The sequence below is a fragment of the Cajanus cajan genome, chromosome 11 (genome assembly GCF_000230855.2).
Source record: "Cajanus cajan strain Asha chromosome 11, NIPB_CcT2T_4, whole genome shotgun sequence".
Lineage (NCBI taxonomy): Eukaryota > Viridiplantae > Streptophyta > Magnoliopsida > Fabales > Fabaceae > Cajanus > Cajanus cajan.
The window spans coordinates 7858568-7912013 of record NC_138527.1 but is presented as its reverse complement, the minus strand read 5'-3'; the positions used below and the strand labels follow the sequence as shown (position 1 = coordinate 7912013).

The 53446-nt window shown below is 38.4% G+C and overlaps 2 protein-coding genes across 2 annotated transcripts; both read right to left on the bottom strand.

Annotated features, from left to right (window-relative positions):
* Nucleotides 1-19005: 19005 nt before the first annotated feature.
* LOC114916973 (uncharacterized) lies at nt 19006-29159 on the bottom strand. Its single transcript, XM_083067125.1, has 5 exons — nt 28633-29159; nt 28396-28561; nt 26331-26384; nt 25672-25754; nt 19006-25586 (listed from the first exon to the last, which is right to left on the bottom strand). Exons 1-5 carry the CDS (start codon nt 28777-28779, stop codon nt 25515-25517), a joined length of 522 nt encoding a protein of 173 aa, XP_082923251.1. The 5' UTR covers nt 28780-29159; the 3' UTR covers nt 19006-25514.
* Nucleotides 29160-41277: 12118 nt separating this feature from the next.
* LOC145953327 (uncharacterized) lies at nt 41278-41637 on the bottom strand. The gene has a single exon (XM_083067267.1). It carries the CDS (start codon nt 41635-41637, stop codon nt 41278-41280), a length of 360 nt encoding a protein of 119 aa, XP_082923393.1.
* Between the last annotated feature and the right edge of the window lie 11809 nt (nt 41638-53446).

The window sequence follows — 53446 nt, the reverse complement described above, 5'->3', positions numbered from 1 at the left end:
ATCAAATCCCTTAATAGGTGAGCTTTTGTGCACTACAGGAAGATTCTTGTCTTCTCAAACCCATGAAGAGAAGCATTGGGCTATGCCCAGATTCCAATAATAATTATTTAAAAGTAGTTGAGCTTTAATCTCAAATTCCTAACTACAAATGCATATTCCTAAGGTAAACAGATAAATATTTTTTAGCATATAATTATAAGAATGAATATATACCTATACTTTAATATTAAACAATATAACACTTTAATTCACCAAAGGTAGCAGTAGTTTTATATAAGGTAGTCTAATAATTAATTATGTAATGGTCAAATTAGTTGAATAGTTTTAAGATTGTCTGAAGTCTGAACACAAAAGAGCTTTCATAACACGCGTTTACCTTTGTATCACCTTTATTTTTCTTTTTTATATTTGGTTTGAAATTAATATTATAAACGACTTCACATATATTTTATTTTAGTAATAAATATGTTTTAGTTTCTGAAAATAAAGTAATCTTCATTTTTCAGTCTTTCAAAAACAAATTGTCTCATTTTAGAACCTAATTTATGAAAATGTTATGTGATCCCTTTCCATAAGCAAGATACTAAAGGAGATGATTTTTTATTATTAAAATGAGAATTTTTTTTAGACACTAAACGAATATTTCTATATTTATATGAACTAAAATCAAATTCATTCATTTATTTTAATTACTAGCAGTTTTTAGTTGAATATGCTTGCAAGTAAATTCATTAATTGCCATTTTCCTTTCTCATATTAACTTCTTAATTTAAATCCTTACATGGTTAATTTCTCTACAGTCTTTATATTAAGGGGTGATAAGCAAAAACCTTTTTCAAATTTGGGAACCGTGGCATGAATCTTGCAACCATTAAAATATGTTTAATTAGTTATAAATATTCTTAGAATTATAATGAATTATCAAATATTTTTGACATTTAATGTTAATTTGTAGATTAAGAAGATGTATTGGATTAGAATTTTAAAAGATTTTTAAAAAAGTTATTATTAAAAAGTTTTATGATATTTAATTAAGAATTTTTTAATATAAAAAAGTCATATGACATTTAATTAAGGCAATTAGGATTTTTTAAGAGTACATCAAAATTTAGTAGTATTTAATTAAGACAATTAAAATTCCTTTAAGACTATGTTAAAATCCGATGGTATTTAATTAAGACTTTTTTCACTTAAAAAAAGTTTGTTAGTATTTAAAAATGATGAATTCTAGGGTGGTCAACTTTAATAGGTGGTCCACCATACTCAACAATTAGCATTTGTTAAATGGAAATCAGATTTATATTAATAGTATACTATTTGTACCAAATTACTACTTCCTATTTACTTCATTTGTAACTTTACTCTTGTGCCTTTCCCACAATCTGCAATTGCATGCTTCGTTCCCATGGTGTTTAGAAAGCTTGGTGTTTTAGTACTCCCTCACCTCCATTGCAAGTGACTTTGCATGAATTTTTTTTTTCTCATTTTTTTTTTTGCTTCCTCCACCCTTTTTCTTCTCTCTTCCCCCCCACCCCCACTCCCCCTGCCCCTCTCTCTTTCTTCCCTATCTCATACTCTTCTCTCTCTCTCCCTCTCTCTGTCTCTCTTTTCTTTTTCTCATATCTTCTTTATCTCATATTCTCTTTCTCTTTTTTATTCATCTCTTTCGTTTATTTCTTCTTCTCATTCTCTCTATTTTTCTCTCCTATTTATTGTTATGGTTAAAATATTTTTTGTCCTATAGTTTCACTTTATTTTTTAGTTCCTATAGTTTAAAATAAATATTTTCAGTCTTTATTAGTGTATAAAATCAAAACAAGAAGGGAATATCTGTTTGTTAGCCTATTTACTTTTTGCATTCTGTTACAACTTTAGAATATTCCTAGGTGTAGAAGGACACTTGTCCTTTATTTTCTCTCTCTGCTATTGCTTTTACAGCTACCACATTTACAACTATATTACTCTTTTATTTTCTCTCTTTGTTGTTACTTTTACAGTTGTATTTCTGAAGAAGGGTTTCCTATATATATTGGAACACGTGTATTCATTGTGGGTGTAATGAAATGAAGTTTCTTTTTACATCTTTATCTTTTTCTACTTTTATCTAATATGGTATCAAGAGCCTTTGATCCTCCAGAACCCTAATTTTCTTCTTCATCTCCTCTACGACATCAAATAATCCTTCTTCTTTTTCACAATTTTTCTCTAACTCCATAGCAGAAAAACTTGATGATTCAAACTATCTTCACTGGAGGCAGCAGATTGAACCGGTCCTCAAGTCCCACAAACTTCAACGATTTGTGGTAAATCCTCAAATTCCACCTAGGTATTTGACAGATGCTGATCGTGATTCATATATAGTTAATCCAGCATATGAAACATGGGAAGTCCAGGACCAAATGCTTCTCACATGGCTACAATCGACGCTCTCAAAGACCATCCTTTCACGTGTCATTGGCTCAGCTCATTTTTATTAGGTGTGGGACAAAGTTCATGAGTATTTTAACACTCAAACTAAAGCACGAGCACGTCAGCTCTGCACTGATTTGCGTTCTACCACTCTTGATGGTAAATCCATGCATGAATTTTTGACTCAAATCAAAAACATTACTGATGAACTTGCTGGAGTTGGAAGTCCTATGTCACTTGAAGAATATGTTGATGTTGTTCTTGAAGGTTTGCCACAAGAGTATGCACCTGTGGTTTCTATTATTGAAAGTAAGTTCATCACCCCTCCTATTGCTGAAATGGAACCTCTTCTCCTTGCCCATGAGTCAAAAGCTAATAGGTTCCGTAAGCAATCTTTCTCTCCTTCCATTAATTACACTCAAGGTTATTCTCGAGGGGGTGTTAGTAGTGGATCTTTTAGAGATCAAGGTGGTGGTAACAATAGGCATCGCGATGGTAAATGTTTTGGAAGAGGCTGTGGTAGTCGATTTGCAAATTTTTAGTGTCAGATTTACTTCAAGTTTGGACACATTGCCAATATTTGCTTCTATAGAGATGATGTCAATTATCAACCTGCAGACTCCCTTGTCTTGTATGATCCCACCACATTGAAACCTGTGCAGGTCACCCCTTCATCAAACATTAAGGCCTCCAATACTTAGGTGAATTCTAATCAGAAATAGCTCAGCCAAGATGCTCATGCTAAGGCCACACCAAGTGTTATGATTGCTAATACCTCTTCTCAAGGAGTTGCTAATTCTACATGGATCCCTGATTCTGGTGCTTCGTTCCATGTTACTAGTGAGCCTCAGAACATCCATCAGTTAAAGCATTTTGATGTTCCAGACCAAATCTTCATAGGAAATGGTCAAGGTTTGCAAATCAATGGTTCTGGTTCTTCCTCCTTTTTATCTCCTATTAACTCCCAATTTAGTTTTCAGTTGAATAATCTTCTTCATATTCCCTTTATCACCAAAAACCTATTGAGCATAAGTAAATTTGCTATAGACAATTGTGTCTTCTTTGAGTTTCATGTTGATCATTATTTTGTCAAATCTCAGGAAACCAATGAGGTTCTTCTTCAAGGTATTGTTGGTGTTGATAAGCTTTATTCTTTTCCAAATTTAAAGCTCCAAAGTCCCTCAGTGTTGGTCACTTCTTCAACTAAAATGTCCTCCCAGTCTGCTGTCTCCCCTACTATTACTACAATTTTAGATAATACCAATGTAAATAAAAATTCTAATGTATCTAGCTCTTCCACTATATGGCATACTAGGCTAGGTCATCCTAATTCTCATGTTCTTAAGCTTGTTATTACTCAATGTAACCTTCTTCCATCAAATACATATGTTACTGAATTTTTCTCATCTTGTTGTGTAGGAAAGTCTCATACTTCCTTCTTCTGCCTCTAAAACTGTATATTCTTCCCCGTTGGGTTTAATTTTCACTTATTTGTGGGGACCATCATGAAGTTAGACATGAAACACATAGAAGGGGGGGTTGAATATGTGTGTGTGTGTAAGAAGGAATTTTAAACCATTTTTGCAAGAATAATTTCTTCGTCCAATGCACTTTTAGATACCAGACAATTATGCAGAATTTTCTTAACATAAGGTCATTGCGTCTGAAAGATTTATCGACTGCTAAAGGAAAATGTTTCATGTAACAATAATGATTAAAGTTCTTGCATTTTCCTTTTCAAGATAGTTTCATTTAAAGATAACTAGTAGATAAAACTTTTCAGTGTATTAAATATATATTAAACAAAGTTTGCGTCTGCGTCTAAAAAATAATTTCACTAAGAGATTCTGGGTGGACGAAGGTTTTCACAAAGATTTAACCAATAATGAAGATATTCGTTTGAAAGATATGTATGAGTAGTGCAAGTTATTTTATACTGGTTCACTCAGACCGAGCTACGTCCAATCTCCTTCAACTGAAGGGTTCCACTAAATATGAAATGAAGTACAATGAGTATTATAGACCACCCAGGTCATGACCACTCCTGGTCATGAGTATTCTAGACCATCCAAGTCACGGTCACTCCTAGTCACAAGTATTCTCAACCACTCCTAGTTGGCTAGCTTCACTCACCAGCTCTAGTATTCTTAAACCACTTATGGTTCCCTAAGTATTCCCGACCACTCCTGGCCCGCCAGCTTCACTCACCAATGCTAGTATTTTCTTATCAACCACTTTTGACTAGCAGTGAGTATTCTCGACCACCTCCTAGCCCGTCGGCTTCACTCGTCGATGCTAGTATATTCTTATTAGCCACTTCTGACTAGTAGTGAGTATTCTTTGACTAGCCTTTCCAGGCTTTACAAGTATTCTTTCCCTAGCCTCTTCAGGCTTTACAGATAATAGACGTATAATCAGGTTTGAGTATTTGGGTTACTCTCACAGAAAGGATACATATGTGATTTACACTCTCTAAGGTGTCACTACCTTAGTCCTACAGAGATTTTGAGTGTGTGGGTTACTCTTTACAAAGAGGATACATAAGATTGCAACACTCACTAAGGTCTCTTTCCTAAGATACACTAGGAACACCTTGGACTACAAAGACAAATACAATGATACATTGTAGATTTGACTATGAAGAATCGATCTCTGATTTCTATGTTTTTCTTTTTGGGCTTGATATTACTTTTTGTGCTTAATGCTCAAAGCCCAGGGCAATGCCTATAGTCATTCTTTTGTTGCTTCTTGCCAACCTTTTTCGATTTGAGGTTATTGCATACTTATAGGCCTGTAAAATTTTCCTGTTGAATATATCTATTGAAGCTGATATAGTCGTTTATGACTAGTTTGATCCTTTCATTTAATACATTTGATCTTGTATTAAATGTTGCTTCCTGTTTTTAGAAATTGTGTGTATTCTTCTCTGTCCTGTTGGCAGTAGTGTTTGACTTTATCTGAGACCTAGGAATTATTTGTCTTTTTCTGGTCATGCAGCAATATAATAACTGTTGTCCTTATCTGAAAAAGTAAAGCACTTTTTCTAACACATGCATGCTTTTGCTTTTGTGTGCTTCTCTTATTCTTTGTTTCTTCATTTAGATCACGCGTTTTACGTTGAGAGCTTTTGTGTGGTCATAGACGATGTCTTGGTTTATTTCTTGAGACTTGATTCTTTAATTGCTTGCGTGGTAGTCTTCGTCTTCGTCTGTTGGTCCTATGCATCTCAATCTTGACCTTCGTCTCAGCGTCTGAGTTTAATGCTTTGATTTTTCTTTGATTTGGTCAACAATGTGAATAGACAGACATTATTTCTGTTTGGAGTGTCTTTCAGTCTATGTTGTCCTTCATCTGATGCATAGTTGACTTTCTTCTTATCTTTGTCTCATGCTTGGTCCATTTCTTCATGTTGCACTGGAGGTTGTTCTTGATACACATCCATCTGATATTGGACTCATAGTCGTCTGGTGCACATATTGTACTTTGTCTATTCAATTAGCTTGAATTGTCTAGTTCTCATGATGTGCCTTGCCTTAACTGTTCTTTCAATAGAGTTGACCATCTAGCTTCATCTGATGTTCTTGTTTAGTTTGCACAGGCTTCGTGGATTCTTACATTTAATGTTTGTTTGCTGAATCTACGTTTCACGAAGTCTTTTGTACTATTTGTTTGCTTCTATGTCTGACATTAATCATGACCTAGATATCTCTGTACTTTCCTGGTATTGTAGCTTCAGAGGCGTTGTCCTTTGCTGACTGGTAGGTGTACTTGCTCTAACACATGCAGCTTTGTTTTATGGATAAGCGCTAGTCCATTTTTCTCTTCTCTCTTATTCTATTTTGATGACTTCATTTGTTCTTCTGAGAGTGTGGATGCTAGGTAGTTCTTCTCGTTGTGACTTCAGACGCAATCCAGCCTTCTTGGTTTTCGTCTATGTATTTGAGTCTCCGTTTGGTCAGCTGTGCAAGCTATTGACTCCATCTAGGATGCTTTTGCCCTTCATCTTGGTTGCTCGTGTTCTGTTCTTTATTTCCTTTGTCTATGTGTTTGTGGGTGTCTTCGTCTGATGTATTTCCTTCTTTTGATCAACCTTTATCCGGTGCTTAGCTCATATCTCTTGGTTTTGGTGTAGACGGTAATACATGTATATTTTTTATTCTTCAGTTTACCTGTACTTATGTCTTTATCTAAAACACTAACACACATATTAGAAATAACAATATGTATTATATTTGTCTCATTTAAAACCTTACTAGGAGTTTCTTCGTCTGACTTAACACATCACATATTAAATCCTTTTCTAGATATATTGACTATGTTTCCTTCGTTGATGCTTTCTCTAAATACACCTGGATATATCCCTTAAAGTCAAAATGTGAAACTCTCTCTATTTTTTAACAATTTAAGAATCTAATTGGGGAGGGGAATACAGAGTTTTTACTACATTTCTTGCCACTAATGGAATCGAACATAGATTGATTTGTCCCCACACACATCATCAAAATGGTGTGGTTGAAAGGAAACATAGGCACATTCTTGAAATTGGCCTTACTCTTCTTCATCATGCCTCCTTACCTCTACAATTTTGGGATTTTGCTTTTACCACTACAGTTTATCTTATCGATAGATTACCAACTGCATCATTAAATTCTAATGTTCCTTTCACTGTTTTATTCAATAAATCACCTTATTACAATTTCTTAAGACCATATACTAGTCATAAACTTCATTTCAGATCCCAAGAGTGTGTTTTTTTTTTATACTCTAACTCTCACAAAGGTTATAAATACCTATCCTCTTCTAGTAGAATTTACTTTTCAAAAGATGTTATTTTTAATGAACACATGTTTCCTTATTTAAATCTATTTTAACCAAGTCCTACTAAAAATGTCTCTCAATACTTCACTCTCAATCTAGATTTGTCTCCTCCCTGCACTAATCCTCCCATTTTCTCACAGCAGCCCCCTCTGTCTTCTCAAAATAGTGATCCAGATGTCTCAAACAATCCCACAGTGTCCTCTTCACATAATGTGTGTCCTTCATCTAATGAGTCTTCCTCACATAATGTATGTTCTCCTGCCTTTTCCACTGACACAGATAACGTTCCTAGAACCATTAATAATCATCCCATGCAAACTCGTTCTAAATCTAGATTTCATAATCCTCAGTTATATCCATCCTTGTTATTGGCTCAAAGTGAACCTAAAAATGATAAGCAAGCTCTAGCTGATCCTAATTGGTTTTCTGCTATGTAGCAAGAATATACTGCCTGAATACACAATCATACTTGGGATTTAGTTCCCCTACCATCTGACAGAAAAGCAATGGGATGTAAATGGGTTTTCAGAGTCAAGGAAAATGTTGATGGCTCTATAGATAAGCTTAAAGCTTGACTAGTTGCAAAAGGTTTTCATCAAGCCTGTGGCTTTAATTTTCATGAGACATTTTCTCCTATTATTAAACCCATAACTATTATAATCATTATCACTCTTGCTCTTACCTATAACTGGGAATTATTTTAGCTGGATGTGAATAATGCATTTCTTAATGGCACTTTAGAAGAAACTATTTACATGGTTCAGCTCCCTGGTTTTGAAGTTGAAAATAAAAATTTGGTCTACAAGATCAACAAGGCACTATATGGTTTGAAACAAGCCCCTAAACTGTGGTTTAACAAACTGAAATTCACTCTTACTCAATTTGGTTTTCAAGCTAGTAAATGTGATCCATCTTTGTTTTGGTACCAACATCAAGCTCATACCATCTTTATTTTGGTTTATATGGATGACATCATTATTACTGGCAACTCTTCTTCTCTTATTTCAATAGATTACTAATCAACTTGACTCTATATTTTCTTTAAAGCAATTAGGAAGCCTAGATTACTTTCTAGGTATTGCGGTTAAATACTTGCCTAAAAAATCTTTGGTTTTGACTTAGAGCAAGTATATTTGGGACCTTCTATTTAAAACCAATATGGCTGAAGCTCATTCTATTCCTTCTCCTATATTCTCTACCTGCAAATTGTCTAAGTCTGGGAATGACTTATTTCATGATCCAACTCTTTTTAGATCTGTTGTTGGTGCCTTACAGTATGCTACAGTCACAAGACCTTAAATAAATTTTGTTGTTAACAAAGTTTTTCAATTCGTGACTAATCCTCTTGACTCTCACTAGGTGGCTGTCAAAAGAATCCTAAAGTATCTAAAGGGCACACTCTCTTATGGTCTTCATATGCAGCCTGATGTAGTTGGCAGTCCCATCTCTCTTACTTCTTTATGTGATGTTGATTGGGCCTTTGATATTGATGACAGAAGGTCCACCTTTGGATCTGCTATCTTTTTTGGACCCAATTTGATATCTTGGTGGTCTAGAAAATAATGAGTTATTGCTCGGTCCAACACAGAAGCTGAATATCACAGTATAGCTCAAGCTTCTGTTGAGTTAACCTAGATTCAAGCTCTTTTAGAGGAATTTAAGGTTTCCTTATCCACACCTACTTTACTTTGTGACAATCAAAGTGCAGTGGCTATTGCTCACAATCTTGTTTTTCACAACAAAACAAAGCACATGGAGATTGATGTGTTCTTTGTTTATGACAAAGTTCTATCCAAGAAACTTTTAGTTTATCACATACTAGCTTTGGATCAATGGGCTGATTTACTTACTATAAAGGATACTTGATGTTTTCTGTTATAACAACTTTTATTATTAGTTTTATTATTTGCTTTATAAACTTGTATATATCATGTATCTGATACATAACAAATTAATAATATTTTCTCTGCTTCACTTTCTCTGGACCCGCAACACTTGTTCAACTTCACTCACTCAATCTTTTTTTTTTTTCAACATAGTATCAGTATAGCCTCTCGAACCCTAGGGCTATGGCAGAAACTTCCGCATCGCAACCATTTCTTCCCCACATGTTTTCGTCTTCCATCTCCACCAAATTGAGCAACGATAACTTTCTTATTTAGTTTGAACATACTGAATCAACGATTAAAGGCCACAAATTGAAGCAACACATCATCGGTGTAGATGCAATCCCTCAAGAATCCCTATCGAAGGAAGATGAAACCAAAAATAGGGTTAATCCTCTCTTTGAGAACTTCGAACAGCAAGATTCTCTCCTCAAATCATGGATGTTAGAATCCATGGAGTCCTCATTCAAGATTCAAGTAGCAGGATGCACCTGGTTCTACCAGATTTGGAGCATACTGAAAATGTATTTTGCTCCCCAAACGATGGCAAGGTTCAAACAGATCAAGATTCAACTTCGCAATGTTTGTAGAACGAGATCGATGAATTAGTACTTGTTGCAAATAAAGAAATTGACAGAAACATTGGCAGTGATTGGCTCTCTGGGGTCTGTCGCCACCCGCCGAAACGGACATTGGCATTCGCGACGATGGTCGGACTCTTTTTAAGTTTTGAAAAAATGATGGATTGTTAGAACGACTTATTCTCAAACTGAGACCTCATCGAACTAACAATTTTATTAAATGATTCACCAATCCATGTTAATCCCAAGCGGGACCCTCCATGGATTAGTGGTTTTCGCAAAAAGAAGGGTTCTTGGAGTCGCCACCAATGTTTTACTCAAAACATTGAAAAAAGGGATAAGGCAATTGATTTTCGCAAATCAACCTTGGCCATTACAACCAGAGTTGGGTAAGGGAGTCGGTTACGTGCGGGGAAGGTGTTAGCACCCCACAACGCCCCTTTCGGGTTCCCTATGACGGATTATTTCATAAATAACAGTGTAAAATTACTAAATTATCCCTATTTATTAGAAACGACTATAAGCGGAATATTTACATGATGAAAATTCTAAATATGCAATGCAACAATCAGATAGCGGTAAAAGAAGGGATTTGGAAAAGAAACCTTTGAAGTGTGCTTTTATATATTTAAACAGACGTTAGGAGGCTTTTTGGCGCTCCTTCCCACTACACGCTCGCTCGTTCCTTCCCTAAAGATTAATTTTTACTATGGAAATCAAAAAGATTTCCCTTCGACTAGTTCAAATCCTCAAGCTAAATGCTCAGAACTCAAGAACTTTGTCGGATCGGCTCTCGGAGAGACTTCTAGGGCAGAACACTGCTCAAAAACCCCAGAATACTCAGCAAGAGGGTCCAAAAGTATGGAAAAAGTGTCCAAATGTGTGGAATGACGTCCAAATGACGTCCTATATATAGGAGTGAGGCGCAGTACGGCCTCTGACATCAATACGGCCCGTACTGAAGTTTTGAACTACAGTACGGCCGTATTGAATTCAGTACGGCCGTACTGAAGTTCAAAAACTTCAGTACGGCCGTATTGGTTTCAGTACAGCCGTATTGTAGTTCAAATTGTTCAGTACGGCCGTACTGAACTTCTAGGAGGCCGTATTGAGCTCCAATCCTCCCACATCCTTATTTTAAGCTACTCTAAGACTTCTAAACCTATGAAGAATCATCCTAGGGTCTTCCAGGGTCTTCCAGGAGTCCTTTCGACTGACTTTCCTTCGGTCTTCGAGAGTCTTCGAGTCTTATTTCCGACCCGGACAATTTTAGGGGTCTACAGCTGCCCCCCCTTTACTTAGTCAAACGACTTTTTGGTGTACCGGTTGACAAGTAAAGGAGTTGACCCAATTGTCCGGGGAATAAGCCATCCTTCCGACTTGTAGTGTCTTCCGGTGGAAAATTGTTGAGTAGCCTCTCCAGGTTGAGTATTAGTCGTCGCCTCTCCAGGCTCGTGCATACCTCGGTGTTTCTGACAACCTCGGTAGCTGAGTACCGCCTCTCCAGGCTCTGCCTCCGTGTTTCTGACGACGTTAGCAGTTGCACACCTCCGTGTTTCTGACGACGTTGGTGGCTGAGTACCGCCTCTCCAGGCTCTGCCTCTGTGTTTCTGACGACATTGGCAGTTGCATACCTCCGTTGTTTCTAACGACGGGGTAGCTGAGTACCGCCTCTCCAGGCTCTGTCTCGGTGTTTCTAACAACCTTGATAGTTGCATACCTCTGTTGTTTCTGACGACGGGGTAGCTGAGTACCGCCTCTCCAGGCTCTGCCTCGGTGTTTCTGACAACCTTGGCAGCTGAGTTTGCCCTCTCCAGGGTCTGCGGTTTGCCCTCCCCAGGGTTGCATACCTCCGTTTTTCTGACGACGGGGTAGCTGAGCACCGCCTCTCCAGGCTCTGTCTCGGTGTTTCTGACAACCTTGACAGCTGAGTTTGCCCTCTCCAGGGTCTGTGGTTTGCCCTCCCCAGGGTTGCGTACCTCCGTGCTTCTAGTCACTTTGGTAGCGTGAGTTTGCCCTCTCCAGGGTCTGCGGTTTGCCCTCCCTAGGGTCTGCCTCCGTGTTTCTGACGACGTTGGCAGTGTGAGTTTGCCCTCTCTAGGGATTTGTGATGATTTTGTCTCCACAGTCCACGATGCTGCTTCGACGATTGTTTTTGATTTTTGTGCCACTGAGGGCTGGATAACGCAGGGATCCGTCTAGGGGATGTGCAGTTACTCATAGGTTCTTGTGTCCCAACTTTCCATTGCGTAGTTGGTGCCCACTGGGGAATTTCTGATTCCTTGGGGGTGCAGACACAAAGATGCTCTTTCTGATGTGAGCGGTGCCTTATGGTTGGCTGACGTCCTTTCGACGGTGGTGGAGTATCCCGGTTATCCTTATTCGGGTGACTCTTTTTGATTTTCTGGTTTTATTGCCTCTGCGTAGGCTGTTATCCGCTGGGGGATTCTATTGTGATGATTTTGTCTCCACAGTCCACGATGCTGCTTCGACGGTTGTTTTTGATTTTGATGCCGCTGAGGGCTGGATAACGCAGGGATCCATCTAGGGGATGTGCAGTTACTCATAGGTTCTTGTGTCCCAACTCTCTATTGCGTAGTTGGTGCCCACTGGGGAAATTCTGATTCCTTGGGGATGCAGACACAAAGATGCTCTTTCTGAGGTGAGCGATGCCTTATGATTGGCTGACGTCCTTTCAACGTTGGTGGAGTATCCCGGTTATCCTTATTCGGGTGACTCTTTTTTATTTTCTTGGTTTTGTTGCCTCTGCGTAGGCTGTTATCCGCTGGGGGATTCTGTCGTTAATTTTGATTAGCCTCTTTTGTTAGGCGGATCATCTTGACGTTCAATGATTGGCTGAATGCCGAATTCCGCTTGGGGAATGATTATTGATCTTTTTTGGATTTTCTCTTTTTGAAGGAGTGCCTCTGAGTAGGCGAATTATCTTGATGTTTGGTGTTCGGCTGAGTGCCGGATTCCGCTTGGGGAATGGTTATTGATCTTTTCGGATTTTCTTTTTTTTGAAGGAGTGCCTCTGAGTAGGCGAATTATCTTGATGTTTGGTGTTCGGCTGAGTGCCGGATTCCGCTTGGGGAATGGTTGTTGATGTTTTTGATTTTTTTCTTTTTTTGAAGGAGTGCCTCTGAGTAGGCGAATGGGGATTGAAGATCTTATGTATCCCAGAGTATTATTTAGAAAGCCTCTTCAGGCTTAGCTTCACTCGTCGCTCGAGTTGGAAAGCTATCTTCCACTGAGGAAGTCAAAGTCCTTTGACTCGGATATTCTGTTCGGATGATCATGCTTCCATTGGGGAATCTTGCTGATCTTGCGCTGATAGCTTTCACTGGGAGTTCGGCCCAAGAGTGCAAGCTGAGATGTCTCTGGGGAGTATTATTTCGGCAAGCCTCTCCAGGCTCAGTTATTCTGTACGATTGAGGAGTATTATTTCGGCAAGCCTCTCCAGGCTCAGTTATTCTGTATGATGAGGCAAGCCTCTCCAGGCTCAGTTATTCTGTATGATGAGGGAGTATTATTTCGGCAAGCCTCTCCAGGCTCAGTTATTCTGTACGATGGGGGAGTATTATTTCGGCAAGCCTCTCCAGGCTCAGTTATTCTGTATGATGAGGGAGTATTATTTTGGCAAGCCTCTCCAGGCTCAGTTATTCTGTATGATGCGGTTGATTTTCTGAATTTTTGCCTTTTTTGTCATTTTTTGGCTTTTTCTGTTGACTGCTGTCATACACAAGCAATTTTTTTCTATTTTTCTATTTTATGCGATTGCCTCATGATAAGGTCTTTAAATGTGCAACTAAAGGCCAATACGGCTGTATCCATTTCAGTACGCCTGTATTGAGTTAAAAATTTGTTCATAACCCTAATTTTAGTACGGGCGTACTGAACATGGTACGGGCGCATTGTTTTTTCTGAAGTTTGATTTTTTTTTATTTTTGGTTTTTTCAATAAACAGAGAATAAGTGATCTTCCAGTACACCTATCATCTGTATGCATGTATGCGGTATGATGCACCTAATTCTATTTGATTTATTTTTTCAAAAGAATTAACTGATGCGTTTCTTTGCTTGGATTTTGCCATTCCTCTAGACGAGCTGTGCGCTGCCGATTTCTGTAACCGAGGAATGATGCGTGTTATATCGAGATTGGTGTCATCAACCAAGTGATCCTTCCCTTCCTTTAGAAGACATGTCAACCCTCCTATTGACCACTATATCTCCATGTTTCCACTAGATTATTCTAAAATCGTTTGGGACAAGAGAAAAGAAAGGAAAGATATTCTTTTTGTTCAAAAGTTTGTGTTTTAGAGGGGATTATTATTATTTTGAAAATGGTTTTTGTAAGAATGGCTGGCCAAGGTAGGCTCATGTGTTTAGGCTTGTTTGATTAAACACTTATGAAGTTAAGAAAGTCTTGTTATTTGACGTTGTGATTTGACAACTTAGATAGCTTTCCTTGAACCTTTCTTTTTGAATTCGGTTCATGGTACCATCATGGGTTTCTTTTGCTTTTTTGATTGTCCTTATTTTTGCCTAAAACACCCCTTTGTGGCGTCTTAGCGGACCTTTGTTTTTGTTTATTTTTGCAACCCTAATTTTTGCCTAGGTCACCCTTTTGTGGGATTCCTAGCGGGTTCTTTGCTCTTATTTTTGCGCAGCCCCCTTTTTGGGTTTCCTGCCGAGCTTTTTGTTTTTAGGATTTCTTTTTTTATCCATGATGGCACATGTCGAGGCCAAGGAAAGGTGCTCCAAGTTGTCACACACTTCCACATAAAAATGATGCGGGTTTATTGTTATTAAGACGATTTTAACCTCATTTATGCTTATTCAAACAGGGTTAAAAATAATGCGGTCTAGAAATTTATTGCAAGCAAGAAAAGAAGCAATAAGAAAGAATAAAGAATGATTTTATTATAATCATAATGGAAACATGTGCCCTATCGAGGCTCGGGGGTCGGGCTGTCCCCGAGGAGTAATCTCTAATAGTCATCAAGTCTATACATCCCTATCGGAAGGAGAAGAGCACTTGATGACGACGACCGACCTTGACGCTTGTGAACCGACCTTCCTAAAGATCTGGCTTAAAGAACGTCGAGAAGGATCTTTGTTCCTCTTCGTCTTTTGATCTTTATTAGGGTCGTATCCTAACCCTTGTTTCCCCGGATTATCCTTGATAATGGGTAGCTCGGGAATCCCTTGGGAATCCTTGCCAAGTCCTTGTCCAGGCAAGTATCCATTCTTGGTGAGCATGTAGGCTACCTTCTTCATTTCTCGGGAAAACGTTTCGACATTGGCAATCTCCAATGCTTGGAAGGCGGTCTCTAGAGCTTCCTCTGTTGCATCCACGTATGGCGGATGGCTTGCTGATGAGTATGTCATCTTCAGCTTGTACGGTCACCAGCTTGTCACCCACTATGAATTTGACTTTCTGGTGGAGCGTAGAGGGAACAGCTTTCGCATCATGAATCCAAGGTCGGCCGAGGAGACAGCTGTACGCGGGAGTAATGTCCATCACTTGAAATTCGACATTAAAGATGGTGGGTCCAATTTGGATTGGAAGAGTGATTTCTCCCACCACTTCTCTTTTAGAACCGTCGAAAGCTCGGACGATCATGTTGCTCGGGCGCATTTGGATTCCCATGATTGCCACTTGCTCGAGCGTTCTTTTTGACATCACATTCAAGGAAGATCCATTATCTACCAAGACTTTAGCGATGTGATATTCCTTGCACTTTACAGAGATGTGCAAGGGCTTGTTGTGGTTCGGTCCCTCAGCGGGGATATCTTCATCGGTGAAAGTGAGGTGATCATTAGCCGTGATGTGACTAACAATCCCCTCAAACTTGTCTTGGGAGATAGTGTGCGACACGTATGCCTCGTTCAGGACTTTCAACAGAGCTTGTCGATGCGGATCGGAGCTTAGGATCAACGACAACAGAGTAATCTTTGCTGGCGTCCTATGAAGTTGATCCGCGATGGAGTACTCGCTCTGTCGGATATATTTTAATAGCTCATCAGTCTCCTCCTCGGATTCTTTATTTTCCTCGGTTTTCTCTTTTTCTTTTTTCTTTCCTTTATTCTTGGGAGCTTTATCATGAAGATCTTCGGGAGTGTAGATCCTGCCACTCCTAGTCATGCCCCCAAGTCCAGCGATGTTAGAGATATCGCTGTCGGCAGAAGAATGGATGTCGTATATCCATGGCACAGCCTTATTCGATTCGTAGGGGAAAGGTCTTGGAGCAGTGATCCTTAACGGTGTCGGACCTTCCCCTTTATTCGTCTTGATTACCAACAACGGAGTTGATGTGCGCTCACTTGGCGCGGTTGTTGGCTTACACTTAATAACAAATGGCGTGCGATCCATTCTGAACATACGCATCGATTAATCCTTTCTTTTTATTAATGTTTATTAATGAATTACTAGGAGGGATGTATGAAATGCAAACCTAGATCCCTCCATGATCTTTGATAAGAATGCATGATATGAGATGATGACATTGAATATGCATGCATTGTGTTTATTCAACTAAGCATTATCATGTTTTCAGGATGTCCCTAAGATGATGCATGATAATTGCTTGGTTTGGATAAATGATTTTTTCTTCTCTTTTTTTTTTTTTTTGGGTATTTTGTTTTTTGTATTTTTTTGGGTGAAAAGGGAAACTACCTATATGAATGTGATGAAGGTAGATGTTAACACCATGTAATGGAAGATTCTTATTCCTATTTATTCTTATTTTAAAAGGGAATGTTGTATGTTTAAAGAATGCAATGTATGCTCAAACAATGTCACATAAACAATGCACAAACAATTCACTCATCCACGAACAGTCACGAGCGAATCACGAGGTAGGGGTATCCTGCAGAAAAGTGCATATTCAAGGAGGTTCTAACTGTTCTCACCGGTCCAAGGCCCCCAAGATGCCCCCATTATAGGGACCCAATTCCTCTCGTCGTGAGTCGATGGAAAGCTCCAACGCACTGTCGGACTCGAGTTCATGGTTATCACCTTGAGTGATGTTTTCCGACAACGGTCTACGGGCACCTATAGACCCATTCGACAACCGGCCGTACTAACATCCACTCCCTATGGCTTTCCACTCATGCCCCCGGGTATAGAGGGAACTGTTGTGTGCAAAGGTTCGTGTGCAGTTTATATTTCAAACAATTGCAAAAATTTTAAACATCCAACAGTTATTAAAGCCAGCTAGATAAAACATGTTATCATACAAGTGAGGGGTAATGAAGTAATTTTAAACTATTATTTTAGAAATAATCCATCACTAAATGGGACTGACTCTCGAGGCTTCCCTAGTGAAGTCGCCATCTGTCGCCACCCGCCGAAACGGACATTGGCATTCGCGACGATGGTCGGACTCTTTTTAAGTTTTGAAAAAATGATGGATTGTTAGAACGACTTATTCTCAAACTGAGACCTCATCGAACTAACAATTTTATTAAATGATTCACCAATCCATGTTAATCCCAAGCGGGACCCTCCATGGATTAGTGGTTTTCGCAAAAAGAAGGGTTCTTGGAGTCGCCACCAATGTTTTACTCAAAACATTGGAAAAAGGGATAAGGCAATTGATTTTCGCAAATCAACCTTGGCCATTACAACCAGAGTTGGGTAAGGGAGTCGGTTACGTGCGGGGAAGGTGTTAGCACCCCACAACGCCCCTTTCGGGTTCCCTATGACGGATTATTTCATAAATAACAGTGTAAAATTACTAAATTACCCCTATTTATTAGAAACGACTATAAGCGGAATATTTACATGATGAAAATTCTAAATATGCAATGCAACAATCAGAAAGCGGTAAAAGAAGGGATTTGGAAAAGAAACCTTTGAAGCGTGCTTTTATATATTTAAACAGACGTTAGGAGGCTTTTTGGCGCTCCTTCCCACTACACGCTCGCTCGTTCCTTCCCTAAAGATTAATTTTTACTATGGAAATCAAAAAGATTTCCCTTCGACTAGTTCGAATCCTCAAGCTAAATGCTCAGAACTCAAGAACTTTGTCTCATCGGCTCTCGGAGAGACTTCTAGGGCAGAACACTGCTCAAAAACCCCAGAATACTCAGCAAGAGGGTCCAAAAGTATGGAAAAAGTGTCCAAATGTGTGGAATGACGTCCAAATGACGTCCTATATATAGGAGTGAGGCGCAGTACGGCCTCTGACATCAATACGGCCCGTACTGAAGTTTTGAACTACAGTACGGTCGTATTGAATTCAGTACGGCCGTACTGAAGTTCAAAAACTTCAGTACGGCCGTATTGGTTTCAGTACGGCCGTATTGTAGTTCAAATTGTTCAGTACGGCCGTACTGAACTTCTAGGAGGCCGTATTGAGCTCCAATCCTCCCACATCCTTATTTTAAGCTACTCTAAGACTTCTAAACCTATGAAGAATCATCCTAGGGTCTTCCAGGGTCTTCCAGGAGTCCTTTCGGCTGACTTTCCTTCGATCTTCGAGAGTCTTCGAGTCTTATTTCCGACCCGGACAATTTTAGGGGTCTACAGGGTCTTCGGAAGAGCACATCGATTTTCTTTTTTTATGGATTACTGGAGGAATATGACCCTCTTGAAACCTCGTGTCTAACAAGGAGCAAACCCTATACGGTTCCTGAGATCGAAGCTCTCTTGTTTCATCAAGAAGAGAGGCTTGAACGCCGCAAGCAGAAAGAATCTGAATTGATTCAGGCAAATCTTACCCAAAACCTTAGAATGCCAAAAAGGGAAGGATCAAACTCTACTAGAGGAAGAGGTTTTGGTTGCGGAAAAAATCAAGGAAGGGGCCGTTTTGCAAAAAAAACGGTACAAAAATGGAGGATGAGGTCCCAAGATTCAGTGCCAATTGTGCGACAAGAATGGACATTCAAATTTTCACTACTGGAGACGATTTGATAAGAATCTTTCTGATCCAGGCACGCAACAAAACACAACAACGAATCACAACACTGTAGAGAGTCAACAAGAAGCTATGTTGGCCTCTTTTCTTCATGCTCAAGTAGATGACATGTGGTACCTGGATTCAGGAGCATCCAATCACCTCACAAATGACATTTCTAACCTGAGTACAAAGCAGGAGTACCAAGGTAAGCAACGTGTTCTTGTAGGTGATGGTAATAGCCTTTTCATTTCTCATATAGGACATTCTAAAATGCATACTACTCAATCAAATATTACTTTCTCATAGCCTAACATCATGTATGTTCCTAACATATCAAAGAATTTCCTCAGTATATCTAAATTCACTAATGATAACGAAGTATTTGTAGAATTTCATCCTACTGAATGCATTGTAAAATCTCACGAAACAAAGATAGTGCTTCTCAAAGGGCATCTTAAAGATGGATTATATGTCTTTGATAATCTTCTGCCCATCCACACACACACAAAATTTGTACAACCATTGGGCGTTGTCACTGGTCTTTATAATACTGTATCTTATAATGATGTGCCAATATGGCACTCTAGGCTAGCACATTGTTCTTTTAAAGTACTAAAACGTGTAATGACGTCTTGTAATATTGTTGTTGCTGAGAATAAAATGCCATTTGTTTTCTCATCCTGCTTTATTGGTAAATCTCATAAATTACCTTTTTCCATTTCTAAAACTGTTTACAATGATCCTCTCGAAATGATTTATTCTGATATCTAGGGCCCTTCACCTACACCAAGTAGAGATGGATTTAGGTACTATATAATTTTTGTAGATGCCTTTTCGAGGTTTACATGGCTTTATTTCTTGCATACTAAATCTGAAGCTCTAAATTGTTTTATTCAATTCAAGGATATGGTTGAACTTCAGTTAAACAAAAAAATAAAAACCTTACAAACTGATGAAGGCAAAAAGTACATTGCTTTTTCTAAATTCGTCAAGAAAAATGGTATTCAAAATAGATTTAGTTGTGCATACACTCATGAACAAAATGGCTCAGCCGAGAGAAAACATAGGCACTTGACTGAAACTGGGCTCACATTATTAACTGATTCTGGTTTGTCTTTTTCATTTTGGACTAATGCTTTTGCTGCAACACTTTTTGTCATAAATAGAATACCTTCATCCGTAATACAATGGAAATCCCCTTTTGAAATGTTGTTTCATAAACCTCCTGATTATACTCTCTTTAAGCCAATTGGTTGTGTTTCTTTCCCTCATTTAAGACCTTACAACAGGATAAAAATGGATCCAAAATCTTAATTGTGTATCTTTTTAGGGTATAGTACAATTCATAAGGGTTATAAGTGCATGACATCATCTGGAAAGATTTATGTCTCCAGACATGTGGTGTTTGATGAAAAAACTTTTCCTTTGAAAGAAAATAATTTTTTCAAAGAGACACATGCTACTCTTAACCCTGTGAATACCTCTTACCCAACTATACCTATTGTACATAGTGTTCCACATCATGGTAATGACACAATTGTTACGGATGAAAATCAAAATCCCATACTTTAAAATACCAATAACAATCAGGTAGCAAGTGGTCCTACTTCTCATCATAACATATCTCATAGTATAGATCCTCATATAATTGAAAACATGCATAATATGATAACTAGGTCCAAGTCTGGTATATTCAAACCTAGAGTCCTCATTGCTGAAACAGAACCTAGTACTATTACTTTAGCTTTACAAGATTCGAAATGGTTCAATGCTCTGAAAGAAGAATACCTTGCTCTAACCAGGAATCAAACATGGGACTTAGTCCCTCTACCACCACATCGAAAAGCAATAGGATCAAAGTGGACATTTAAATTAAAATACAAACTTGATGGTACAATATCTAAACACAAAGTTAGACTTGTGGCTAGGGGTTTTAGTTAACAAGAAGGTCTAGATTATACAGAAATGTTTAGTCCGGTTATCAAACCCGTAACTATAAGAATAATTCTTTCTATTGCACTTACAAAGGGATGCTCAATAAGACAAATTGATGTCAATAATGCTTTCTTAAATGGTTCATTAAAAGAGGATATATATATGAAACAACCTGAGGGGTTCAATATTCAACATCCTACTCTTATCTGCAAGCTTAACAAGGCCATATATGGCCTTAAACAAGCTCCTAGAGCTTGGCTTGCTAAGCTAGCTTCTACTTTGATCACTTTTGGTTTTAAACCAGCAAAATGTGATAATTCTCTCTTTATTCTTGTTAATGTTGTTCATACAATATATATATTAGTCTATGTGGATGACATTTTGATTACAGAGAGCTCTCAAGCATTAATACAGAATCTCATTAACAGATTGAATACTCTATTCCCATTAAAAGACTTGGGAAAGTTACATTATTTTCTCGGATTGCAGGTTCACTATGATACACAGGGAAGTATATATGCTTCTAACTCAATCGACATATATAAATAATTTGCTGACTAAACTTAATATGCAGGATTCCAAACCTGTAAAGACACATATTCCTCCTAGCTGCAGAAGGCCAACAGATTCAATAGAGAACTTTGACAATCTCGGTCTATACAAAGCGTTCTTGGAGCTCTTCAATATGTCACTATAACTTGACCCAACATAGCCTATTCTGTAAACAAATTGTGCCAGTTTATGCACAAACCCCTGGAATTTCATTGGAGATGTGTAAAAAGATTTCTATGATACTTGAGTGGTACAAAAGACCAAGGATTACATTTTCAGAAATCACCCAGTCTGCCAATAACTGGGTTCGCAGATTCTAATTGGCCGGTAGCAGACATAACAGACATGAGGTCTACAACAAGATACTATGTATTCGGGGAAAATCTAGTATCCTGGATGGCTAAGAAGCAACACACTATTTCCATATCAAGTACAGAAGCAGAATTTAGGAGCCTAGCTGCCACAGTATCTAAAATTACATGGATTCAGTCCTTATTAACAGAATTGCATGCAAAACACACTAAACCACCATTAATTTGGTGTGACAACTTGGGTGTTGTTTTCCTTACTACAAACTCAGTCCTTCATTCCAAGTCAAAACATTTTGAACTTGATTTGTGGTTTGTAAGAGAAAGAGTAGCACAAGGTCTCATTGAAGTCAAGCATATACCTTCACAGTTTCAAGTGGTTGATCTTCTAACCAAGACTCCTTCAACAACCATCTTTCAAAGCTTAAAACCCAAACTAAATGTTGTTTCTACAGACCAGTTTAGTTTGAGGGGGGATATAAAGGATACTTGATGTTTTCTATTATAACAAATTTTATTATTAGTTTTATTAATTGCTTTATAAACTTGTATATATCCTGTATCTGATACATAACAAATCAATAATATTTTCTCTGCTTCACTTTCTCTGGACCCGTAGCACTTTTTCGACTTCACTCACTCAATCTCTTTGTTTCTCAACACTTACTAAGCCTCTGTCTGCTACCCGTTTTGAAGTTCTTAGAGGCAAACTCAATGTGTGAAGTTTTTGTGACAAACCTCCACCTTGAGTTTAAGGGAGGCTATTAGTGTAAAATCAAAACAAAAAGAGAATATTTGTTTGTTAGCCTTTTTACTTTTTGCATGCTATTACAACTTCAGAATATTCCTAGGTGTAGAGGGACACCTATCCTTTATTTTCTCTCTCTGTTGTTGCTTTTACAACTGCTACTTTTACAATTGTATTACTTTTTTATTTTCTCTCCCTGTTGTTGCTTTTACAACTGTATTTCTGAAGGGTTTCCTATATATATTAGAACCTATGTATTCATTGTGGGTGTAATGAAATGAAGTTTCTCTTTACATCTTTATCTCTTTCTACTTTTATATAATAGTCTCTACACTTATTTTTGTCAATCTTTTTTAATCTTTATAGTTTTAGAGAAATATTTTTAATTTCTATATTTACAGTTTTTTTGAAACATTTTAGTCTTTATCATTAAATTTTAGTCTCTACCACGTTAACACAAAATAAACGTTACAAAAAAATAATAACGATAGAGATTAAAATGATTAAAAAATTGTAAGTATAAGAATTAAAAAGATTTATATTAAACTATAAAGACTAAAAACTTTATTTTAAACTAAAGGTACTAAAGGTAAAGTAAGTGAAATTATAAGAGTTAAAAAAAGATTTTTAACATCTTTTATCTATCAACATTTTTTTGTTATATGTTTATTTATTAATATTGATGTATAATTTATTTAATTATTAAATATTTTATTATTAAAATTTAACAAATGTCTATTTTTAATAAAATTTAATATTAAAATATCATATTTTCAAACATATATTAAAATAATTCTACTAATTAATAAATATTATAAATTTGAACATATTATCTAAATTCAATAATATGAATGAAAAAATATAAATATATAAAGAATTGTATATAAAGAAATGTTACTTAACAGGATATAAAATTTGAATCAATTGTTTGTTAAGAGATTGAAAATTTTATTAATTTTATTTTCTTTATTCAAATCTCATCATTTATGTTTTTTTTTTATTAATTTTTTTCTTTTTAAAATTGATATTATACTTTGAAATTCAATAAAAAATATTTTCAAAATTCATTAAAATCTATATTACAAAATCTTAATTAATAAAGTCTTTTTAAAAAAATATTAAAAAATCATTAAATTTCTAAAAAATCTTAAGAAATTCCAATCCAATACACCTCTTTAATTTATATTAATAAAAATTTTAATTAATTATTATGTTGTTAAAATCTAATATATACAAAAAAAACTATTAAAAGAATAACTCCACCAAAAATTACTAGTTTACACAAGCTCTCATACAATATATCACATCTGGCTTGAGTCAAGCATTTGTTCCTCTACTTTGAATCCAAATTGAAGTTAATTGTTTTTTACTTTTAAGGAAAATGCCGATAATACCTTATCTAATACACATTTTTGAATATATTCTTTTTATCAGTTAAATTTTATTAAAAATCACAAAAGAATTATGTAACGATCGTCTTATTTAATGAAAGTCTTACGAAATTTTATATTTTTGAAATAAATTTTAACAGATAGAAGAAAATGTGTTCGAAAGAATGTATTAAATAGCGTGTATTTACTATTTAGCACTGCTCACTTTTCTAATGCAGCAACTCAAATCAAACCTTCCTCACCCTTGTAATCGATTCCTGCTATTTGTGGCCAATCATCTTATAATAGCTGCCTTTCCTCTTTGCTTCTTCCCACATAATGCCAAAAACAGCTTTCGAAACTGCTAAACAAATAGACCTCAGACTTTTGAAACAACATAATGAACCAATCACTTTTATTAGTATTGTGCTTCATTGCAAAATTATTTTTTACAAGCTACTGATAAACTCCATAAAAGAAAGAATTCTTTTGGCTCACAAGTCACAACTATATATACCAGAGGTGATAAATCCGCAAGACAAATAACAGAGGGATTAGCTTTATATAGCATTTTATCTTTAACCAGTCAACATAATGTGTACCATAGATAAACAATCTTTACCTTTAAATAAGACCTACACTTTTTAAGAAACAGAGAAAAGAGAAAAGATACCAGTCTACCAGAACCAAAATTTGGAGCACTGTGTAGAAAATATAAATGCCGGATGTTGAAACTAATTACAAAGGCCTCCCAAAAATAAAATACAAGAATCAACTGTCACCTAGTTTCTATACTCGCACTTAAGCAACCTACACAGCTACAGATAAATGCACTGCAATTATTTCCCTACTGACAATATTTTTAAACACTTCAAAAGAAAAAAATCTCTCAATTCAACTAGGCCCAAATTGAAGTAACAGACAAAATAAGGTACATGGTGAGGTGATTCACTCAATTCCCTTCTATAACAATCTTGAAAGAAAAACATAAAGGGAAATACAAAAACATATAATGTAGTATTTGAAGAATATCCTACTACTACATATCATTCCCTCTGAAGAATATCCTAATACAAGAGGCAAGAGAAGTGTCTATAAAGGCATTGTAATATTTGAAGAATATCCTACTACTACATATCTTTCGTCCCCCAGTAAAAGAAAAAATACATATAAATATCACACTTTTGAAGAATTTAAGAAAAAATTGTCTGGCCCACAAAAGGGAGAAATGGAAAAAGTGACACAATTCAGAAACAGATAAATGCATTGATTTTTAAACAACTCATTCAAAAGAATCCAACCACTCAATTCAATTAGGTACCAAACATACACCAAATATGGTCCATGGTAATTCACTCAAAATCCCCTTTTACCAGAATCTTAAAAGAGAGGCATACAAAGGGGAAATACTTAAAAATATAAATAAACAAGAGAAGAAAGACATAAAAGGGAAATACATAAACATACAATATAACAAGAGGTCAGAGGGGCAAGTGTCTATCAAGACATTGTTCTATTTGAAGAATATCCTACAACCCCCTCCTCTTTTGTCCCAAAATAAAAGAAAAATACATGTAAATATCAACACTTTTGAAGAATTTACATAAGAAAAATTTGTCTGGACAATAAAACAGGAGAATGGAAAAAAACAAAAAGAGAGACAACTTTGCTATTCCTTAAACTTGAGATTCATATCAGGCCATATGTCCATATTTTCATGAAAAATTTCAACTCTAGAACTTGATAATAAATGGTAGGATAAGCAATGTGATCAGTATGTTTTTCATTCTTTGTTCCATCCATCACTCTTTCTTGAAACTTATATTAGCTATTATTTAAGCTCAAGTATACGTATCTGGATTTGATCACTGACACACCAAAACAAACCTTGAAGTGAAATCCCAAAATTCTCTCTCATTTTTATTCCAATTCTAAGCAACATAATCAAAACACAATCAAGTAACTTAGTTTCTAATATTTAAAAAATAAAAAGTATACATTTTTAAGCAATTAACCCTGAAATATGATCATCCATATAGTCCCCCTTTACTTTCCCATTCACCATTGTGCCCACCTGAAAACACATAAGAAGCTATCAGGATGTTTTAAACAAGAATTAACAGTATAACACCATTTCATGTTGACAAATTAAAACATACCACAAAAACAGGACTCAAATCATTGTTCCAAACTGGGACATATTCCTCTATGTCAACTAACTTTTCTGAAGTATAGGAGAGACCTGCATGCCACGCTTATAAAAACCCCAGACAGAAGTTGCAATAGAAACCAATTTGTAAACAAGTACGGAGCAGTGAGTTATTTCATATTACATGTAAAAGACTCGACATATTGAAAGGATTAAACAAATAAAATGTTATGACTTTTTTCAAATCCACAATGTGTCTCAACTGAGGAGGCCAAATCAAACATTTTTCAAATAAATAACATGTTATAATTTCTATCCGACCCACAATGTGCCTCGATTGAAGACCCTAAACCCAACATTTTGTCCCAGAAGGTTGTAAAACATAATAGTAGCAAGTGTTAATATAATGTCCAAAAGGAAAGGAAACACCGTAATAAATCATGTTTTTAGTTGATAAAATCTGGTTGTTAAAATTTATTAGCAACCCAGAAGATTGCTTCAATTGGAAGTTAGATGCTCCACCTCAGGACAAGTTCAACCAGAAGACAAACCCAAGTTCTTTGTTCAGGATTTGGTGTTGCTATAAGGGAATGGCAAGCTAATTGGATAGGAGGCTTTGCAGGATTTTGTGACCAACATGAAACAAAGAGCATAATGGAAACAACTCACCTTCATGCTCCTTTGTTGGAGAAGATCCGATCCTCGCCCACAAGAGTCTGGTCTCTATTTTTTCAACAAACATTCAAATAGGATCAAATTATATACTGCAAATATTGCACTCTTACTCTCATTTCAGAAATTTCAATCACGGGTTGAATCATTGAAAAATGAATATAAAGAAAAAGGAAAATACATTTTTGGAAAACCAAAAATATTTATAAACACTGCAAATAAAGTACAAACTAGACAATAATGAGTAACAAGAGACATTTTTACATAATGTACAGTCACCCAAAAGTATAGACATCCTAGGAAAATCCGAAACTGCAAAATTAACTAGAGTCAATATTCTAATCCTTGGAATGAGTTGCAGCTAGTTGACGAGAGAATCACCCAAGTCCATCTCCATGTCTGAGTCTGAATAATTAATGTCAGATATGTCAAGTTCCTCATCAAACAGAGATGTAAAAATGTCCAATAGGCTCCTTTCATGATCCTTCTTAATTACTTTGCCTGAATCAGCATTGACAGGAGAAATGCAATAGCGTGCCTGTCCAGTTTGTTTTGTGGGACTAACAATAACAAGTGGAGAAATGTTGGTAGGAGATACATCTGTTTGAATGTGAGGGGGAGTAGCCTCCACATACATATTGGAACAATTGGAGGAATGTTGGTAGGAGATACATTTGTTTGAATGTGAGAGAGAGTAACCTCCACATTACATATTGGAACAATTGGAGGAATGGTGGTAGGAGATACATTTGTTTGAATGTGAGAGGGAGTAGCCTTCACATTACATATTGGAACAATCAGAGGAATGTTGGTAGGAGATACATCTGTTTGAATGTGAGAGAGAGTAGCCTCCACATTACATATTGGAACAATTGGAGGAATGTTGGTAGGAGATACATCTGTTTGAATGTGAGAGGGAGTAGCCTCCACATTACATATTGGAACAATCGGAGGAATGTTGGTAAGAGATACATTTGTATCATTGTGAGAGGAATGTGTCCGCAGAACACGATTTTTACTGCCAGGGGGTCTACCACGACGCTTCTTTGCAACTGTAGGTAGGGATGGCAAAAATACCCGCACCCGCGGGTATTTGTGGATAAAATCCGCTACGGATAATAAATAGATAGGCTAATTGGGTACTCGCGGATAATGGGGACGGATAATTTTTTACCCACTTATAAATGGGGTGGGGGCAGGTATGATGATATCCATACCCGCGGGTACCCGTTTAATATTATTTCTTAAATATCCTAATTATCCTTGTACCACATAATCCTAAACTACACTCTCTCATCTTATTTTCTTACAAAAGTGAGGTTGATAAAGTTACCGACATGTGTTAAGCATGTTATAAAATTATGTTGGATGTAATTTGATTAATTTTCTAGCTTTGATTGGACCAATAAAATTTATGTATTTTAAGTTGTTTACTTTCATTTGGAATTATGAGATTGAATTATTGTAACTTTGTGATGAGACTTTAACTTACTTGTGAGATTGATGTATTTTAAGTTATTGATTATCTTGAATTTTTATTATTATTTCAACAAAATTAACGTTAAATAAAAGTTCAACATTAACATTGAATTTTTATTTTTAAAATTTCAATGACATTAAAATATAAACTTAAAATTATTTGTAATATAATTTTTTTTAATTTCTTAAAAATTTTATAAATATCCATGGATATCCGTGGATATCCGTGGGTATTCAAGAAATTCATGAATACCCGCTTAATGGATACCCGCGCGAATATGGGTGGGTATGGGGCCAATTTTCATTCAGCGGGGCGGGGGCGAGTTTACTATTACCCGCCCCCATGGGCCCCATTGCCATCCCTAACTGTAGGGTCATTTATTGGTTCACTATGTTTTCTCTTCTTGCTAATCATGGGTGTGGAGAAATTTGTGGTATCCAAATTGGTTTCGATGGACACAGACTGTGAGTAGATATGAGTTGTGTTTTGTGTAGTATTAGGAACACCTATAAGAACAAAAACATAAAAAAGAAAAACATGAAGATCAAAAAATTAACTCATGAGGTGAAGGAGTTATGATACCGATTGCAGAATTAGTGTTGATAAGATTATTCCCTTGCAATAGCATCCGAATAATGTTTTTCTCTTGCATCATGGCAGCCTTTTCTTGATTCAGCAACAACACTTGCTTCTTCAAGGAGACATACTCATCCATCATCTCTGCCAAACTCATCACACTCGATGGCACCTAAAAGAAAAACAATTAGTAAAATAAAGTCTTAAGAAAGTAAATTAAAGAAGCTTTGATACAAAAAATACCTCTTTGTTGATTATGGCATTAGCAATGAGAGGGTTAGCCTCTTTAAGAAAGTGGGTGCGTGATGAGAAAAACTTGTTGAGCGAGAGATAGCGGTACACAAGGAAGGCCAGTTGATTTGGATTCATCTTTTGATCCAAAGAATCCATGAGCAGAGTCCAGAGAGAGAGAATGATCAAAGACTCTTTTCTTTGCACTCCGCTGTGCTCATTTTATACGGATTCAGGGAAATGCCAACCTTCTCTTTTCTTTTCAAAATCACAATACCCTTCCTTAACTCGATAAGGAAATTAACGGTATTTCCCGCTACAAATATTTATTAAATTTTTCAGAAAACAAAAATATACCTAGCAAAATAATAATGATAAAAGATGTTCAATTTAAGATAGAAAACCTAGTAATTTATAGTCTTTTTTCCCCATATATCTATTTAAATATAGGATATTTAAATGAGAATTAAGTGTTTGATAAATTTATTTCTCATTAAAGTGGCTAAATTTTTAAATTTATTTAATTTCAAATTAACGATGATTTAATTCAATATAGAATAATGAATGTTAAATAATATTATTGTTAGTTTATGCATATATTAAAATTTATTAGTATAAATCATTTATGGATCATCCAAAGGTTGATCAATTATTTTTATAATTAATGAATATAATTATGTGTAATTTATGTGTCACATTATTTATGATAATAGACAATTTTAATTGGTGCATGTTTAGTTGTTAAATAATGATTAAATTTTATTAGCATCATTATGTTTGTATATTGTTTTTAATATATCATCCAAAAGAAAACATCAATATACTATTAGTTATTGCTTGAATATATTATATGTGTAGCATGTGATTTATGTTTCAAAACACTTATGTGAAGTTTTATTATGTAATAATTATTTCCACATCTCATTAAATTTTCATCTAGCGTATGTTCCAATTTTTAATGGACTCAACTTCTCTGACTAAAATGAGCATGTAACACCCTGTTTAGAAAAATGATATTTTATTAATATTATTATATTTTTATTACATTTTTGGGGTTAAAAATATTTGATTATATTATTATTGTTATTAAAGGAAAAATATTTTTGTATTAATATTTACATGTATTTTATTAAATTATTTTGAGAAAAAAAATAAGTAGGTCGAGAAGGGTAATGAGTTGGGTTGACTTGGCCTGAGAATGTAAAGGAAGAGATTAGCATGTTAACCTTCATTAGTCTCATTTTGGCATTTCTGAAGGGGTAAGAGAAAGAGTAAGGAAAAGCAAGAGCTTTGAGGATGAGTGTCTAGGAGAAGATCAGGAACGAATTTCACTACACCAGGAATATTTCAATTAACGCAACCAAGTATGGGAAAAAAGGGGATCTTTATATGTAGAGTTACATGAGGGAATGGGTAAAGGAAGAGTTTCCTAGGATTTTTAGAAATTTTATATGTTTTCTTTTTATATATTTAGTAATTTCAATAAGTTCTGTGTGGGTTTTTGGCCATCATTTTGATATTGATTGTTGGAAAAGGATACAAGGGATGTGAGACTAAATGGTTTTGAAATGTGCTTGTAGACTAGGGTTTAGAGAAATTGGGATCAGGAGGATTGATGCATGTTTTTGGATAATTATTGTATGATGTTGTATTTTTAAGTAAGTATGATAACTTTTGACCAATTAAAATGTAAAAAGGGTGATTGTATGATGAATGTGGGGTTGGGTACGTATTGTTCGTGTTTTATGGGTTGTAGAAACTCATGATAGTGTCGGTCTTAGTTCCTAGCACCAAGCGTACATTCATAGGACGAATGTAAATTTCTAGAATATTTACGCTGAACAAAATTAAGATTTCATCGGGCGTAATTCCTTAAAGAGGTCTCTGCCATACCTAAACGCCGGATGTGATCTCTTAGCGTTAAGTGTGAGCTAGAGCAAGAGCTCTCGGGTTGAGTCTCGCTGGGCAAAATTAGAATTTTGTTGAGCGTGAGCGAGAGTAAGAGCTCTCGGGTTGAGTCTCGTAGCACGAAATCATAATTTTGCCAGGCATGAGAAAAAGCATGAGCTCTTGGGTTGAGCCATGCTAGGCAAAATTCTAATTCTGTTGGGCACGAGTCTGAATGGATATTGTGGATTTATGATGTGTTTGTTAATTGTTTTATGGGTTAATATGTGTGTTTTGGTGAATGTTGGATGTGATGTAAACTAGTTGTGAATTGCAAGATATGTGTATGATTCTTTTGGTTCATGTGGAAATGTTGGTTTGTGTATGAGATATTGGATTGAATTGTGAATGTGCTATGATGCTTTGGCACAGTTGTATGAGTTACACAGTACTAGATGTGTAATGCGTTGATACGGTCATGTGCGTGATACGATACTAGTAGTGGAATGTATTGGCACAGTCATGTGTGTGACACAATGCTAGACATGTGATGTGTCAGCATGGGCATGTGCGTGATATAGTGTTGGATGAGTGACCCGATGTATATATGGTTTGTGATGAGATAGTGGAATGGGTTGATTTAGAGTTGATGATATTGAGCATGTTTGAATGATGGATATTGCGTTTGCATATTATATTAAATTGAGATTGTTTAATGGGAATTCCCTATTGTGTTTTTCATATAGATATCTTCTTTTCTCACCGTACATTTTGTGGTTGTTCTTAGGTGAGAAAAATCCGGACATAAGTCGTATTCAAGGTGCCAATAGTTAAGTCATGGGATTGCTTTGATAATGTAACATCAGGGCAAGGGATTTTAGAACGTTGATTTCATTATTATTAGAGTTTATACTCGTTTGTTAATTAAATTTATGAACATATATTTTATAAATATTTTTTTTAAATTATTTGGATATTGGAAATATTTTGATTGTGAACCATTTTACCCAAGTTGGAGAACTATTTCTTTATATTTTTATATTATATATGTTGGGGTAGAATGGGTGTCAGAGAGCAAGTCCAATTTCACCTTCATGTCTTGAATCTAGACTTTGATATATTGGAAGAGAAGCTTGTTGCTATTACTAACTCAAGTAGTGATAAAGAGAAATTTCATTATAAAACTGAAAATGTTAAAGAATTTATGGGATTAGTGGAAGAATGCTCTCAAACAACTGATAAGTCTCTTGCTAGGACACTAATGAGTACACTAACCACCATAAAATTTGATAGTTCACTTATTATGTTTGAGCATGTCATTGAGATGACAAAGATTACAATAAGAGTTAAATCCTTGGGAATGATTATGAATGAGAACTTTCTTATACAACTTATTCTTAAATCACTACCAACTGAGTATGGTCCATTTCAAATGAGGTATAATATCATGAGAAAATGGAATGTGCATGAATTGCACAATATAGAAGGAAACAAAGCTTAAAAATCAAGGCAATCACTCAATTCATTATGTAATTCACTAAAGGAATCAAAGAGCTAAAAATAAATTTGTAAAGAAACATAATAAAGGCAAGGGGCCATTAAAAATTAATTAGGCATTTGCACAAATCCATCAAAAAGCATCAAAGAGTAATAATTTCCATTTTTATGGTAAATCTGGACACTTACAAAAGAATTGTAAAAAACGTAAGGCATGATTTGAAAAAAAAAGGTAAGTTTAATGCTTATATATGTTTTGAATCAAATTTAACTCAAGTACCCCATAATACATGGTAGACTGTAGGCATTGCAACGAATCAGGTACATGTTTCATGATACATGTCCCCGTGGTTCAAACTCATCCCCATCCCAGTTCCCATACCCGTTGGGTATATAATTTTCGTCTCATCCCCGTCGGGTATCGGATATATCAGTACACATACCTGTCAATAATTAATTAATTTTTTTATAATAAAAAACACAGTATTTTTAACTGATTTTTCCATTATATTACAATTGTAATTAAGTTATGTGTCTATCTCATATTTTAGTCAAGAGACTTCTTAATAATTAAAAAACCACAAATATTTCACATCATAATAAACAATCACACATAATTAAATATTAAAATTCTTTAAAATAATCAAATCGGGGACAAGGACAGGTATTAAATCGGGGATGGGGACGGGAACAGGACGGGTAAGTATATGCCCGTCCCCGATTTAATATTTCAAGTTTTACCCATATCCGGTCAAGTCCAGTATTCTTCGACAAAGTCGGGACGGGTTCAGGTATTATCCACGGGTACGAGTTTATTTGTCATCTCTAATAGATTGATTTTGAATGTACAACTCATGTTTCTTGTACAATGTAGGGATTCACATAATCCAAACCATAAGTCCAAATGAGAAACTCGTCTTCATAGAGAATAAAATGAAAGCTCCAGTGGAAACAATAAAGGCTTATCGTTTAATCTTTGACACTAGACATCACTTAGATTTATTGGGAAGTCTTTATGTACCTAGTTTATTTAGGAATTTGGATTGTCAAAATTTGATGTTATTGAATACTCTTTTAATTTTGGTAATGAAATTTTTAGTTTATTTAAAAACTAATCATCTAATTGATATTGGTATTCTTTGTGGTGGTTTATTTAAATTGAATTTATATGGTTTGTATGCTAGAAACCTCTTAACTTTGCATCATAACATTTGCACTATACATAGTTTAGTAAATGAATGTTATACTTTCTTATGGCATAAATGTTTAGGTCAAATTTCTAGAGAAAAAATTGAAATATAAATTAAGAATGAAATTATTCCAAATCTAGATTCTCAAATCTAAATATTTGTATGGATTGTATTAAAGAAAAACAAAACAAAACATACAAAAAAATGAGCTACTAGAAGCATTCAGCTTCTTGAAATTGTACATACCGATATACATGAGTCTTTTGATATCAATTCATTCACAAAGGAAAAATATTTCATTATAGATGACTATTCTCATTATGGTTATGTCTATTTACTACATGAGAAATCTCAAGTAGTGGATTCTTTGGAATTTTATTTGAATGAAATAGAAAGACAATTAAATAAAAAGGTGAAAGCTGATAGGTTTGATAGAGGTAGTGAGTATACTAAAGATATAATGAAACTAGACAACATCAAGGTCTATTCACTACACACCTTTAGAGATGTGTCATTTGAGCACAATAAATAATGTTAAGTACACCACAACAAAATGGTGTACCACAAAGGCGTAATAGAACATTAATGAATATAGTTAGTAATATGTTAAGCAGTTCACCTTTACTCATGTATTTATGGATGTATGCCTTTCAAATTGTCATGTATTTGTTAAACAAGGTTCTTAGTAAGGAAAATTTAAAGGTACCTTTTGAACTGTGGACTGGTAGGATACCTAATTTAAGTCACCTGTATGTTTGGGGTTGTCAAGCAAAAATAAGGATTTATAATCCGCTAGGAAAGAAATTTAATGCAAGAACAATTAGTGGATATTTCATTGATAATATAGAAAAATCAAAGGGGTATGTGTTCTATTGTCCTAATCATAGTATGAGAATTATTGAAATTGAAAATGGTGAAATCAATGGGAGTACAGTTTCACAAGAAGTGGAAGTTAATGAAGTTAGAGTGCAAGTTTTTTTAACTTATACATCTAGCAATAAAATAAGTGTTCCTCTAATTTTTGTGTCAAAAAACTATGAAGAATAACAACACTAATGAATTCATGATTTAGAATAAAGTTATTGTAGAAGAATTGTAAGAAGTAACAATAAGGAGGTCTCAAAGAGAAAAGAGACCAATTATTTTGAATTATATGATATATCTATATGAGTTAGAAACTGACTTAAGCATTAATGACTATAATCTAGTTTCGTTTTCATAAACTGTAAGTTATGATAATTTTGAAAAGTGGTTAAATGTCATGAAAAAAGAATTAAAATCCATGGAATAAAATGGTGTTTGGGACCTTGTAATCAAAAGATCACCTTATCTTGATCCACATCTTGTTAAAATACTCAAATATCATGTAAAGCTTGGTAAATGCTTAATGAAGATTGTAGAAGATTTGCATAACCCAAAAATGAGAATGGAGGTGTATTCAGAGAAAAAAAAGAATCACATCATTCTGTATTATTATAAAATGATTGACATTATAACTATGTTATCTCAATTTTAAATTTCATTTGAGAAACCATCTATCTAACAAGTCGATAAAGTAGCTGCTGCAAAGCAGGCAATTGCTCCAACAGCTCCTCACTATTCAAATCCCTGGTCCAGCTGTACCCTTGCTTGGCAGAAAAAAACATGAAAAATGTTGTGAATAATATCATGATATTTAGTACTTATTGTATAGATACAAAATATCTTATTTAGGGTAAATAAAATATTTCCTAATCATGTGTATTGAATGAATTGAGCACATATATAAAGTTGTTCTGTGAGGCACACAATGTCAGCTCATCTTTTGTGCCTCTGCTCTTTACTCTCAACATGGTATCTAGAGCCTCACAGAAGTGCACCCTTTTAACAATATCTACCCAGCAGACCCACTATTTCCCATGACCAAATTTTTTGGCAAACCATGTTCATCTCGAGTTCTCCTCTCTCACTCCTCATCATTTGACCTGTACTGGAAAATTTTTCCATGGCTACAGCTGGCTTTCCACATCACCCTACTATGCCTGATGCTCCAATTTTCTCTCATTATCTATTGAGAAATTGGATGGCTCTAATTATTTGACGCAGGCTTCCGAAATTCCTACATCACCCTATGTAGCAGTTATTGCACATATATGTGATATTTCAAAAGGAAATAGTCCCACATTGCTTGGTTCACCTATATGTAGAGCCTTTATATATTAAAGTGCTCTTTAAGCTTCCAAAGAGGCAAGTAATGGGTGGTGGGCTCGCGCATGTGAGAATGGGCCTTGTGAGCCCATTGTAGTTCAAATCTGTCAATTTGCCCCCCCTGCGCGTGCGATAATCAAATCCGAAAATATTTTTATTTTTGATTACATTAAATTTTTCTTAAAATTAATTAAAGAAACCTTATCCGAATATGACCGTTTTTCCATTTCAAAATTCAAACTTGATTCTATTTTGAAAACCGATCAAATCTTATCACTAAAAAATCGGATTAGTTTTCTTTAGTTATACAGATTTATTCTCTTAATTAATTCGGGTTAATTTCCTTCACAGTCAGATCCTATTAGGGTTTCTGAGGCTCTATACATACGGGCACGTCATTTTAATTATCACCCCCGAATTCTTTTCTCTCACTCTCTCTGAGTTCTCAAAAACTTCACCTGCCAGTTCTGCTCCTCAGATCACTAAGACAACCCTGTTGTATCCTGGGGGTCTTGCGCGTTTATCGTGAATAAGTCCTTAAGGTCAGTGCCATCACACGCCTCAGGGGAAATTTACTAACGTCGTTGTTCAGTGTTTCAGGTTTCAGGTTTATTCAACTTGCATCCGCCGTCTCGGTTTCTACAGCAGTTTGGGGTACCAAGATCACCTCACAAGTAGAGCTGAATTTGTTGTAGCGACTAAACAAGCACATTGTGACAAAATTGATGCCCAAATATGCAATGTTATCAAGTTCACTCTCCACACCTCCATCAAACCGATTTTTCGGTTCAATCCTGAATTGGTTTGGGAAGCGGCACATGCTTTAATTATAAATATTATTACTAAATAATACTATTATTGATACTAATTTACTAAATACTAGTATATAACAGTATTCTATATTATATCAATCTATATATGGATAGTGTTCTTACCGGAGATCGGTCGTAGGGGCGATCTGCTGGGCAAGATTGGTGAGCCTCCTTTGTCGGGTACGCTTGTTGTTCCAAAGTGGGGGTAGCACCTGCAAAAGAGACTCCGATGCTAAAGTTAGTGTTTGTGGGTATATGGGTCTCGTATAAGTAATGCACGTACCTTAGTGTGAATTAGAGTTTATCTGGGCCTTGGATCTGAGATCAGTTATAGCCTGTCCAGATAATGGGCCTTTGTCTTGGCCGATATCTCGTAGCGCATGTTCGATGTCAATCTGCGCTGTGATGCCGAGCTCAAGCTCGGCTTCGCGGTACGGATAGTACACTAGCCCCCCGAGCTTCGAAGACCGTGGGTCGAGGAGTTAATACCGAGCTTGAAGAAGGGTCATGACTTTTCGCGTGCGTTCCTCTAACGTGACGCCATGTGTCATAAGTGTCACCTCGTTCCCCGAAACGCATGGGCGGCGTGTTAATGGGAGGTGACGGTTATGTAATGATGGGCGCAGTCATCATAATGGGCTCCATTAATGTGTCGTCAGTTTTGTTCCTCTCTCTCCACGTGTTGTTTCCGTTTCAATTTTGGGAAACCCCTTTTTCCCTCCCTCCTTCGCACCTTCTCCCCTTCACTTTACTCTTTCACTCCTTTTCTTTCTTGGCTTCTCGTGCACGCCGAACTCTGCAGATTTCCTTTCATCGTCTTCGTTCGACTCTGTCATCGCCGTTTCTGGCAACCCAGTCGCCGTTAAGGTCACTTTCGGAGGAGGAGTACCAGGTACTTCCTTTTCTGTTGTCTTCTTTCCCGTTCTTCCTTTCTACTGGTCTCCCTCTTCTTCTTTCTTCATCTTTCCCCTTTCTCGAGCCTTTTCTATCTTCGATGGCTGGTGATAGTGGTGTTGCACCTTCTGCACCGGCCAAGGGCAAGGGAAAGGCGTGCGGCAAAGTGGTGGCCGACGAGACGGCCGCCGCTGAAAAGAAGAGGGGTGGGAATAACCCTAGGGATTCTTTTCCCGTCATCACTGGATATGAACGGGTCAGAGGGGACGTCGGAGAGTTCCAAAGCTTCCTCAAATCATTCCTTGAGGTTAATGCGATGTGGAAATCGCTCAGGATATGCCAAGGATCCATTTCCAAGCTCATCTGGCTCGAGCCTTGTCAGCCCGGCGAGCGTGTGTATATGGGGGGTACCCCTAATACTCCCTTTTTCTACATGTACCAGTATTTTTTTAGGGATTTAGGTGTATGCCTGCCCTTCACTCAGTTCGAGTGTGATTTTTTGAATTTTATCAATGCGGCTCCTTGCCAGCTGCACCTCAATAGTTGGGGTTTTTGAGGGCTTTTCAAGTCCTGTGCTCGGCCCTGGGAATAGGGTTTTCACTGCCTGTTTTTCTCCACTTCTACCAACTTAAATTGGGTGAGCCTCCCCTTGGTTGGGTGTCTTTGAATGGGAGTAAGGCTGGGGGGTTGTTTTCGCTTTACTCTTAGTCATATAAGAGCTTCAAAAAGGAGTTCTTCCGAGTTCTGCCTAAAGAGGCTAACCCACTAAAGGATTAAGTATTCCATTTCGGTGGGTTGCCGAGGTTCCCTCTCTTCTGGCAGCAGAATCTGATCAAGTTCAACGGGTCAAGTGGTCTCCAACTAACGGATTTGGATACGGCTACCATTGCCAACCTGGTCGTGCTCCCTCGTCCCTTGGATTGCAAGCTCGTCCTGCCGCTTGCTAACTTGGCGAACAAGGAGAGGGGTTTAGAGAGTGAGTACCTCGTCATCCTTAGTCGTTAGGGCTTCTTTCTTTTTCTTTTTCTTATGTGTTTGGCTTTTGTGCTTGCAGGTATAATGGGCAGAAGCAAGCGGCACGAGCTGAAAGCCCAGTACAATATGGCCGAGATCAAGGTCCCCGAGGTCGGCGAAGAGGAGGTTGCTTCCCTTGAAACTCGTAGAAAAAGAAAGAGGGGGGAGAAGAAGGCTGGGGAGACCTCAGCCCCACGTGAGGCTGAGGAAGTGACCTCAAAGGTCGCCGATGCTGACCCGGTCGACCTGACTGGGAGTCCTCAGCCTGAGGGATCAGCTAGAGTGGCCGTGGAGGAGGTCGCTTGTGAGGTGCAGGTTTGTGTCTTTTCTCTTATTATTTTTCTTCCCCGTTGCGTGACTTTCTTGCTTTATAACTTAAAGGATTTTTCGTGTTGTGTGTGGGTGGGGCCAGAGCCAGCTGCCACCGAGGCGCGGGTGGAGCCGAGCTCAGAGGCGCCAGGGCTGAATGCCTCAACTACTGAGCAGGCGGCTCCCTCTTCAAATCTCACCGAGGTCCACGGGGAGGGACCGAGCTCTGTGACCCAAACTCCGAGTCCTGCATCCGCTGTGCCGCCTCCTCCCTCGTCGGGGGCTCCAAAGGGGAAATTCATCGCGCAGCGCTTCGATGTGAACCGCCCCTTGTCGAGGTTGGATCACGTGAGCGTGTCATCGGATGTGGATTCCATATGGAGTTCGAAGGTGACCGCCGAGACCTTCTACCCTCGAGGTTCACTCCGCTCGGCTGACAAGGCAATTACCGAGAAGATCGGGGTAGTGGAGGGCCTAGACTCTGCGGAGGTCTTCATGCAGAGGTCGATCACCATTGTGGATCATTGGAAACGCAAGTGGTCGAAGCTGTAAGGGGAGCTCGAGAGTGCTAGGAGCCGAGTTCAGCCCCTAGAGGAGGAGAACCGAGCTCTGGGGGCCGCCCTGAGCAAGGCAGTAAAGAAGAATGAGGCCGAGCTGCAAGCCACAAGGAAGGATCTCGCAAGGACTCATAAGTCTTTGGAGATTTCTTTGAGGGCTAACGAGGTCTACGCTGCCCAGGTTGGCAAGCTTCAAGAGATTGCCAATAGTTCTCGAGGCCGGGCGCGCTCCCTAGAAGATGAGGTCTTGTCACTGAAGGCTGACCTGGCAAAAGCGGCCGAGAGGCATGTCTGTGACGAGGTGCTTCTTGGTGGTAAGGAAGAGGAGTTCGCAGCTCTGAGGGCGGACCTTGATAAGATGGTCGCGGCTAAGGCGGGGCTAGAGAGAAAGCTCGTCGAGACTGAGTGAGCTATTTTGGTGGAGCACAAGAAGGGCTTTGTCAAGGCAGCTCGTCAGGCGAGGTTGCTTGCACCCGGGGTCGACCTTTCTGCTATGCATGTAGAGAAAGAGGTGCGAGTTGGGCGGCTGGTGAAGGAAGACGACCTCCCTGATAGCTCGAGCGAGAATACCACTGCCTAGGCCGCTGTTTTGTAATAACTTTTAGTTTATTTAGTTCCTTTTTCTTGCTTTCTGAACTCATGCTTTGTATTGACAAACTTGTTGTGTATATATTGTTTTTCTGAGTTTTTATCTTGCGCTCTTGATGGTTCTATTTTGACCTTTGGTTTTACGCTCAGAATTGAGTTCAGTTTTAAGCTTAGTTGTAGCCCATTTTTAGGGTTCGAAACACGTTCGAAACTTGTTCTTCATCTTTTGCTTTGAGGCTCAAGTTTGGCTTGTGAAGATTCAATCTTGACCTGTGTTTTTTGGTTTTGGGTCGTGCCGAGGTTCGAATTCGACCTTGGCTTAGCGTAATGCAATTCGTATCAAAGTTCGAATTCGACCTTGGCTTAGCATGATATTTTGCACTGAGGTTCGAACTCGACCTTGGCTTAGCGTAATGCAACTCATACCAAGGTTCGAATTCGACCTTGGCTTAGGATAAAGTAATTCGCACCAAGGTTCGAATTCGACCTTGGCTTATCATAAAGTAATTCGCTCCAAGGTTCAAATTCGACCTTGGCTTATCATAAAGTGATTCGCACCAAGGTTCGAATTCGAGCTTGGCTTAACATAAAGTAATTCGCACCAAGGTTCGAATTCGACCTTGGCTTAATCATAAAGTAATTCGCACCAACGTTCGAATTTGACCTTGGTTTAACATGGTATGATTCTTGCCAATACGGTGTAAATTTAAGAAGAAATGAGTCGAATGATTCACTTTTATTGATGTTGTGGGTATGCCTTGTTAAAAACCCTCTTAGCCAAAACCCATTTTTCTATTTTTTGAGACAAAAGACTGAGTCGGGAAAAGAGTGCATAACCCATTTGTACATTTCAACGGAAGTAAAACTTGAGATGCGTGGTATTCCAAGTTCGTGGGATGGTTTTTCTGTTGAGCTCTTCTAGTCGGTATGCCCCGTTTTCGAGGTCTTCTTAACTCAAAATGGGTCGTCCCAGTTAGGTGCGAGTTTCCCTTTCAACGAGTCTCTTCGTGCTTCGCCTAGTAGTCGCCATACCAAGTCACCTACCCGGAAAGAGCGAGCTCGAACTCGCGTGTTATATCTCCTAGAAGCTCAGAGTTTGCAGGCTTCTTTGTGGATCCGGGCTTCCTCTCTGAGCTCGTGAATGAGGTCGAGGTTAATTTCTGTTTCTTGAGTGTTTTGCTCACTGTCGAAGGTACGACGTCGGTGAGACATTTCGCCAACCTCCACTAGGATCATGGCATCAGCTCTGTAGGTCAGCCTGTAAGGAGTTTCTTGCATTATTGATTGGGGGGTACAGTGGTATGCCCAGAGGATGCTAGGGAGCTCGTCGACCCATTGTCCTTTGGCACTTCCTAGTCGCTTCCTGAGTTCCCAGAGTATTACTTTGTTCGCGGCTTCGGTTTGGCCATTGGTTTGGGGATGCTCCACCGAGGTTGGAAGATGCTTGATTCCGAGCTCTCGGAGGAAGTATTCAAAGTTCTGCATGATGAACTGTCTGCAGTTATCGGTGACGAGGGAATGTGGGATGCCAATCCTGCAAACGATGCTCTTCCAAGTGAATTTTTGGACATTCTCGGCGGTGATCTTCGCAAGTGAGCATGCTTCAATCCACTTGGTGAAGTAGTCGATTGCTACTAGGAGGAATTTGAGTTGCCCCTTCGCAGGGGGGAATGGTCCGAGGATGTCCATTCCCCACTGGACGAAAGGCCATGGTGACATCATCTAGTGGAGGACTTCAGGTGGTTGTCGATGTGTGTTGCTGAACTGTTGGCATTCCATGCACCTTTGTACATAAGCTTGGTAGTCCGACTTTAGTGTGGGCCAGTAGTACCCAGCCTGGAGTACCCTGGTCGCCATCGAGCAGGCCCTAGAGTGCTTCCCGCAGATCCCTCGATGGATCTCGTCGACGACATAGGTGGCTTGGGACTCTGCTAGGCATTTCAGCAGAGGAGTGGAGATGCCACGTTTGAACAGCTCGTCCCCAATGATGACGAACTTAGCCGACCTTATCCTCATCTTCTGTGCTTCATCTTTGTCGTCGGGCAGAATACCCTCCTTTAAGTAGTTCCAAATGCCTGCCATCCATCCTCGGTCTACGCTGTCACTGGCGTTGACGACCTTGTCGTCTAGGCTGGGTGAATTCAAAGTCTCCTTTATGATGGTCCGATTTTTCCCGGGGCGCTTTATGCTGGGGAGCTTGGACAGGAGGTCGGCTCTGACATTCTGCTCCCAGGGCACATGGTGTATGGTAAACTCATCGAAGGACGAGATCTTCTAGGATGTTGCATGGAAGTACCTCTACAGAAGGGTGTCCTTGGTCTGGTATGCCCGCTGAGTTACTCCACCATGAGCTTCGAGTCGCTGTTGCAACTTACTCTCTACGCTCCGAGGTCACGAGCCAACCTTAGCCCTGCCAGAAGCGCTTCGTACTCTGCTTGATTGTTGGTCACTTTATTTGGACCCTCCAAAATGATACCTGCACCACTACCTTTAGAATTGGAGGATCCATCAACGTGTAAAGTCCACACCTATTGTTCTTCAGCCGAAGTTGGGGTGAGTTCGGCCACGAAATCTGCCAGGCATTGAGCCTTCAAGGGGCCGCGGCTTTCATATTGGATGCCGAACTCGAATAGCTCTACTGACCATGCTATCATGCGCCCGACGAGCTCTGGTTTTCTCAAGATCTTCTTGATCGGGTAGTCGGTTTTGACGACCACCTGGTGACTTTGGAAGTAAGGTCGGAGGCGCTGAGCTGCGGTGACGAGTGCTAGTGCAAGCTTCTCAATTATCTGATACTGTTTTTCTGTGTCTTGAAGGACTCGACTGATGAAGTAAATGGGCGTTTTTACCTTTTGGTGTTCTTGCACTATGACTGCTTTGATCGCGCCTTCTGCCACGGCCAGGTAAAGGAGTAGGTCGGCGTGATGATCTGGCCTCTACAGGATTGGTGGAGTGGTGAGGAAAACTTTGAAGCTTTTGAAAGCTTCTTCGCATTGCTCGGTCCACTCAAACTTCTTTGGCTTCCGTAGTAGGGTGAAGATGGGCCCTGCTCTCTTTGCCAACCTGGGGATGAAGCGAGAAAGGGAGACTAACCTTCCTGCCAAACGTTGGACGTCCTTGACAGTCTGCGGAATCTGCATCTGTATAATGGCTTTGCACTTCTCCGAGTTGGCTTCAATTCCCCTGCTGGTGATCATGAAGCCAAGAAATTTACCTCCCTGGACGCCAAAGACACACTTCTCTGGGTTGAGGCGCATGTTGTGTTTTCTGATCTGGCTGAACACCTCGGCCAAGTCGGCGGCATGAGCCTCGACTGAAGTGGTTTTGACCACCATGTCATTGATGTAGACTTCCATATTTCGTCTAATCTGTTGGTGAAAGACTTTTTCCATCAGCCTTTGGTAAGTGGCTCCCGCGTTTTTGAGGCTGAATGGCATCACGCGGTAGCAGAAGTTGGCGTGGTCAGTGATGAACGACGTGTTCACCTCATCCGGTGGGTACATCATGATCTGGTTGTACTCGAAGTAAGCATCCAGAAAGTTGAGGAGGGCATGCCCGGATGCTCCATCGACCAGCCTATCAATGCTCGGTAAGGGGTATGAGTCTTTGGGGCATGCTTTCCCTAGCTCTTTTTAACGAGTACCACATTCGCTAGCCACGTGGTATACCGGACTTCCCTGACGAATCCTGCCTTTATTAACTTTTGCGTCTCGGCTATGATAGCTTCTCGCATTTCACCGCCGACCTTCCGTTTTCTCTGGGCCACCGACTTGGCCTCTGTGGATTGCCAACCTGTGACAGATAAAGTTAGCGTCTATACCTGGCATGTCGGCGCTGGACCATGCAAAAAGGTCAGTGTTCTTGGAGATTTCGCTTCAATTTGTTGTCGTAGCTCCGGGTTTAGCTGTCGGCTTATCTTTGTACACTGTCCATGGAGCTTACCGACTTGAAGGTCATCAAGCTCGTCAATGGGACTTGGTCGTTCGTCATGGGATTCTGACCTTGGATCCAGGTCAGTGATGTCAACCTAGGCTATGTGAGCTACTGTAGGAGGGTCACTTTTGTGGCGCTCCTCGGATGGCGAGACCTTCAAGCTTTCAGCATAGCATTGCCGAGCTGTCTTCTAGTTTGCTCTGACGGAGATGATCTTGCCATTACTCCCTAGGAATTTCATCGTCAGGTGTGGGGTAGATACCACAGCTCCGAGTTGGTTCAACATCGGCCTTCCGATGATTATATTGTAGGATGTGTTGGCCTCAACAAGGAGGTATCGGACCATGATCCTCCTTGAGTCAGGAGGGGTCCCAAAGGTTGTCAGCAAATCCATGTTCCCTCGAGTGTGAACTCGCTCTCCTGCAAAACTGACTAGGGGCTCTGTGTGAGGCTGGATAAGGGAGTGAGGAATGTCTAACCTTAGGAACGTCGGCCAGTATAGGACGTCAGCTGAGCTTCCCTGGTCAATCAACGTCTTGTGGACTTCCCAATTGGCGACTTCCACTGCAATGACCATGGGATCATCCTGGTTTGAACAGATGTCAATGTAGTCATCGTCTGTGAAGGTGATGGGTGGTGTGTTGTTGTGCGGGGCCGAGGTGGTAGTATGGACATTGTTGATGCTCCGCAAGTGCCTTTTGCGTGCCGAGCTACTGGAACCTCCCCCTGGGAAGCCACCTGCAATTGTATTGATAACTCCTCGCAAGGGAGCCGACCTTGTATCCTGACTTACCTCGGCCTGCACTGCTCTGCCCATGTTTTGTTGGGAGCCAGAGGGTTGGTCAGTTCGAGTCCTAGAACCTCGGCCGCGTCCTCGTCCTCGTCCGTGGTAGCCTCCTCTGTGAGATTGCTGTCGTTGGACATATTATCTGAGGTGCCCTCCTTGGACAAGTTCCTCGATGCGGTCTCTGAGCGTACAACATTCCTCGGTTGTGTGACCATAGTTTCTATGGTATCGGCAATGCTTGGGTTTGTCCGCACTGTTGGGACTGTGTCCGGGTGGTGGCAGAGTGAGCAGGTTGGCATTGCTGGCCTCTTCCAGGATGTGTACTCGAGGCGCATTTAGGGGGGTGTAGAAGTCATACCTCCCTCCTTTGTTTGCCCTAGCAGCCTTCTTGAATTGGCTGTCATTGGTGACCTTCATCTTGTCTTTGTGGCCATGGTCCGGCTTTGCCTGAGATTTTCCACGAACTTGGTCACGGAAAGTATAGTGCTCTTCCATCTGAATGTACCCTACAGCTCGGGCATGGAGTTCGTCCATGTCTAGTGGAGGTCGCCGACACAGGCTGTCAATAAAGGGTCCTGGTTTGAGCGCCATGAGCATGGCATGTAGGGCGACCTTGGGATTCAGGTTTCGGATTTTGACCGAGATGTTAGCATATCGTTCCATGAACGTCCTCAATGGCTCGTCGTCGCCCTGCCTGAGGCGGGCCAGGGCGGCGGATGTGATGTGATGAGGTCGACTCGTTGCGTACTACGCCGTGAATCGCCTTACCAAAGTGTCAAAGTTATCGACTGACCCTGGCGACAACTGAGTGTACCAGGCGAGTGCTGCTCTCTTGAGTGAGGTAGGAAAAACCCTACACAAAATAGCATCCTCGTTAGTATACAGATTTACCTGTGTAACGTATAGGTCGATGTGCTCATCTGGGTCAGTAGTGTCGTCATAACGGTCGATGATGAGAGGCTTTCAACCAAAGGGAAGGGGCGTCTCCATGATGTCGTCAACAAAAGGATGGCAGTGGATGTTCACCCTATGTCCTGGAGTAGGTGCATTGTTGACTTCATGGTCTGACCTATTCATCGGAGCGTGTGATCGATGAACAGTAGACCTATGGGTCACCGCCCGAGGTGCAGTCAGTGGCTGGGAGACCGAGTGCCCCTCTTCCTCGTTTTGATTACTCAGTTGAGGGGGTTGATTAGAAGGACGCCGACGAAGCTGTGCGCGAATGCGCTCATTCTCAGCGCGCAGTGCCTCTAGGTCGGCTTCGTGCCTGGCACGGATGTTTTCCAGGTCGACGGCGTGTTGTTGCCGTATTTGATCGACCTGCTCGATCAGTCTCCTCAATGCTGCCTCACCTTCCATTCATGTTGCGTGATCTAGGTCGTCTATTGCTCGTCTACTATGGTTTCGGGTGAAAACCATAAGCGTGGCCGATAAGAGATGTCTCGATCGGCCCCACGGTGGGCGCCAAATGTTATTACCGGAGATTGGTCGTAGGGACGATCTGTTGGGCAAGATTGGTGAGCCTCCTTTGTCGGGTACGCTTGCTGTTCCAAAGTGGGGGTGGCACCTGCAAAAAAGACTTCGATGCTAAAGTTAGTGTTTGTGGGTATATGGGTCTCGTATAAGTAATGCACGTACCTTAGTGTGAGTTAGGGTTTATCTGGGCCTTGGGCCTGAGATCAGTTATAGCTTATCCAGATAATGGGCCTTTGTCTTGGCCGATGTCGCGTAACGCATGTCCGATGTCAATCTGCGCTGTGATGCCGAGCTCAAGCACGGCTTCGCAGTACAGATAGTACAGATAGATTTGATAAATTTTTCTAAATATTATTATATATTAATATTTTCTTTGCCCTCCGCTCTGCTTATTTTATACGGATTCAGGGAAACACAAAGCTTCTTCTTTTTTTTTTTCAAAACCTCAATACCCTTCCTTAACTGGATAAGGAAATTAACGGTATTTCCTGCTATAAATATTTATGAAAATTTTCAGGAAAAAAATATATACTTAGCAAAATAATAATGATAAAAGATGTTCAACTTAAGATAGAAAATCTAGTAATCGAAAGTCTTTTGTGCCGATATATCTATTAAATATAGAATGTTTAAATGAAAATTAAGTGTTTAAAGTGGCCAAAATTTTAAATTTATTTAATTTTAAATTAATGATGATTTAATTCAAGTACTCACAGAATAATGAATACCAATTAATGTAATTGTTAATTTATAAGTATATTAAAATTTATTATTATAAGTCATTTATGAATCATCTGAAAATTGATTTTATAATCAAATGTGTTTCATTATATTACTTATACATCTAAAGGTGATAGATGATTTTAATCTGCATATTTAATTGTTAAATAATAATTAAATTATATTAACATTATTAAAGTTTGTATGTTATATATTAATGTATCTTTCAAAGGAGAACATCAATATACTAGCTTGAATATATTATGTGTAATTTGTTTTATATGTCTTAAAACACTGGCTGATTGATTATTATAGGATTTTTTTTAAAACTAATTACATAAATGAGATTGTTTTGAAACTATTTACACCTTTGGAGTGTTTACTATAGTGTCGCTATGGGTCATAAAGATACCAATGTCACGTGTATTTTTTTTTTAAAACGAGTTGAATTTAGTCATGCAAAAGTCCCTACTGGCTATAGCGTCTATAGTAGTGTCATTATTGGTTGTTTCAACATCTCAAATGGCTCAATTTTTATAAAAATATTTTTTTAAAAAAAATACTTAAAAAATATATATATTTTAAGAGTTAACCATTTAAAATATTTTAATAATTTACAAAAAAAAAATAAGATTTTTTTAAAATAATGCAAAATAGTTCACTCAACCAAAAATAAATTAGTAGTATTTTATAAAATAAATTTAAATAAAAATAATTAACATTAAAAAATCCATTTTTATAAAGAAAAACTTTTAAAAACTCTAGAAAAAAAACTCTGAAAAAAATGTTTAAAAAATGAAAACATAAGTGACTAACAGAAGGAAAACAAAATAATAAAAAAATAAAAAAGAAAATTCTGAAAATAAAATAAATAGAAGTCGTTATGGGCCACCAGGACTTTGAAGTCACTATGGGCCACAGCGACTTTGAACTGACTCTAGTAAAAAAAAATGAATAAATAATCGAAATATAGTTATTTCAATATCTCAAATAGCTCAATTATTTTATAAAAAAAATATTTTAAAAATATTTATTTTAAGAGTTGATAATTTAAAATATTTTAATAATTTACAAAAGAAAATAAGATTTTTTAAAAATAATCCAAAATAGTTCACTCACAAAGAACTCACAACCAAATTTAACCTTGTCGCACATTCATAAGAAATAAAGGAATGTGATGCACCAGAATCAAATAAAATAGAAATATCATTACCATCAGTTTTACCATTTCCCTTTACCAACTCAGACAACGTTTCAGCTTCAGCACCGGTTAGAGCAAAGACACGACCTGCTGCAGTAGGCCGATCCACTTTCTGGTTCCCTCTAACTTGAGTATTTCTTACATTGCAATCCTTATCCATGTGACCCACCTTGCCACATTTAAAACACACATAATCCTTTATAGGACAATCCCTCATCATGTGTGGGCCTCCACATCTGAAACTCTGAATAGCTCCTGTAGTAGTAGTCTCCATTGATTTCTTATTATCATTCCCCATCTGAAACTAAGATGGTCTCTTTTGTGAATGTTTCCCCCTATCAAATCCAGATGATCCCTCTAGACCCTTTGCCACTCTATTTCCTACTTCAAACCTCTCAACTATTTTTTCCTCTTCAACTAGAACTGGGAACTCCACAATCCCCATAGGAACAATAGTCTTTTTCAACTCATACCTTAATCCCTCACTGAATTTCCTACATCTCCAGGCTTTAGTGATAGCTTGAGAATAGTACATAGCCAAGTGTTCAAACTTGACCACATATTCTTGTACTAACATATTCCCTTACTACAGTCTCAAAAACTCAGCTTCCTTAGCATACTTGACACTATCTGGAAAATATTTCTCTAAAAACACCCTTTTGAAATTCTCCCAATTTACCGCTTCCCCTCTAGCCTCCATCATAGCCTGAGCACCTTTCCACCAGAAACTAGCCTCACCCACCAACATATAAACAGCATAAACTAGCTTCCTCTCCTCTGGACAGTCCATCACCCTAGGTCTTGATTGTCAATTTATTTAACTGCCTGTCAATTTCTTTACCAATAACACAAGTGCTCCCCACGGAGACACACTAGGTCTGATCATCTACTTCTCCAAAATCTCCTCAACCTACTTCTTCAATTTAGACAACTTCGTTGGTGTCATCCTATAAGGAGAAATGGACACTGGTCCCGCCCCTGGTATTAGATGAATACTAAACTCTAGCTCTTGCTTTGGTGGTAACCACGAAACATCATCCGGAAAAACCTTTAGAATATCTCTAACAAGATCAATACTATTCAACAACTTTTCATTCTCTAAATTGATAAAAGATAAGATCATAAACCCAAGAGCTCCACCCTTAAACAAACTATCCACCTGTCCACTAGAAATAAATCTCTCCTGTTCAATTGTAGGAAAGATTAATCGCCTCTCTGAACAATCTATCAAAATCCTATTGGCAGAAAGTCAATCCACCCCTAAAATCACATCCAAATCAGATAAAGGTAAACAAAACAAATTCACTTTATAACAACGCCCTTCTACTTTCACTAGATATCTCAAACAAACCTCAGAAGTCAAAACAGACCCTGAAGCTGGGGTAGAAACAACTAGATCTACACACAAAGAACTCACAACCAAATTTAACCTTGCCACACATTCATAAGAAATAAAGGAATGTGAAGCACCAGAATCAAATAGAATAGAAATATCATTACCATTAGCTTTACCATTTCCCTTTACCAACTCAGTTGACGTTTCAGCTTCAGCACCGGTTAGAGCAAAGACACGACCTGCTACAGTAGGCCGATCCACTTTCTGGTTCCCTCTAACTTGATTATTTCTTACATTGCAATCCTTAGCCATGTGACCCACCATGCCACATTTAAAACACACATAATCCTTTATAGGACAATCCCTCATCATGTGTGGGCCTCCACATCTGAAACTCTGAACACCTCCTGTAGTAGTAGTCTCCATTGGTTTCTTATTAGCATTCCCCTTCTGAAACTGAGATGGTCTCTTTTGTGAATGTTTCCCCTACCAAATCTAGATGATCCCTTTAGACCCTTTGCCACTCTATTTCCTCCTTCAAACCTCTCAACTATTTTTGCTTTTTCAACTAGAACTGGGAACTCCACAATCCCCATAGGAACAATAGTCTTTTTCAACTCATACCTTAATCCCTCACTGAATTTCCTACATCTCCAGGCTGATGGAATAACACTAAGGCCGAGAAGGCCAAGAGGTGATATATTAAAGGAGGCAAGAGGAATGGGTTAGTGAGACCACTTTTGGACCTTAGCTCCTAAGTTCTTTTTAATCATAGAATTTATTTTACTTGTATTTCCAATTTTACCCTTGTATTTTGGGGTGTTTAGGACGTAGAATTTATTTTCCCTTGTATTTCCCTTTTTACCCTTGTATTATGGGGTGCTCTAGATGATTAGGGTTTTTAATTTTGGGCTAGGGTGTTAACTAGAAGGGTGACACATTTTTTTGGTGTTCATTGGATCTATTTTTGGTGTTAGAAAGGCTTAGGCCCAAGTGGAGGGCAAAGGTTGCATGGTCTTATCATGCACCTAGATATAGCCAATCTAAACCCAAAGATTCCATCCTTGGCCACCAAGTTGCATCTAGGGTTCATTTGCATTTCATTTGGAATGCATTTGCCTACTCCAAATGCAACCCTAGATGTCTCCCCTCCTATAAATACCCAACACCCCACACCTTGTAAATACTTTGGATATTGAATATAAAGAGAGCCTTTAGTGCCTTTATATCTTTCCTTAGTCACCCTTGGCTATTTTCGGCCAAACCCTACCATCTCCACCTTGAGAGAAACAACCCTAGAAGTGGCCTTCATCATCATGAAGTGAGCCAACCCTAGAGTACCATTCTCAAGCATTTCCTTAAACACCTTCTACCCAACCTTCATTTTCGTCCATTCCATCATCATCCACCCTAAAACCTTGGTCCACCTTTGAAGAACTTGATCCTTGGAGAAGGCGTCCTCCTCCTTGCTCATCATCTCAAGTTCATGCAAGTAAGGATGCCATCACAGGCTTCAGTAATAGCTTGAGAATAGTACCTAGCCAAGTGTTCAAACTTGACCACATATTCTTGTACTGACATATTCCCTTTCTATAGTCTCAAAAACTCAGCTTCCTTAGCATACTTGGCACTATCTGGAAAATATTTCTCTAAAAACACCCTTTTGAAATTCTCCCAATTTACCGCTTCCCCTCTAGCCTCCATCATAGTCTGAGCACCTTTCTACCAGAAACTAGCCTCACCCACCAACATATAAACAGCATAAACTAGCTTCCTCTCCTCTAGATAGTCCATCAGCCTGAAGATTTTATCCATTTCCTCAATCCACTGGTCAGCAACTTCAGGTCCATCAACACCTGTAAATTGAGGACAATTCCCTTTTCTGAACTCTGACAAACCCCTGTACTCATCCGGTACCTCAGCCCTAGCTGCTTCACCTACAGACGGGTTGGTCTCCATCTGAGCCAACAAAGTATTTTGTTGTCCAATAGCAGCAGCAATCAGCTCCATAGCTTGAGCAATCTGCCGCTCATCCATGCCTGAAAAAGGATTAGAATGGTTTCCCCTACCAACCATCCTAGTCAAGATAAAGGATCAAGGAACCCATGAGTTTACACTAAAACCCATAAGTAATTCCTTTTCAAAATCCATTTCCTCACAACAGAAACATAACAAGACCATTTCCCACAAACCTTAAAGAGACTTGACCAGCTCTGATACCAACAAGTGTAACGACCCGCCTTAGGTCGCCACACCAACAAACAACTAAACAACACATAGTAATAATTTATAATAAAGAAAATAGAGCAAAGGCCAACTACACTAGAGTGTAAATATACAATAACGTATAAATTTTTTTCATCATATAAAACATAATTTTATAAAAGAATCATCATCAGTAAGGTTATATAGTCATCCAAAAGAATATATATATATATATATATATATATATATACAACATCATGAAGACATCAAAATAATACACCCTAGGTGCTAGTCAAGCTCTAAGTCTAGTCACTTCTCAAAGCAGCTACCAAAAGACTCCTTGTCATCCCAAGCCTCACACCTGATCTGCTCCCCCACATAATGAGATCATCACAGTCCACATCATGAAAATATAAGGGTTAGCATGTATAAAACCAACCATAGTACAATATAAATGAAATATCATCAAACTAGATATTCATCAACAACATTTATCCGTACCAAGGAAATGACAATAGTATTACATGTCTATCTCCATGCAAATATAAACCAAATCCAAAATCCAATGTATACATATCCATACCAATGCATACATAATCTATATTATTGAAGAATCCATAATCAATGTATACAATCCATACCATATGTATACATATTCCATATCCAAACAAACGTCACACCGTTGTATAATCCCATAAAGTAGCCAACACATCCAAACCAAATGTTGGCCTCAACACATCCAAATCAAGTGTTGAATTAGTGAACATGTCACCTGCCCATGTCACACACCTAACCTCTCATGGAAAATATACAGTTGGATTACGTCGTCACGTAACCCTGGTGATCCTGGCCACTTCATCCATCGGTATTACTCGGCCTTGCCCCCATACCAGTAGCAAATAGAATATTTAGAGGAGTACTTCAGAATCCACCTAACATCTGAAATGGTTTATTATATAATCCTTGAGAAAGTTCCATATTGGAATCCTCACCATGGGATTCCCAAATTCTATATTTTCCCAAAGATTATATCCAGATCTCACCAAGAGATCTCCCAATCCATACCATAACCTTACTCCTTTATACCCTATTAGCTTTCCAAACCAAACACATATAGCATATTCCATAATTACATGAAATCTTTTCCATAACCATGCCACATTCCATACCAAATATATATATATATATATATCAAAAGATGATATAATTCAACATTTAAAAGTTTCATAAAAAATTCAATTATAAAAGGCTTTCCTCAAATAGATCACAGGCTGGCGCATTTAGATCGCGCCCGGCACAAAACTCAAACAGAGACCTACAAAGGTCTCAGCGCTCGGTGCATTTATCCCACACCTGACGCAATTTCAGACAGAGACTCCCAGTGAGTCTCCACGCCTAGCGTGCTCAGATCATGCCCGACACCATATCAGCAACCAAAACACAAGGCCCACGTCTGTTAGCACGCTCGACGTGGTTCCCTTTACGCCCAGCGTGGTCCACTAAGAGACTTCCCATTTCAAATCGTGTCCGGCTCAACTAGCCTCGCGCCCGACGTGATTTGATAGTGGTAGTCCCTGATAAATGCACGCTCGGCGCCTAGAACTGCGCCCGGTGCATGTACAACCAGAAACCCCCGAAAACCTCAAAACTTCTTTCCAACCATGAACCCAATCCGAATTACATGAGTTCTGTAGACCCTTAAAATTGTCCGGGTCGGAAATAAGACTCGAAGACTCTCGAAGATCAAAGGAAAGTCAGCCAAAGGGACTCTTAGAAGACCGTGGGATGACAATCTGTAGGTTTAGAGGTCTTAGAGTAGCAAAAAATAAGAAAGTGGAGGGAATGAAGCCCAATACGGCCTCCCAAAAGTTCAGTACGGCCGTATTGAACATTTTAAACTACAATACGGCTGCACTGAACTCAATACGGCCGTATTGAAGTTTCTGAACTTCAATACGGCTGCACTGAACTCAATACGGCTGCACTGAACTTCAATACGGCTGCACTGAACTCAATACGGCCGTATTGAGGTTTTTTGAACTTCAATACGGCCGTACTGAATTCAATACGGCCGTATTGTAGTTCAAAACTTCAATACGGACCGTATTGACCCCCAGAGGCCGTATTGCGCCTCATCCCTATAAATATGACGTCAATTGGACGTCATTCGACACTTTCACACTAAGTTTTAACCCTCTTCTTGAGTATTCTGGGTTTTTTTGAGCAGTGTTCT

Coding starts and splice junctions, on each gene's coding strand:
- LOC114916973 (XM_083067125.1), bottom strand. CDS start 28,779: ATGGATTCTTTGGATCAAAAGATGAATCCAAATCAACTGGCCTTCCTT. Junction 25,755..26,330: donor TCCAACAAAGGAGCATGAAG/GTGAGTTGTTTC, acceptor CGTGGCATGCAG/GTCTCTCCTATACTTCAGAA. Junction 25,587..25,671: donor ATTTGAGTCCTGTTTTTGTG/GTATGTTTTAAT, acceptor ATGTGTTTTCAG/GTGGGCACAATGGTGAATGG.
- LOC145953327 (XM_083067267.1), bottom strand. CDS start 41,637: ATGGCAGGCATTTGGAACTACTTAAAGGAGGGTATTCTGCCCGACGAC.